The sequence below is a fragment of the Nyctibius grandis genome, chromosome 33 (assembly GCF_013368605.1).
Source record: "Nyctibius grandis isolate bNycGra1 chromosome 33, bNycGra1.pri, whole genome shotgun sequence".
Classification (NCBI taxonomy): domain Eukaryota; kingdom Metazoa; phylum Chordata; class Aves; order Nyctibiiformes; family Nyctibiidae; genus Nyctibius; species Nyctibius grandis.
In genome coordinates, this window is record NC_090690.1 from 1,008,704 (window position 1) to 1,080,792 (window position 72,089).

A 72,089-nucleotide genomic window follows, 5' to 3' on the forward strand; every position below is an offset into this window, starting at 1 on the left:
GTCATACCAGAGCTGCATTTCACTAGCAGAACTATTGGCCATTTAAAAGTAACCAAAACCAATAGGTTATTCTGACCATATCTTCATCAGATTTTGTTCTCTTGAACACTTTATGTTCATTTTCACTATGTTTCTACTAAATGCTGATGGAGAGAAAGACTCCAGATAAATCACTCTGGGATTTCTCTATCTAGGTATTCCTCTATCTAGGTATTCTACATGCAAAGAAAGGAGACATATCTCCCTCTCAGGCAGTTAGTGATTTCAATACTTTATCAGAAGGGGACAGCTTTAATTCTGTATTTCTTTATGTCTGTGGGGTTATTCTAATTAACTTCTGGGTTACTCAGTAAGCAGACTATTATATAGTCTTTGTTAGAGATGGATTAACCATTTCCTTATCATCAGAAGCCACATTTTACTAGTGCAGCATCTGTTCCAAGGAATACATGTACTTGAGACCACGCAGATGCACCTTAGCACAGGATGGAAACCTGCAAGCCCTGTATAACTGAATTTTACAACTTGAAAATGCAGGAAAAAGGAAATTCCAGGTATTTCATAAACTTCTGAATGCAATGCTTAATCCAAGTAATCCAAAAGCAATCTTGTTGGCGATATAATTGTGTTTTCTAAGGAGGAGACTGCAAGAACAGTTTGTTTACATATAATTGGATCTCTTTATATGTTTGTATTGTGCTTATTTCTGAAACCTTTCAAAATTGAGAGGTCTCCTGTAATATTTGACTTGGCTTTTCACTCTAAACTGAGTGATTACACATTACTTTGCACATAACAGCCCAGACAAATATGAATTTTGTATTAGTGCTGATCAGAAAGTACAGCTATCCCTTGAGGACCAGCAACCAGGACATACAAGAAAAATTGAGGAAATTGCACTGATTTTTAAATTGCTTTTTATTTTGATTTGCTTTTCTTAGGAAGCTCTTACTGTCTAGATTAGCTTCGCTGTTGTAAATGCAATTCAGTGGGGGAAAACACGGGAAGAGAAGCTTCACATTTGAGACAATTTTTAAAGTTACCACAACTTTTTCACAGAATATTGTTTATTTGCATCTGCACACTAAAGTGTTTGATTAATAGACAGATTTCAGAGTGTGCATTCCCCACTGATACTATTCATAGCTTAACTGGAAATACTTCATTTGCTTCTTACACTCCATTAATGGTTCCTAGACTACAGTGAAATAGAAGACAAGAAGTTTCCTGTGACTGAAGAGAAAGCACACCGTTACCCTTGCACAGAAATGACAAAGTTCCTTGTGCAGACAACAGCTAATGTCACATTTATTCCAAAAACTATGTTCACTGCCTGTTTTTTTCTCCCCTAGTCTTGTAGCAGATTTTCAACTCCAGCTTCCCATACACTCTAGTAACCACCTTCGACACACAAGCTTTATTGCCTAGGGGTAAATTGGACGATGAATTTAAGGACACAGGATTTTGCCAAGATACATCAACTCAACAGCCCACCAAGACATTATGCTGACTACAGCCATGGCTACTGCCAGATGCTTGAGGAGAACCTAGACCTCCATCAAGCAACTGTGCAGTAATTTGCATCAGGGCAATTCCTTCTTGACACCACCACCCCTCCCCAAGTGCTCAGTTTGCAGAAGTGCAGGAACTAGAAACAGAAGAAACTTCTAGGCTTGTGCACTAGATTCCATTCCCAGAACTCTCTCCCCACCAGGATTTGGTTCTTACCTATTTCTTTCTCCTGTACCAAGAGAACACAGTAACAAGCCCTGGAACAGAGCAGTCAACATTTACTCTCCAGTCATGGCCCCTAGTAAGTATGCGTATCTGCTAGCCCAGTCAGATATAAACCAGACAGGAAGTCAAAGGAAAGCATTATCAGGTGAGATGCATTTGAGACAGGAAGAACACTATTTGCTTAACAGCCTGCTGACACAGTTGAACCCTATAATGTCAGATTGCAGTAAAATAGTCTTCCCTAGACTTGACTTCAGAGAAATCTTGATGTGCAGGAACAACTGAAGTTTGTAGTACCGGTTCAATCCAGTCATTCTACACAAAAATCTTTTACTGTTGCTCTCTTAGGAAAGAAAAGATGCAGTCTTCACCACTATTTCTGACAACTCCAGCCTGACACTTGTAAAGCTATTCAAACCAAGCACACAAGATTTGTCAGAACAAGGCTGACATTTACAATGAAGAACAACGATAAAATGTCTAAAAATGTGCTGCAGAAATACTCTCATAGATAGTACTGGCAAAGAGTTATCATGTAAAAATCAAACCACAAATTCTTTCATGTAGCTAAACATGGAGTTAAATAGTGTAAAAGCTGCAAGGACTCTGATGCAGAGGGGGGAATTCACAAGTCTTTGTTCCGTGGTTTAATGTATATGGACATTTTGCATTAAGAATTACACTTGTTTCACCTTCACTCTTGACATAAGTACAGCTATTTCATGAACAAACAGTAGAGGGAAAGTAAAGATTCCTCATAGCCAAAGGAAATGAAGTCTCTTCCGCTCTGTTGAGCTAAATTAGCATGAATCCTTCCTAAGCATTTTAGATGTGTGCAGTGCTATAATAGCACTAATAATGGTAATTTATTTTATATAGCTGAAGATCATGAGAGCTACAACATGTGGACAAGCCAGTGGAGCATATAATAATACACTGAGTTTTGGTATCCTCTGCATTTGGTAGGGCATTATAGTGGAATCCTGTTTTTTCAGTGACACCCGGATCTTTAACATTCACATGGGTTAATTTCAGTGAGAATTTAAAATCCTCCTTCCCAGTGGAAGCTAAGCATGCCTAATGCTATAACACAGAGCTATATTAAGTTTCAATACAGTTTTCAACCATCCTGGATACAAAGAAAATGTATGAGCATACCTAAAGTTACCAATGCCCAAGTTGATGACAAACTAAACCATTTCAAAAGTAAAAATTCATTGGAAAGCTCTGAAGATAGAACCACTTCTCAGGACAAGTAAATGGGAGTGGGAAAATCTAAGTATGCACACATGCTTTATACTCTGCTGAATTCTCAGAGTAGATATGCCCCTTTTAGGGCTGCTTTATTGCAAAAGGGCATATCAAACTGAGCGCTATCCCTCATTTGTTTTATCATCTCACTAATCCATAATTAATTATTTAATTTTTAAGTACAAGAAATCCATTAAGTTCTTTAAACAGTTATAGCAAAGACTCTGTTAAATATGATAGGCCATTAAGTTATTATTGAGTGAGGTTGCTGTGTTTGCATAGTACTAACTTCTTCCCTCAAAAGTATGTAGTACATAACTTGCACCCATCTAAGGTCTGTTAAATAGATATAATTCTATCGCACAGTCCAATCAAAGCAGCATGTCAAAATGCATATTTTTGCATAGCTACAGAGCTCACGCTCTCTCCTGTGGTTTGAAGGTAATTTAGCATGGAACATTTCCCTACTAATATCAAGAAAGATGAAGCATCAGAGCAGAGGTGGTGTCAGCCAGCAGATGGTACTGTAGGCTGCCATACTGCAGGCTCCAGAGGACAGGCCAGGCTGCTGTCAGTTTGTTTCATATCAAGCTGCTAGAGAGCAAGCCCTGGCAGAGGTTGTGCTCTCAGCCTCCTTTCTCCCAGGGTTCTGATGTCAGGAGACAGGCAGCTCATTATACCATGAAGCCAACTGCAGGCAAGTCAACTTTTCAGGTAGCCAAAGGCATCTTATCTGTGAATAATCTAGATAAGCAATGTATGCTAGAAAGCATCCCACCTTTACCTCACAGTACCACTTCCCTACTGCTGTGCATCTCTGGGTTTGCAGAGCAACAGCAGTCACACTTTCTCATGGCTGGGAGCTATTGTTTGCTCTCACTAGCTCTGTTTTGCTCAAGGACAAGCAGCTGTTTCTCAGACAGTGTGGAACCCAGCCCTGTGCACAGTATCAGAATAAATCACTGGTATCACACCCCTCTCAACTCTACTTTAGTTATTGCAGGCTTTTCTTTTCCCAGTTGCCTTCCCAGGGAACCTAGACCCTGGCTGTAGTGCAAGTTTCAACAGCTCTCAGTCACCCTTGGTTACCTAGGATGCAGTATTATCTGTATGCTTTTTATCCACACAGAACAAGACAGCAAAAGCAGAAAGATCTCACTGGCTAAGGTAATTGCATCTCCTTGCATTTTCTAAGGGCCAGAGGCAAGGGATGAATCAAGCTCAGAAAAGCAGTATAACTTGCAAAAAAGCTTAAATTCATGGTATGTTTTGCTTGCTTCAGGAGATTGAGGGTTCTTTTAAGATATACAGATGCCTCTGGAGGTCCACTAAGCTAAGAAAGGCACTTTTTTTAGCACCTCAGTCTATTCTTGGATTCTGATTTCCTACACACACTCTCCCCTCCTCCCCCCAAGACAAACCGCATTGCTTATGGAACATGAAGATTTTTGTTTAACAAGGTAGGTGATGACCCACTTCAGAATTGCATGATGGGCAACTGAAGAGGAAAAATGTCCTTTAATTACTAGTCTCTCTGGGGAAGATTTTAAATAGTTGAGCTGGTTCTAATATGACAGCATTTAACAGATTTTGTTTTCTCATTTTGAAACTCTAAGTTTACAGGTCCGTGAAGCACCATTTGGAACAGCTACTGGAATCTTTACTAGAATATCTGTCCCTCCTGGGGACCCATTCCTTTGGGAATGTACATACTACGCCCTAGCTGAGCAAAGCCCACTCTAATGACAGTTTCCCCTAATTAACTACGCTAATTGGGAGAGTCAGGATACCTTGGGTTTAAACCTGTCTGCACCACCAATTTTCTGACAAGTTAAATAAGCTACTTTGGCTAATGCTTTCAGAAGTGGCACTCTGAGGTGGGATCTTACAGATTCTGAGGTGTCATAGCCCCTGTTGGAGTCAGAAGTGAAAACTGAGGGCTGGGCTTGTAGAACTTGAATTCCATTTCCCCATTCTTCAATTCTGTCATCTGCAGATTGACAATAATTTACTAGTTCCTCAGACTTTCAAAGACCAAAGAGAATTTCAGTGTATGACTGAATAAGCAGATTAAGAACAAGTCTTATTTTTTCAAGAAGTCCTAACAAAACAATGCCACTTTCACCATATAGTTGTAATGTCTTACCTTGGTACTACATGTTCTGTCATGACACCAAAAATATGAGAAATTCAGTCTCAAAGTCCTTCAGCACTTAGCCATCTTTAATGTATCGGGAGTTCCTCAGTGAACCAGGATCTCTTCCCAAACCGAGTAAGATAAACATCACATATGCACTACAGACTAAGCAAGTTACTGTCTCATAATTTAGATGTAACAATTTACATGTAGCCATGAGATACTGTTTAGATACCCAAGTGGAAGCTAGGAATTGCAGGTAGGTCTGAAGCCCCAGTTTATGAGGTTAACCACTATCATTCTTCTGTCCTCTCTCACAGAACTCCCATCAAGTTAACGGTTGTCCTTCAGCCTGCTTTCCTAGGTGGCTCACATGCATAACATTGTGCACAGCATTTAACTAGCAGGTTTTTTTGTTGTCTTCCCCTTGTGCATTGAAGTTTTAAAGACTGAAAAATGAGCGTTGAAAAAATTTCCTCAGTCAGCAACCTGCAATCTATTATGACAATTAATCAAAGACATACTTTGTCAGCTTCTCCTTGTTCTCTTATGCTTTATGATCATGTTGTTGTTTCATCAACACAATAAAAAAGGGATTAATCTTCATTGCTGGGAAAATTGTTTTCAGGACTAAGGGTAGCAGCCTTAGCTATGCTACTGATCTTGTGGTCCATATCAATCCCTGAGAGCAGAATTAATTATTTTTATCTGGGATGCATTCATTAAGCCATAGCAAGTGTATTTTCAAGTTCTGCACATTATCATAACACAAATCTGTCATTCAGGGCAGCACATTCATCCAGTCACTGCAGGTTCAGCAAGCAAAATATGAGGGTTGCATGCAACTGAACAGACTTGTTAGGGTGACAATGTATATGCTGGTGTAATACATCTACAAAAACACATAATTATGCTATTGCACTGTTTTGGTACTGAAAAGAATAACTGCAATAATTACACTGTTATGATGAATAATCTATAAAGAAGTAACTATAATATAATCTGTTACAAAGTATATCATCACAAATTGGGGTTTTTTCTAATCTGGAGACTAATTACACAGCAAATACTTCACAGTGCAGGTTGACATACTCTGGCATTTTGATACCCCTTATCAATACAAGTTCATACAAATTTGTCATGAAGCTTTCAGAATTTAGGAAGTCCCAACTGGGAGAGGACATGCAGGATGTCCTCCTGCAGTCTCCCCTAGAATATCAGCTCAGCTTCAGTTTTTGTTATCCTTAGAGGCTTGGTTGATGGTCCCAGCCAAGACTTGCTGTTAAGTGTACTCAAGAACTAGCAAAGCAACATCCCAAATCTTGCCTGGGCCACCTGGAGTGTAAGCTCCATAAAAACCCCAATATCCAGTAACTTAATAGAGCATCATTTTGCAACACTCAATAACATCTGCAACATCCCCAGTCACTTTTTAAAATTAGCTGGTGCCATAGCATCTCATTTCACTGGTCAAAGATTGTCCTTTTATTGTAGTCACCATGTTCTTACCAATGCATTTCAGCAGGATTGCCCACACATTAATGCTGCAAGTGTCTGAAATATTTGCAGGTCAATTGCAGCACCCTAAATCTTTACACTGACAGTGGAACTTCAGAGCATCAAGTTCATATGTTCTTTGCTTTTCTCATTACTCAGTTTGGCCTTATCATTGGCTCATTGACCACAAAATATTGATTAGCCACAGAATCTCTGTGGGCAGCACTGTAAAACCAGCCACAGATTTACATTCTGGAAAGAAGTTCTGACAGGACCAATAACAACCTGGACACCTTGTAGGCTCTTTCATTAAGAAGCAGATAGAGGGCTCATTTCACCAACTCAGTAAATAATTGGTTTCAGCTTAATGTTCTTGTAGTTAAAAGGGTTACTAACAAGAATCAAGAAAAAAAATACAGCACTAGCCTCAGGTACATGGACTAACACACAAAGGTCTTAAGTGTGTAATAATACTAGTAACACATTTAGCTCAAAAAACCCACACATAATGTAAAATTCTTCCCTGTGGACACAGCCAGTACTTTTTAATTTCTTCAAATAAGGGTAGGATGTCAGATAGTCCAGATACACATGGCACTTACTACTACTATAGTATTCAGTCATGTCACAGGCCACAGCTAACTTCTGCTCTCCAGTATTTTGGGGGTAATTTCAGAGGAACTTCACTAGCAGCACAAACAATTGTGCTCTGGTCTGAAGCAATGGTTAAGTGCTCGCACATCTAGAATCTGCAGTCAGTGGATCAGACACTCACCTGCTCAAAAAGCCATCTAGAGCACTTACTCTGCTGAGCCCCAGCTCAATGCCCCATGTGTATGAAAGTTTTCTGCAGGGAATGCAACAATGGGAAAACTCTTCTCTGGTTTCAATTTCTAGAGAACCAGTTTTTGCTTCCTCAGTACAAAATTCAGAGATACAGTTTGTTCTTCACTCCCCAAGGGAAAACTAGATCATTTTTCAGGTCTTTATGTCAGCTGCGCTCCATCCTTTGCCACAACACAACAGCAGCCTTACAAAGGCACTCCTGCACTAAAGTCTACCCAGCACTGATTACAGCTCCTAATAAATACCTCCTTCAGTGGCCATTAGAGAAAAATTCTTTTTCCACCAGTGTGCTTCCTGCTCCTCACACTTCTTTAAAAAGCCTGCTCACAGAATATTCACTGATGATTTATCAGCTTAATACCTGCCCCAGCAGCACACAACTGCTGCTTGCCACAATCTGGAGTTCATGCACGGTTAGAGCTTTGGCTGCTACAGTTTATTTCCCTGATTAGACTGCAGACCTATCAGACACTTTTCCCCACTCTTACTGATTGGGGAGGGTGGGTGCAGGGAAAGGAGTTTCTATTTAATGGCTTTGTTACTATAGAAATTGTAGAGCTTTAGCAAAATCAAGTGAATTGCTAGTTTTCCACACCTGCCAATATCCAAGCAGCATGTAAGTTAGAGGCATTTCCTTGCAATTCCCATAGCAGGGGAAGAAAGGGAAAATACCAATTTAAGAACAGTCAGATGTACTACTGACATGTTGTATGAAACCAGTCTGTTACACCCTTGGGAATTACTCTTATCTCCCTCAGCCAACCTTTCATCATCTTCTAAACCATAAAATAATTGGCCTCACCACTGTCCCCTTCAGAGGGAGGAAATGAATAAATGGTAGAATAGCATCAAGGTGATTTTCTTTGAGGGGCACTCTGCCAGTGCTCCCCAAAGAGGTGACCAGTACCACTTTGTTATCTCACTGCACATTACTTACACTTAACCTTGAACACCTTACTGCTTAGGTATCTAGTCAAAACAGAACTGTGCTAGTACACATATCAGGTCAAAGCCTCTACTGAGGTTTCCTTTTGTTTATAAAGGGACATTCAGAAATATCTGGTTCAAATTCTTAGCTGCTATAAATTGCAATTGCTCAGCTGATTTATATCTGCAAAGGATCTAGTCCTTGATCTTGAATTTCTAATTCATTTTCTTAGTAGTAAGTATAACATTTGGTAAGAACAACAGACAGTGACTCCACTACTGTTACACAGTGCCATGAGATGAATCATATTTCTTATGTGGTTCTAACCATGTCACTTTCACAGGGCCCAGTAATTAATCTCCCATAACCCTTATTTCATTCTGAACCTTTGAGCAGATCCCAAGGGATATTAATTGTTAGCATATCTGTCAGGCAAGTGCATCCCCATCCTTTCCAAAGGCTGCTCAGCTATTATAACAGGCAGCATTTTGTCTCCACTTTGAAACCTGCAACAAGACTCTACAGTTGAAGAATAATGACTGCAATTGGTGAAGTATCAGAAAAGCTGACCACAGGCTTTCACTCCACTGTACTGGGTGCACATATGGCATTGTCTTGAGCTATTAAGTTTGATATGTATCAATCAAGAACTATGACAAGATAGCTGGTGCTGAAAAATGTCTTGTTAAACTTACTGTACAGTCCATGGAAAAAAATCTAGACAAAAGAAATCAGGATCTGGCCCAGAGGAACACAATTTTGCTGACAGCCTGGCAAGCAGTCCCATTTGTTCTAAAATTGAAATGAACTGGAAGTTGGTAAGCCACGCAAGAACTCAAGTCGCATCCCAAATTGATACAGCCTGTTGCAAACCTCCTTTCAAACACTAGAAGAGACTTAACATCTACAATGGAGTCTATGACTGACTCCCTCTCCTTTAAACACATCTCTAGTCTTGTGCAATCCTTGAACAGAATTAAAACTTAATGTGGACTTCCTGCTGTGGTAGGTACTTTTCTGTAAGTGCCTCCCTGGTACAAGTACAAGCACCAGGGCTCAAAGAACTTCCCAACTCAACTCCTTTTCACTGCATGTCCACATGAGCCAACAGTAAGATGACAGGAGGTAGCACAGGGCTACACACAGCAATTCCCTCTGAAACAGGAAAAGGACCTTTCTTTGGTTAGTACAGGGGCTTTCCACTGGTCCTCACAGCACACAGATGTAATTAAGCTAAATTGCAAATTTCCTCTTTTAAGTGATACTAATTTCCTTTTGTGTACACTGCCTTGGTCAGGTCACCATGCCTCATTAGACACAGTATCTCAGGTGCCCAGCTATCAGGGGTTCTGGGCTTGCAAAATCTTTCCCACAGAGTCATTCTTTAATAACTGTTATTTAAAAAATGCTTTGGGGACCAAAGAAAATTATGAATTTTAAACATTAAAGTATTAGTAGTAAGCAATAGAAATGATTGTTTTGGAATAGAAAAACATTTCCTGAAAGAATCTGTGCCAGCCTTAATTACAACTCCCATTGTATTTCATCTTCATGCTCCCCACACTGAGAAGGAGGGGTGGGTGGAAGATAATTAGAACAAGGTGAAAATGAGTGCTCATTAAATTGCAGACTACACAAGTACTCATTCCATGTGAGAGGGCTGTAAATATGACTTTTAATGAAGTTATGACATGCTTGCCAATAAAAGTCATTTACTCCACACTATTACAGTTAATTATACACAGCTGGAGCCATTTATTGCCCATCCCTTGTTAACTCTGCCTGGGCTCATTAACCCTTTCATAGCTCTGTGCTTATGATACCTCCCACGCAAGAACTATAGGTCAAAGAGGCCGCAGAAATTTTAGGAGTGGGAGTGTAGGGACCATAGAGAACCTTTGTAAAAGTGCAAATGCTTCAGCTGGAAACTGAATTGTGCACTCAGTTCTGCAAAGTACAAATCTGTAGAAATCCACAATAGAAGCATTAAGGTATAAACAGAGAATGAACAAGTGCAGAAGCACCAGAAAGAACATGATAGTGGCAGGTGTGGATAGCACAGAGGTCAAAGTCATCAGGGCTGCAGTACATCTACAAGCAACTTTACAGACAATGGACAACAAAAAGTTTTATCTACAGTGCACTGGATTTCAAACAGTTGGTTGATAATAGCCTCTTCCAGACATAAAACTACTATTTAATATCAAGTCACATCAGCACAAAGATCTGTTTTCCCGTAAGAAACCTCCACATTCTCTATATATAAAAAAAACCAAGTTTTCCATAAATGAAGGCACTACAGTTCAGTTTACCTATTCACTGTTTCTTACTTGCTGGTATTCAGGCCTTTTGGCAACACACTAGTTTAGCCAAGGCTGTGGCATTCCTTCTTTATGGAAGAGCTTTTAATCTATTTTTTCAACTTCAACATTGTTACTTATTAAAGCTCTAGTTTACTGCAGAAGAATATGATTAACAAAGAAAGCAAGTACAGGCACAACTGACTACCCTAGTTATCATAGAATTCATGAAGCAGACACAACTATTTCAGCCCCTTTCTTGCCAAACACTGAGAAGCCAACAGTGAAACATTAATTAGAGAAGGAGCTAAAACTTGCAAAGATAAAAACTTCAGGAAACATGTTCTAATGGCTAGAGTAGTTAAAAAGCAGAACACAAAACCTAGGGAGTAATGCTTAATCTGTTGGATCTCTATCCCACTGGAGATTTTTAAGAAGAGATCAGAAAAACATGCAAGGAGTGTTAAGTCTTGCTGATGCTGCCTTTGAACACATGACCTCAAGAGATTCCTTTCAGTTCTCTTTTTCTGTAGCTGCATGTTGCAGAAGGCTCTGAAATTTGGCCTTTATTGAAAGACAAATGTAAAGCTTGAGAGAGTGCCTGAATATGAATATACCATTTCACTCCACCCCCCAGTCTGGAGGTGATTAGGAGATCTCATGAGCATAGTCAAGTCTCATATCAGCTTACTACCACAAAACCTCAAGTCTCACTAGTGTTGTAATGCCTTATTTTAACTATTTGAGCCACTTTACTTTCAATTGTCTCAACAGAAAATGTTATTTGGTAAGAATGCTCAATTAGTTAACACATCAGGTGGCATACAGTGCAGGGGAAGCATCCCTTCTCTCGAGCATTAATAATATTCAGAGACTGGACAGACAAGTGGGAGAAGCAGCATACAGAGAGAAAAATAACCCTCCAGAAATCAAAGAGCCTAAATGACAGAGCTGTAAATAGAATCTAGGTATTTTAGTTCTGGTCTCAAGCAGAATTCTAGCTCCAAAATAAATAGCAATAAAGAGATACAATAGTTGGTTCAGCTCTAATTAGGAAAAGCAGCAAAATGAGCATTATGTTAGAATACAGAAAGTCTATATGCTGGTATGAAGAGAGGTACACAGTGCATCCAGCAGAAAGGCTTCATTTACAGACACAGAATAGCAGAGCAGCAAGTCTTGACCAGATGTAACTTTTTACTCCAGCTCTGGCAAGCTTTTACAAGTTAACATAGTGCAAAGCTCTTTAAGCTCTCTGTTCTTAAGCTCTAAACATATTTACTCACTCCACCAAAACCAAGCAGAACATAAATGGAACTTCTTCCTTAAGAAGTCCTTGAAGCTAAGGGGTTATTTTAAATAACCTTTAAGAAGGTCAAACTCTGACATAATGTCCTGACCTAATTGTAAGGGCTAACTCCAAAGATGAAAGAAAAAAAAGTAGATAAACACTGAAAAACCTAAGAAAAATAAATCCAGGTAATTTTATAGTTGTATGGAAGTTGTATTAAATATACAACCTGATTTTAATTAACTAAGCTGTAGCTTTCTCTCTTTGGAAAGAAGCAACACCAGCTCCAGCTTGCAACACAAATTTTTACCTCAGATAAACTAGTTTCCACTATAGAAAGTCTCCCATGTCTTTTAAAGTACCAGAGTTACAAGAGTACCACTAATTGACAAGAAAACCAAGCAAGGAACTAAGAGCAATTAATCATAATACACAGAAGAACAAGAACCTCAAGAAGGCACAGACCCACAATACCTGAGGAGAGCCAGCATAGCAACAGTTCAACAAATATTAAATCAAAGTAGCAAGCCAAGCCTAAGAGGCATACCTCAGCCACCAACTCAAGGACAGGACTGAAGACCCCTCCACACAACACAGCCCCAGCAAAAAGTGAAGCCACAGGCCTGAACTTGCTGCAGGACTGAACTTAAATGGAGCTCCTGAGCCAATAGGGAGCAGGTGTGTGGGCAGAGGGCCAGGTGAAATGGAGCAGGGCAGGGCCCTGGGTCACCCTGGAACCTGGGAAGGAGTAGTAAGGAGCTGGGCTGGGCTTTTTACAAATTATTTAAGTTAAAATTTTCAATCAAGGGAAGGTAACAAAGAGAAAAACCTCTTTAGTAAGTAGTGACTCTTGTTGATGGTAGGCCTTCAAATATAACCTTTTATTTTGTAAATTAATGAAGTAATTACTTTAGCTAAACAATACTTGTAGATTTTAATCCTATGCTGAAGCACATTTGTGTGATAAATCAGTTTACAGTAGCTATATTTTCAATGTAGTATTTTCATTTTCTATGAAATATCTATGCTGAAATAATGTTTCAGTGATGGAGAATGCATGCTCTCAGCTCTTCTGCTCCTGGCCAATTGCAAGCCTTGTGACTTTTTTAATGTATTCTCTAGGGTTGCTGGAGATTGTATGTTAGTGGCAAAGGCTTAGCTGCTTATTACCTATGGCAGGTTGGAAATTAGGGTAAGTTATATGTGTCACACTGCAGTTGAACAGGGAACAACAGGAGGGGGAAAAAAAGGAAAAATCTACTTCAGGAAGCTTTTAGTCAGTTTGTGTGGGTGAATGTGGGCAGATAAGGTAATGGAAAAGCAAATAAGCTGTTAAAAGAAGATTTAACAAGTTTCTTTTTCAACAAGGGGTGACAGACTCATACCACTAACTGTGAAGAGCAACTCAACAGACTACCAAAAAAGATACCTATGGTCCCTCTTCTATTTCATGATTCACTGTTATGAAGAATGGTAACTTCTTTCTGTCTTATTGTATGTTTCAAGAAACAACTGCTCAGCCTTGTACTAGAGACAGCTCTTTGAATAACAGCAAGATCTTAGAAACATGGAAACTGAATTTAACATCAAAATCCTGGGAAAGCCTGCTGGAATTTTATAACTTGTATGTTCCAGCCAAATTCAGAGCTTGAGCCATACAAAAGTGTATTGGTACAGCTCTTTTAGTTAAAGATGTTTGGTTTTGTTTTTAACCAAAACATTAAATCTACACCCTCCTAGTTCTGGGGGACTAAAAGGTAGTTTATACTAGTCTACTTTTATTCATGCTACACAGGAATAGTAAAGCAGCAGAACCATCTTTACTCTGCTCTATCTTTATCATTTTAGTCATACCAGTAAAGTGGTGTGAACAATCAGATGAATTCTGACTCAAAGGGTCCCAGATGGAACTTGCAAAATGTTACAGCTTTGCTAATTTCCCAGCAAATGATCAACTAAGGGTTGGGTTGTAGCAGCTGTGATAAGAGGATTCCTGTTTACAACAACATTCCAGATAGCCTGCTTTTGTTTTAATAGTGCCTTTTTCATCTTCAGTCTAGGAGTCTGTCATAGCAAGGTACTATAAATTACTGCCACAGCATGCTCCCTACCACCTACAGCCTTTCTGTGGCCATATATGACCCATAAATCTTACTAACGTTCTTTTCCATGGCTCTTTTAATGCTCTTTTCTTTCTCTCCTCCCCTCCTCTCTCTCTTTTCTCCCTGTATTTGCTGTGGAGAAGCCCAGTGGTTCCACCAGAAAGAAGGAAGAAAGAAAAAAAAAAAAAAGGCATGAAACAATGCAATCAGATTTTGTGGGGAAACCTGAAGGTGAACACAGTAATAAATTAATCTGCTCTGGATAGAGAGTCCTAATTCTTTAACTACTTTACAACCTAGGAATTGCTAAAGGGTTTGGCAATGACAATCAGCTCTTTTACATAAAATAACAGCAATAGATTTGGTCCTAGTAATTCAGTTCATTACAGATTTCTTTCCAGAGATCATTCAGTGCGCTGGGTAGCCACATGTTTCAAAGGAAATGGAATTACATTAACTTTTTGGAGTAACTGTGTGTCACAGAGGTAAACTTGGTTGTTGGGCAAGTGATGAATCTGGCCTCTAGAGGTTCCTTTTCAAACACAGTAACTCACAAAGAAAGATATATACACACAAAAGACCATAAGAATTAATTTCGGTGCATTTAGATTTAATAGATTCTCTCCAAACTACTAGCATTCTCTTAGCAAAGAAATTGCTTAAATGATTGATATAATAATTTCCCCTCAAATCTTCTCATTGGCTCTTTGGACAATTTGACAATATCACAGATATGTTTCTGTTATTTCTTATTTCGTTATTTATTTTGCTCTTTGTTCTGTTACCTTTATTCTTTTTAGACAATAACATCTCTGTCAACTGCAGTTTAATTGGTATCTAAGGCCTAGTCTGCGTTTACATTTTACTGGAATAATAATGTTGGTAATGGGTATGATTTTTTTATAAAAGAGTTATGCTGCTATGAACTCCTTGGTAGATGCAATCAGGTTAGTATAAAAGTGATTTATACTGGTTTAGTTCTTCCCCTACTCTACGGTAATAGCTATCTAATTATAAAGTATGTTTATACTGACACAATTGTATCCACAATCCTAGTTTACTGTTTCATTCTTCATTTGTCTTAATGTAAATTCTGCTGGAGGAAAATGACATATGCACACACATACACCCACAAGCAAGATTATCAAAGTCCTGAAAATCCATTTGGTTGAATTCATCAGAAGATAATTCTGTCCCTGGGGCTTTAAACTCTAAAGAGCAAGATCAGTTTGTGGTGATCGTAACCGCTTGATTTGCATTACAGCAGTAATAAAAGTTTCCCAGTGCTTAAGAAAAAAACCATTTATGGAACTTCCTAGAAGAAAATAGGATCAATAGCTCAGTAAGGTGCTAAATTGCTGTTACTTAAAGTGTATACCGGATTAATTTAACCCTTAAAGTTCTGCATGCAGCAGAGGCAATAACACTCTTAAATCAAACTGTCTTGATAAGAGAATCAGAGTTTTTGCCACACAATTCTGTGATCTCCTACAGACTAAGTAAAGCCCTGAACAGATGGCATACAGGGAACTGATATGGTTTTTTTTGTAATATGCTCCTCATTAGGCACCACCTGGAATATGGTGCTCTATTCTGCACCTCCCAGTACTTAAAATACATGACTATCTGGAAGGAGTTACTCCAGGAGCACTTGGATTTCTTAGATTCTGTAAGAGAAAACGGAGCTTAGAAAAGGGGTTAGCCAGCTAGGGCAAGGGTCTGTGGACATTTAAAGGCCACCACTGTTGGTGCCAGCTCATAACAAGCCATAGGGATGGTGGCAAGGCCTGTGTTGCAATCATAAGCCCCTGTGCTAGGCACAAGCTGAGGAGCGGAGGCCCCTCTGGGCTCGTCATCGGCCTCACCTGCGGCAGGGAGGGGCGGAGTGGGGCCTGCTCGCCTTCCCCCGTACTCCGGGCACACAGCTCGGCTGCGGGAGAGCCTTCAGGCACAGAAACCAGGGCTTGTCCGAAGGCATTCGTGGAGGTTTGGGCTTGCTGCGGTGGCCATGGGCAGGAAAAAGCAAGGTGAGGCAAGCGGAGTGAGAGAGGGGTGGGCAAATACCTAACTTTGCCTTCACTCTGCTGAAGGCAAAAGGTGCTGCCTCCGGGCTCTGCCTGAACTGTTTTTGGGCTGCATCGTGTGGTGGGGCTCTTCAGGGAGCCGCGAGTGCTTCACCTGGGGTCGGCGGCCCGGGTTGTGGGTCCGGCCATCTCACCCCCAAAGCTGTGCCTGAGGTGGTAAAAGCGCCGTGGGGGCTCCTGCGTGGGGGGGCTCTGGTAAAACCCTGCAAGACCTCCGGGCAGAGGAGCAAGGCTGGTCCCGCAGAGGTGGGGAGGGAAGAAAGAACAATAAAAAACAAGTTATTAAGCACTCTGACCTTAAAATGTGGATGAGGGGATCCCTTCCCGCCGCAGCTGCTGGCGCGCGCGGCCGCTGAGGGCCGCTAACGGCCGCCGCGGAACACCTGCCGCCTCCGCGCGCGGCGGGCGGGAAGGTTCTCGAAGGGCGGTGGGCGGGGCCTGCGGCGCTGAGGGGGAGCTGCGGAGGGCGGCGGAGCGGGGGTAAGCGGCGCTTAATTAAATATATATATATTTATATATCTGTGTTTGAAATTGAATTTGCTATCTTTTAGAGTGCAGGGGCGTTTTGTGTTGAGACTCTGTTTCATCTGTGATTTGTAGGCGTGTGGAAGAGGAGTTTTTGAAGTATTAAATATGCACGTTTACTTTTTTTTTTAATTGGTCTGTTTTCAAATCCAAGCCTGTTGTTGTGAAAGAAAAAGGAAACTTTGTTTTAAGAATATTGTGTATTTTTAATTATATAATAGAATGCAAACCTGGGGGGAAAAGAAAAACCAAACCTGTTCATTGCTCACAGAATTAGTAAAAGTGTGGTTGATTTTTGACCTCTTTCTCGGTGATTTGAAAAGTTAAGCGGATTCCAAGCAGAACAATTAGCTGAGCTAATGTGTCTGAGATAGATATAAAATGTAGTTAATTCCTGTGGAAAAAAAAGTTGAATGTTGTTAACATTAGAAATATAAATAAAATGGCTTTTATGGGAAGGTCAGTTCAGGGGAATAATACATGAGTAAATGCCAGAAGAAACAGTTGCATTAGTTGTTGCTTAGTTTTGTGCATAGTTGAAGAGACATGAAACGTGGGAATTGGATAGGAAAAGGGGGGGAAGGTCACAGTTTTTAGTTCTGAAGCCAGCTGGAACATTTCTGCACTTGTGCACTGCCTCGCCGGGCGAGCTCCTGGGTGCGGTGTGTGCTGATCTGCTGCTGCAGTGCGTGAAGGAGATCCAGGCTGTTGGCAGCCCGGATTTGAGATTCTGCAGTTTTGAAGTGTTGTGTTGTTGTAGTTTTGTGCAGTGAATTAACATGGCAGGCGTGAAAAGTATAGCTTAAAGAACACATGAAGTGTACAGGCTCAGGCAGGTCCAGCCCATGGCATAACGGCATCCACAAGCTCCCCGTGCGTGTGCTTTATGGAGATCCTTTCGCTTATGCTAACCCTTCTGGTAAATCAGCTAGGTCTGTTAGCTTGCTGCAGTATCCCACAAATGCAGCCTTGTTTCTTGCAGGCTTGAGTTTGCTTGGCTGTTGGTCCTGTAGAAGAGGTCAGTTTCCAGGGTGGTTCATGTTTCTGGTGTCTGTTTCAATAGCTGGATGTGGTCAATATTCAGTGCCAATCTGTAAGATTGGATCCAACCCTGTGCAGTCAGGTAATCCTATTTTTGTTTGTTTTAATCTGATTAAATTTCTCAGTACTATTCAAGATTAAAAACCATGACCAGATGAATGCTTGAATAAAGATAAAGTGCAAGTGGTGTTTTCTGGGCCTCTGTATAAGAGGGTTTATAATAACATTCTAATATCCTTGTAGTCTGATACTAAGATTGAAGAAGGTGAGCTACATAGATGAAGTGCTATGGCAACTTTTCATATCCCAGAATAAAGATAAAGGGATTCTAGTAAAAGTCACTTGAATTGCCCTTAAGCCATACAGCATGATCTAATTCTAAGATCATAAGAGAAAAATCCTCCTTGAGGCATCCCTACAGCAGAGAATTGGGAGATAAGAAATCCTCCTATTCCCTGCTGTTGGGACGTTAAGTAGCTGAGGATGGGGAGTATAGCTACAGCTGGTCCTCCTGGTCCCCCCTCCTATACCAGTGGATGGGAAGAGAGATGATGGGTAATGGGAAGAAACTTGACTGTGTCTGCACTGATGTGCTGGCTTGCTCCCTGTGCAGTCCCTCTTCAGTTTCTGTATTTGATGGGGAGGAAAATCTGCTGGGATCTGGCTGAAGCTGAATGGCAAGAACACGAGAAGGGAGCTGAGGCCTTTCCGAGGTGCCAATAGGACAGCAAATCAATATCCCTCTTGTTCAAAGAGCAGAATGAGCAGAGAGTTTAGAGTGAAACTAATGGGAGGGCCAGGAAAGAAAAGCCTCAACTGCCGTTGCCATGACAGATAATGACAAAAAATGACTGAAGCATTTTAAAGGTAATGTTGCAATAAAAAATATCCTGTGAGTTGCTTGGTTATAATTGGGCTGGGCCCTGTCAGCTCTTGTTAGGGCTGAGAGCAAGTGCTCTACAGGATGCACAAGCAGTGTGTGCACTGGGTGATACACAGAGGGGGAGAAAAAGCTGTTGTAAAAAGGCCCTGAATTTAATTCCTCTGGCAACAGTCTTCTCTGCCCCTGCCCCCCCACTAGAATTTGGATATCTGTTTCTGTTCCTTCCTTTGTTATTCTCGTAGCATATTGTTTTGGGAAGTTACATTGCCTTTCTGTCATCTGGCAGCTTATTCACCTGTAAAAATGGAAGTAGTAGGGCTTGGAAATGTGCGTGGGGGGAAGAAAGGGGGTGGCAAACAGCTTGTTGACACTTGGTGTTTCCCCACTGTGTGAGAAGGGTTGAGGGGTGAAGCATTCCTCGACACTTCAGTAGTGAGGATTAGTTGTATGACCAGTCCCAACGACATGCCAAGAAACGCAGGCAGAGTGGCTGGGACGCTGCTTTGGCTTTGGCCTGAGGGCGGCCTCAGGAAGCTGCAGGCAGTCTGGATGCAGCCAGCAACCCTACCTGGCATAACTTGGTTCAAAGGGCGGAGGTGGCAAATGGCTTTTTGTTGCTCTCTGAGAAATATATGACAAAATATTTCACTCAGGCTCACCTGATCATCTTATTGAATTGCTGTGTGAACAAACACAAATCAAAGCTGACAAGGTTGACTCTTTCTCTTCAAAGCTCTGAAAATAATAATGCATCATCCCTGTAACAGTACAGCACTCCTTACCATCGCTTAGTCTTTCATACTTACATGCCTGCGCACACATGCACAAAGGATTTATTTGAGTCTCCTCAGTGGTAGGTCTGTCACCCTCCAACCTAAAAAAGAAAAAAAGCGGGGGGGATGTGGGGACATGGACCAAACAAAAAAGCTTTAGCACTGTGTAAGTTTATAGGGGGAGAAAAAACAAGTGGGAAGGAAGGAAGGATCTCGTGAAAGATGTGTTATAAACATCTGAGGTTTGTTATGTTCAAAAAAGTAACACTGTTTCCTTTCTTAAGGATAAATGTATATAAGTATTTGGATGCTTATTTATAAAACATTCCAAAGAACTGGGATGCTGCTAGTTTGTTTTGGCTAGTTATTCCAGTTTCACTAATTTAGTTATACGAATTTGAATGAGCTGAGGATCCAACCTGTGGACTTCCAAAGAACTGCATCATAACTCTGAGCTTTCATTTACTGTTCTGTAACAGTAAGCAGCTTTTAAAAGAAAAATGTTACTCTTCAGAAATATTTTAAAAAGCAATTACAACAAAAAGCTGAAATTAGATATTTTCCAGCTTCTTCCCATTTTGTCACTTACAGCATGTATCTTGGATTTAACTGCATTCAGAGCCGGACTCCGAGATCCTCGCATCTGTAGTGCGTTACATTTTCCACATCTTAGCAGTGCAATATGATTTGAAAGCATTTTGATGAACAGGTCTTGCTTAAAGCCTTATTGCCTTGCCAGAGAAGTGGAAACCTTGCTGTTTCCGTGTCATTTGCAGAGCAGTCTCTTGTTGTGTGTGTACTCTTACAAATAAATTGTGGTGCTGCCTGTGGATTACATTAAATATTTCACTCTATGCCTGTCTAAACTTCTAAGCATTACAGTTGTAGACTGTGCATGTAAATAATTTATGAAAAACACTGTATGGATTTTAAGTCTTACCCTTTTGGCATCTGCATTTTTATCTCTGAATGTTACTTGTGTATTACATGGGTGTGATAAATTAGCTTTTTAGTGAATTGGTTATGGTGGATTTTTAGGAGAAAGCAGAAGTAGCTGTTACGTAAATATGCAAAACTTTACTGGTAACAAACAAGAAAAAAGGCTAATTAGTGTAATTACTGTCATTATAATTCTAATTTAACTGCATAGACTTGTACTGCAGAAACATCACAACTGTCACATTTGCAAACTGCATAATTATATGTATTAAGTTCTGTCTCTGTTGCATCCAATATATAAAATGGGCTGTCACCTTAAACTGCTTCAAAAAAGAAGTCGCAATGTCATTAAAGGGCTGACTTAATCTCCTTGATTTTTCTGATTACCAGTGAAAGGTAAAACAAAAAGCTTTTAAAAATATACTTGATAAAATTCATAAAGAGGTGGTGAGCTGAAAATAACAAATCTGAGTGTACGTGTATATATATTTATGTGTTCATCTCAGCGTTTATAAATCTTACTGCCCTGTACTTACTGGTAGTACAGATCTTCCCTTGAGTATCAGAGATCTTATAACACACGAAGCTTCATGTAAGAGTCCCAGTTTAGCTGTTTTTTTTTCCAAACAGGATGATCTGAGTACAGTCTTGCTGATACTGTGTGAATTTGTGTTTTGGGAGGCCATAGCATATAGAATAATGTCAACTATGAACTGTGATTGTAAATATGTTGCATGTTACAATAAAGTTTTAGAGGTTTCTCAGTTACTTAGAGCATTTTGAGTTAAGAGAAACCTGGAGGGAGAGGTGGGTGTTTTCAGTGCTTTGGAAGACAGGATATAACTTAAAATAATTTTGATTCATTGGGAAAATGTCCCAGAATCAGTAAGATGACATTTAATAAAGACAAGAAGAAAGGAGGAAGCAAATACACAGATTTGTAATATGGAATAATTAGTGGGGAAGTAGAGGATGTGGTATTACAAACTGAGCAAGTCAAAATGGGATTCAGCTGCAGAAAGGCAAATGACTTTTTTGGATATTTGACCCTACCATGTGTGAAAGAGGAGATAATTACTCCTGATCTAACTGAACTAGCAGCTAAAGGCTGCAATATTTTATGCACTGATCTACACAGTGGTCTTAATATCTAGCGTACAAATGATGCAGGTACCAATTTAATCCAGCATAATCCCTGCACAAGAGTCACTCCTTGTTCTTCTGGGGCTTCTGTGAAAACGAACTCTGGTGTGACCTGAGGTTTTGCATGAGGTGGTTTTTTTTCTTTTGTTTTTTTCTTTAAACTTATACATCAATACAGTCTGCTTCATAAACAAGTGTGTCGTTTGTTTAGCATATGTGATAAGGAGCCATCATTCAACAGTTTGTGTGCCTGGTAGTGATGCAAGTGAAATGTACTTTACACAGCAAATCACATGTGTTATGGATGTCTTCATGTATAAGATCCCTTGCACGTATAAGTTCCAGAATTGCCTGAAACTGGATGAGAAGACAAAAAGCTCAAGGGATGCCAGGAGGAATGCTGGAATTTCTCTGATTTCGATATTCAAAAAACAAAACCCAGGCCTGCCCTAGAAAGAAGTAAACATTTTTCCAGCAGTTGGCAGTATACTTCAAACTGTCAAGCTTTGTTCCTTTCATAAATAAATCTTTGCAAATCTGCGTGTTCCTGGATCGTGTACTCTTTGCCCATAACCTCCTAAACCTGCCGGTATTGAAGAGTCATCTTAATGATCTTGGATAACCCAGTATTTGGTATAACCTGAACTGAGTAACTTAACCACCTACACAAGCACAGCATTGCAAGCAATCAGCATGCGGAAACCATGATTCAGTGCCTCTAATGATCAGGATATTAAGTATAATGATAATTTTAAATAATGCATTTTGCTGTTGCCAAGCTTTTTTAGTTTTGCAATGCTTGGAAAATTAAAAGTAACATCTGAGATTCCCACTAATACTGTGACTCCAGTAAAAAAAACTAACAGGCTTTTAATTCTAAGCGATATAATTCAAAGCTTGTCCAAGAATTTCAAGAACTAGTGCTGCTGTTACTTTTTAGAAGAGCACCTGTCAGCATAGTAATATGCTTCACTTGCATATCTAACATGCAGTTCTTGGATAAATGCATATTTAGATGAAGTGGGAACTTAAAAATAGTCACAAAATTCTCCTACCTCGGTCAGAACCTGCTGTAAACTGCAAGATTAGTTTATTTCTCAGGCAGCATTTAATTCTTCTCATTTCAATTTTCAGTGCTGCATGTTTCAAAATTGGACTTGTATTTATCACCAAAGTGTGGGGGCAGTGATGGTGACGCTTGTTTTGCTTGCCCAGTGTTGCCTGCATCATGCGCTTAACTAGCTAGTAAGGCAGACATAACTTGCCGCAGGACCTCGAACCAAAATCCTTCTGGGCATTGAAGCTAAGAGTCCTGAACCCAAGGTTACAGCTCTTGTAAGAATGAACAGAAAATTTACATAGGAACAGATACAAGTTTTCACATGACCCAAATCAAATTTTGATTTGGAATTCTTTAACTTGGTTTCATTCCCTGAGACCATGACGTCTTGCACACCCTTTTTGAGCCCCCAACCCTCTTTCAACAGACTGCGAAAGTACATCCTGTGAAACTTCCTTACTTAATATGTATTTATGCTTCTGGAGCACTCTTGACAGTTTTTCTTCCCCTTTCTACATAAAAAATGAGTTGCTTTTGTACTACTCAGCATTGTGTTATGAATATTAATCCAGAGGGTTTATTTTTGTTATTCTAAATCTGCCTGTATCCTTTGTAAGAAGAAAAATAGGACATAATTAATCTCTCTGTTAATCTTGATATTTCCATGGAACAAGTGAAAGAAGCTCTTCAAACCACTTGCTTCACTCTTAAGAAGTATTTACACTGCAGTTCAGAGGGAAACTAGAGGGCTTATTTATTTATTTTCATCATCTAAGATTAAATACACACAGTGGGAGGCAAATTTCCCAATTCCCGGTGAGTTTTCTCTGATTCACTGTAGTGGTCCGAAGATGACTTCAAAAGCATCTGCTGGAGAGGAGTGGGAAGTTACCAAATTTGAAAAGGCAGCTCGTTTAATAAGACATGTAGCTCATCGTGTACAGCTTGGGTCTGCAAGTGCAGCAGGCCAAGCGAGCGCTCTGTGGTGCATGTTTAAACTTAGGCGTGGTGTTCAGGGTTACCTAGAATCTGTGTTAGCATCCGTGACAGAGGTGACTTGGATACTTGGTGCTGTTGAAAATGGTCTTCCCTGCCAACATTCATTTCTCTGTACTGTATTAATAAGATGATGTGTGTTGCAGGATAAAGCCCATAATTATGCAATATGATTAGTAGGTACAGTAACAATTGATTTCACAGACATACGCTATATATTAAAATTTGTGGACCAAAGTCAACTCTGGTGTCTGACTTCAAAAGACTTGGGGTGAGAATGAACTTGGCTCTCCATCTGAAAAATAAATTGGAGCAATATTGCATCTTTGGAAATGGTAACCCTGCTTTGAAGGCTTCTGTTTTATGAAAGGTGCTTTGAAGGTATTCATTCACTCTGAAATGAATTCATGCTATTCATGCTGCCACTCACAGAACAAGATATAATAGCGGTCACTCATGATTGCTGGCGTTTATCAACAGTTCGTTACATAGCAGTTAGATTGAGGATATAGCATTTGTGAAAGCGTTACTGTGTGCGCCTTGAAAAGAAAAAGCCAGCAACTTTATATATAAAGATACTGAGCCTGTTTCTCTAAAAGACTGGATATCTGATATTTTGAATGGTTTTTATCAAGTGAAGCTGCTGATATGCTGAACAGACAAACTGGTAGAAAACGGTGCTACTCCAAGGAGTCAATTTACCTCAGTTGAGGATTAAGCCTGTTCTGGACCATCTTAACCCATATGGTGCTTTACTGTATGTAATGATTTATACCAGTACAAGGTAGCTGTGAAACATAAAAGGAAAACAGTGCTTTACTCCCATTTTCCACTAATCCAGTACAAATGGTATTCGTAGCATAATTTTCCTTAGAAGCTCATCTCTTCAGAATTTGTCTGCCAAATTGCTGATGTGTCTCGTCTGCTTTTGTCTCAGGAGTTCAGCCAAATATCCTTTAACTACAGAGGGAGATGGGAGCTACCAGTTTGATGTGTCTGGGATTTATTTACAAAGGAAGTTGGATTCCTCTTGTTGCTAAAATCTTTTTAGTAATCTGACAGTGTGTGTGAATAGAGAGGATCAGTGGTAGAACAAATAGTTCAGTACTGCACTGTAAGCACCACCTATTTGGAAAATTGCACTAAGTTACAAAGGTTAGCCAAAAAGGCACCTGTGTGTCTGCCTGGCCCCATTTTTCCTTTTGTACTTGCAGTGTTAAAATCTGAGTAGGAGCAAAGATGACAAGAGGAAGCCCTAGATAACAGTCACTTCATGCACACGTTTCCCATTTACAAATAATTTAATATAATCTTCCTGTTATTTAGGAATGATGTGAGTATAGATTCGTGATGTGTACGATGGGACTGATAACTGCATGGAAGAAGACTATAAAAAGCAGTATCTAACACTCATGTAATCTTTTTAATCGGTGTATCTCAACGAACAAGATCACTATTGCTATTACTGTTTCAGAGGTGGGGAAACTAAGGAGAAGAGAATTACTGGGTCTGATTCGAGATATTTTCTTTTGCAATTGGTCAAGAAGCATCCTTTGACTTTTTTTTTAAAAAAAAAAGAACAAAACAAAACACCAAAACCCAACAAAAAACCCCCCCAACAACTTGGAGCTAAAACACCATAGGGTTGACTGCTGATCGCTCCTGGGACCTTTTTGCTGTATCCTCATCAACACACAGTTCGTTCAGCTTTGTACTTTTTACGTATCAAGGCATGTGCTGGTTTTAGTCATCTCTTGCAGTTGTTGAATACACTGGCTCTGTTTACTCAAGAGAGTTTTCTGTTTGGTAATGTACAGACAGATTTATAACAAACATAGTGTGGAATGTTGGCTGTATGTAACCTCTACCTCAGTTTACTATCCTGTAAAATGATTGTAGGAGTGTTTCTCTCTGTGACTTACAATACTTAAGCAGTGTTTTTAATATGGTTTTAATCCTTTCAACAACTTCTCTGTAGGTTAAAGAACGTGCAAAATAATAATATACAAGCTAGAATGGACACCTTAGCTGGGAGTGTATTTTCTCCTAAATCTCTAAAGAATAATTGAGTTAATAACTAGTTAACTACTTGCTAATGTATAATATTCTCATTTAGACAAGTAAATTGTAATTAACACATATAGCCTACAGATACATGTGGGGGGGGGGGGAGGGGAAGTATCTAATTTTCCTTTCTCTTTTCCCAAGTATGGATAGATTAAAATGTCCTGGTTTGTGGGAATTACATTTTAATGAACTCTAATATGCACAGATCCCTTTAACAAAGGGTTTTTTATCAGTTCTTTTAATTACAAGGATCAGCTTCAAGCAAAAGGACTTGGAAGGCTTTGCATTTAGGAAAAAAAAATAGGGGGGGATCCACATAACTATATTTTGAAATAAAAGCCTTAGGCAAGTATTTTGACATTTTTTTTCCCCCTCCTGTTAAATGTATGGAACCATTGTGTTTGCAGTTACTATCTCTCATGCCAAAACTTCACAAGCATCAGCTAATCAATGTTTTAAGACAGCCACATAACCCAACTGGACAGGGTTACCCTGATGCAATTGCAAGTGAATCATGAATTAAGCAAAATGAGTATTTTTATTCCTTTTATTACAGTTGCTATTGATCACTGTACAATCACACTCTGTAATATCATTTGAGGTTCTCTTCCTATGCCAATACGCAGCAACACAGGGCTGCTGCTACGTGCCTGTAATGTCACCTTGCCAGCAGGTGTCCCTTCAAGCTCACCAATATTCTGCATTTATTGAAAAGATGCTACATGTGGGCTATTAACGGCAAGACGTTATTTATTATAACATTGGGTAGAAATTCAAAGAGCTCACCTTCTTGCTCTGAGCTTCTAGCGTGCAGAATGGCACTATGTAAGCCAGTGAGGCATATCGGAGGTTTATCTTGCACCAAACACCTCATGTGAATGCCCCAAATTTTAGGAAGGTTGTCCTGTCTGGAGAGAAGAGGGGATGATGCAAGTAGAATGGATTGTGGGGACCTGATTTATTTCTCCTCTCAGACTTTAACTCAGTGTGTAATCCTGAGCTGCTCATATGATGTTTGTATGCATTCTGTCTGTAAAGGGATGATAATGTTTTCTTCCTCGCAGAGTATCCTTGTTTGCTAATGAGTGAGATGAGCTCAGATACCTTGAAAACACAACCTTTAAAATACATAGGCAGATTTGTTTTTAAAAGTCAAACCCAAACACTACTGAAACATGTTTCCTGAGTTTGTTTGCTAATCTTGATGGTTACTTTGAAGATATATGTATTTTATAGGTGTAGTTTGAGGAATTGATTAGGGTTTTTGTTAAGAATATTCTTAAAAAAGAAAAAAAAAAAAAGGAAAAGAATAAAGCAGTTGATGACCCATATTCCACAAATCTAAAATAATTGTCAAAAACCAAACTCATGTGTTTGCTGGGTGGGGGCCTGAGGGGGGCTGCTCTTTGACCAGCCCTAACTTTACAGCATACTCTGTTATATACAGCATGTGAGAGATGAACAAAACGTGTTTTTGAAGGGGAGGGTAAAAACCTGCAAAAACTGCCTTGTGAGAGTTGCCAATTTTAAAACTAGCTGTTTCTGTAGCTCATACTCAGCTAGTGTCTGTGAATCAAATTGCTAGTCTTTAACGTTTTTGGTGTGTAGGAGGTTGCTTAGCTGGTTTGGATATTTTTGCATGTTACCACTTAGTAAGTACTGCTACTATACTGGTCTCATACAACTAGGAGATTCAGTGATGCGGTGGAGGGGCTCCTGGGCCTGCCTGCACTGTACACGATTGTGGAAAAGGAATTGGAGGGTGAGTCCCGGTTCCTCTTTCTATTTGTCATAATGCATCAACTTGTCTGTAGTGCTGAAGAACCCCAAGGGTGGTAGATGCCTAGGACAACGTTTTGATTCATGCTGACTAATAAATGACACAAGACAAGTTTGAAACTACTTTGTCAGACTAGATGACTGACAGACCTGTGAGGAGCAACCTCTTAGTTTTCTTGAAGGATGTGTGCAATAACACACTGAACAGCTTCTGGTTCTGATGTGTAGGGCATTGACAGCTGGGCTTGTAGATTTAGTAGATTTAATTTCTTGTTTGTACTGAAGGTAAGTCTGGAGCAGAGTCAGGTTGTGAGTGCTTTATTACATCAGATTAAAAAATTCTCCCTATATGTGTGAATGTACACTGTCTTCACACAAACTTGTATGGGTTTGAACTGAGCTGGCTCAGCAAAGGTAAACATGCTGTATAGGTGTCTTTATGCCATTCTGTTCTTCCAGATTTGTAAATAAATGCCTTGTTGTCAAGGCAACGGGCATTTTATGATAGTCAGTTGAAATAAATAAATATGCTGGGAAATTAAACCTCTTAAGTTTGCCAGTCATGGTTAGTATTCCTGCTCTGTGTGTTGCTGCTAACATGGAGGGTATCTGAAAACTGTTCGTATTGTTCCTCTACTTTCAGCAGAAGCCTACATATAAATGTTACCTTGAGCAAAATGCAACATTGGCACGAGATAGCAGAGCTACAGCAGAGGCTTTGGAATTGACACTGCAGAGGTCTGTCCAGGCTGCCAGCCCAGGTCTGCGCTAGCACCAAGTGTTTCAGGGAAAGAATTAAGAAATCTGTGTGGAAATGGGATCAGATTATTTGGTATATACAAATGATTGCTCTTCATCATTTTGTCAGACATGAGGTATCTGAATGTGCTTAAACATCTGGCATATGCGTTGTCACCTTCCTGATTATTCAATTGAATCTTATGGATCAAATTCCACCTGTGGCAGTTTATCAGTTTCCAATTATATTATTTCCCAGAGTGAAAGTATCTTTGTGTTAATTTATTATTGTAATTGAGGATAAAAATCAGTAGTATTTGAAGACAGAGCTAGTTGAAGAAACACCTCACAAACAATTCCTCAAGAATTCTTTCCCTGTATTTGGTTCCTTTTGAGTTTGTACACACCGAGGAAATGAGAGTGAGCCTCATCTTTCTGTTATGGTTTTGTTAATTTTCCTAGTTAGGGGTGTTACATTTCTTCTCAGATGTGTGTTTATGCTTCCCAGTGTTTTTAGACTGCCCTCCATTACAAACAGTGAACTCATCCATATGATGCTGTCGTTACCAGACTTGTAATGAATTCCTACCCAGATGGACTCCGTTTCCTCTCTTCATCCTAGAAGCTGATGGAAACTTCCCCTACTGTTAGTAGCATAATGTACAGAAAGAAAAATTAAAAACATATGATAAGTAGACAACTTGTGACCGCTTCTGTCACAAGAGCAATCTGGTCACCTATTCGTGTTATATTAACAGTTGGTGTTTTGATATCTGATTCGTTATTTTTTTTGTTTAAATCTTGACTGCTGTTGACTGCAGAAAATGTGGTAAGGGGTTATCTCAAATAACATGTTAAAAGTTTAAAAAAGTTAACTGCAAAGTTAATTTCTTAAAAAAAAAAAAACAAAACTAAAAAACATGTTAACACACTAGTATGCAAGCTCAATGGATGTTGGAGACACCCAAAACCCCATATTCTCTACAGCATTTCCGTAAAATGGAAAAAAATGCCTGGAACTTTGAGATTTTGTGGGTTTTTTTGATAAATTAACTGCTTATATATTTTCTTCTTTCTTTTCACACTGTGTCAGATACTGCTGAACTATACTGTGAGAAGTGTCCCATTACAGATCAGTGACAGAGCCAGAAATAGAATATTTTTTAAATTTTTTTTTGAAGTTAGACCCCATTCCTCAAGCATCTAAAACCTGCTCTTTCTTTTTAATCTCTGCTATTTTAATGCTGCCCTAGAACATCATCATGATGCATATTGTAGTTTACTTCGGCTTCTTGTCTCGCCTCCTATCTAAATTGTATGTGCTTTGGAATAGTGTTTATCCTTTGCTATATATATATTTTTTTTTTCTTTTGTTGAGCCTAAGATAGAAGTGTCTGCACAGGGAAATTTTTTGTACATGAGAGATGTGAACAAAAGTTTGTTTGGGACACTGAAAAATAATTTTGGTATGTTCATGATGATCATCATTTACTAACACACGAATTTACATGTATACACAAAGAGAATTGCATTTTTTTTTTCAATTTACCTCCCACTCAAATCAACAATCTCAATTATTCAGAGTGCCACGTGTTGCACAGTTTAGCGGAGTACTTTAAAGGTCAGTGCTCTGCAGGTTTTGGTGACATTTGTGAATCTGTCGGGATAGAGAGTCAGGGAGCTCTCTGCAGAGCCACGGGGGCTGGAAGTAGATGGAACGTAATTTTTAGAACAGCTCTTGTATGGGGTTGAACTGATCTGCCTCAGCAAAGGTAAACAATTTTGTTTGCTTGAGAAGATTAAAAAGAAATAGCACATTAGTGCAGAGGTCTCCAGCTTGACAGGAAAAGCTGAAGCATAATAAGATATTGTGTAAATGAGTTTTCCTTAATTTGAAATAATTACAGTCTCTGCTAGTTCATGTTAGGGCTGTCAGCTCTCAGGCCTGGTTTTCCAGGAACATTGCACCATGTAACTTATGTTTCTCTTTATACCTATTTAAAGTGGTATAGAGAGTTAGTCCCTAATAAAACTAAGTTAGGCTGAAATGTGCCTGTCCTAGGCTGAAGGACATCTTCCTAACATTTTATGCTAGTTTAATTGGTGTGGTTTGATAATACACATAAATCTGATACAAGACTTGTATGTACACTAAGCTGTAGCAAGATTAATCTTATTTGCTCTTTTTTCCTCTTGTGCAAGTCAGAATGTGATCTGTTTGACTTTTAATGTGAAAACATACCAAGATCATGGATGAGCTGTAGAGGATCGCTATTTTAATAGGGGGAAGGAGAGGAATGCTTGTAACAAACATGAGTTGTTTAAATTTGGAGTTTGAATAGAGTTAACTATGTTCTAAGCATGAAAGCTGCATGCTCAGAATAGGAACTTAATATGAACCTCAAAGAATATTGTGACAGTTACTGTGCTTACAGCCTTAGCAAAGGCCATTTTTTTCCTAGATGTAATTCATTGTAAACACATTTCCCTTATTTGCAATTCCTTTATTTTCTTCATGTTTCAGTGAGAACATTTTCACACAGAGCATGGACAGAAGGGGAAAACACACAAATAAGTTTGTGTGTAATTCCAGGATTTATTCTTCAAGTGTTCTGCAAAGTTTTAATCTATGATTCATGAAATAGAATGGTTGCACATATTCAAGAACATGTTTTGGATTTTAAAAAAAGTGATTTTAAAGCCCAGAATTGTTTAATCGGGTAATAGGAAAAAAAAACCAAACAACAAACAACTTGCTAGTTAGGTGGTCAGCCCAGGAAATAACAGAGAAATAATGAACAGAGTGAGGTAAAACATTATGTTAAAAAAAAAAAAAAAAAAAGAAAAGTTAAAGATCATTTGGCAAATAATGTTTTAATACAATGTTCATGAAGTAATTGGGAGGGAGAAGCAAATTCATAAAATCACAACTCATTTATTCTGTAGAGTGAGGGGGGCGAAAGGGCTAAACGGGGCAGATAAATTGCTCACAATAAATACTGTAACCAGCCCTAACAAAGAGCAGGAGAGAAAACAATAACTATTGTTTGCTGATTTCAGCCATGCTAATGGAGTAGGATTTTGAATTAAATAAGACACTTAATTTGTAGAAGCAAGAATGTGTGGTGTGTAATTAAATATTAGAGGACTGTTAAAAGTATTCTGGAAGAAATAAGCTCAAGACAGCTGTTATCTTACTGTATTTACACAAAATTACAGAAGCAGCAAATGTATAATTAGGGTGGAGAACTGTATATCCGTGCACTGTTGTGGCATAAAATTACAATGTAGTTTCTTCACTTGCAACGGGATTATTGCCAATGAACAGGCTATTTATTTTGGAGTTCTTGGGGAGTGGTGGTGTATATGTGTGTATATATATTTTTGTATACCTATATATGCAGTCTACATGTACACAGGCGTGTCTGTGTGTATACAGAATATATATGTTACAGAATCACAGTATGGTGGAGGTGGGAAGGGGCCCTTGAAGGTCACCTTGTCCAAGCTGCCTGCTCAGCACCGTGTCCAGGTGACTTTCATGCTTTTGCGTATTTCTGAGGATGGAGACTACACAAAATCTCTGGGCAACCTGTGCCAGTGCTTGTTCACCCGCACAATCAAAAAGTGTTTCCTTGTGTGTGTGTACGCTCTCAGGCTCACACTCTATTTCCTCTCTCGCTCCCCCAGTGAAGAGTTTGGTGTAGTTGCTCCAAAATAATCTGTTGAGCAATGCAGAATAAACTAAGGTTTGTTGAAATACTGTGGGCTTGATCTTAAACTCACTTACATTGCACAGGTCAATAGTAATGTTACATTTTTTGGAACCACAATATTTATTGCTTCTTTGGATCTAACAGAGTGGGTAAAGCACTTGCTTCTGCCAAAAAAAAAATATCTGGCTGATTCGTGGTAAAGTACTGCTGCTTAACATCCTGCTGCATTTTCATTCTCCTCCAGTTGTTCAGTGTCTTAAACCCAGACCTTTCTACGTGCGTTCATAGATATAAAATTGCATACCAGTCTCATATCTCCACTTGAGTGAAAAGCAACATCTTTCCTGCTGCCAAGATGAAGTTGTCATGTCATACTCAGTTAATGTTTTCTCCTGTCAAGCTGCTGACTAAAGACACTAGAAGGCTTTTATATTGAGTATGTAGGACTGGGAAACCATTGACGTGGTAATGTAGGAGATCCTTGAACAAGCTCCAAATGTACTATGTTGGTTCAGCAGTCCAGCACTGCATACAGGCTAATGTATGTGGTAAACTGCTTTAGGGATTTCGGCAATTGATTTAGAAGGAATTCTGGTATCTGGTGTTGTATGGCAATGAGCACGCCCTGGTGGGCATGAAACGGGCGAGTTAAGGATCAGTCAGAAAGCGAGTTGGGTGTTGGTTTGGGGTAAGGGAAGTCAGAGCTCTGTGCAGCTTATCTTGTGGTTTTTGTGTATTTTCTTTCTGTTGCTGTGTTTGTGTTTTTGCTAAGATTCTATTCTCTTGGACACAGCACTGCACTAAAGGATCTATATCACTATTTTGGAAACCTGGCAGAGGGGCTCAAGCTTTCTTATATCTGTCCATGCTGACACTGTTTGTGTTGCCTCTGATTTTACTCAAAATCAATGCAAGTATTCATTTTTCCGTAGTTAATCAGACACTGCCTATTCACAGGTTAATCTTTCTCAGTTCAACCTTTAAAATAATAGATAAGCAGCCCTGATGTGAGAGGACAGGGAATTAAATAAACAGTAATGTTTTGTTGGCTTTCCCCCCATTAGTCACCGGAAAGCAAATATCAACAGCCCGTTTGAAAGTGGTCCAGGCGTGATCAAGACATGCACAGTATGCCAAGGGCAAAGACTGAATGTAACACTTCATTGCAGATTGCTGTCGTGCAATGTTCCAGAGAGATTTGCAGATACAGCGCTAATAAAAGAAGTTCCACAAGCCTATGGTTTCGTATGAGGTGGGGAGGAAAAGAAATGGCAACTGAGCACATTTTTCTGTCAATTAGTTGAGGCAACGTAATGCATAAATAACCAGTTTTGGCCTTTTCTCTGCCCTTTGTTATTAGTGATGCTCTGCTCTAAAGGATGGAGCGGAAGAGACAGGGACAGTCTAAACAAATAGCAGGAGGTGGATCATTTTCATTGCAAGGTGGTCATTTGCCGTGGGATGCGCAGAATGAGTGTTGTAGGTGCGATTGTTTTCCTAACTAGCTGTAAATGCGCACGTGTTGCAGACTGTAGTGCAGCGTTGAGAAATCCAAGTGAGGCAACAGCTAGTCCGATTTGGTGCGGAATACTTGTGTTTGCCAACGCCGAGCTCAGTGGTGTTGCTGTTTTACTACTGACTGAAAGGTTTATATGGCAGGAGGTAATGGGGTGGTGATAGCAATCAAATGGCTATTTTTTTCCCATTGCTCTCATTTCCCCAGTTGGAATCTTGCTTGAATTCCAGTGCTGAATCTTACTTTGACAGGGTACATGTCTCTTACAAGAGGTGTTGCTGCTTTTATGTGTTTCATTCCTTTCCCACCTCTAGGTATTTTTCAGTTTACTGCTTCCTTATAAGAGCAGTGTTTCAGGTTAAATAGAATTTCCTCCTTGCTTGTATGAGCACACTCTTGTATGTTTTTTTGTAAAGATGCAACAAGAAAACAGAATGAACTAGGGGAGGAAAGAGTACATGAGCTTAAAAAATTTTTTTTAAAAATAATTTCCTGTTGTGGTTGAACTCAAGAGCATACATTTGTGGTTTAAATCAGTGGAACTTCAACTGGTGATTGTACATGGAAGTGGAAATAGAACATCTTAGCAGAATTCCTTATAAAATAAATGGGCAAATACAGTTCCTCTGGCTTTTCTGAGCATACATCAGCTGGAGCTATGGCCAGGATCTCTCAAAGCTTTCAGTTACTGTAATTCAGTAGCTTGTTCTAGAGCATGTGATGTCTGCAATGAGACTGGGTTCAAGGTTTGTGTAGCCAATAATTCATACAGTTCCAGGATTAATTGTTGAAAGGGAAAAAGGAGGAAAAGGCAAGAAACAAAAAGAGAATTTACAAGAGCACTTTACATAATGTATTAAATTCAGTGCTAATGTCAATATAGATACAAAACAAAAAACCCAGCTGGACTAGTATACCTGAGACCGTCTGTTATTTCCCTTAAAGTCTTCAGAACCACATTAATCCAGTTGCCAGTGACAGGCAAGGTTTTTCCAGTTGTTAATTTTAAACAGTTTTAACAGCTCTGTAAGCATTCATGAATTCAGGTTTCCTCACTCACCTAATCATGTTGTCAGCTTAAAATGCACATGTAATTAACCTCTTCACCCAAGGCATAAATCAATACTAAAACTCCAAATGCTAACCGTACTGATAGTGATTTTCATTTGGGCTAGCCTGCTGAAAATTAGGAATTAAGATGCCTGCAGGAAAGGAGCAAACTAGTTGTGTAGAGTGAAGCACAACTAACTCGTAAACTGTAATAACAAATGTCCTTGGATGGAATGGGAAATCTATTAATTAAGGTTCCAGGGAAGAAAGTGAGAACCAGACTAAGCAGAGCCTGATGCCACTTTCAGGACAAAATTCACCTGAGCGGCTGGACTCATATTTAAGTACAGATTGCATGCATGTTCTAGAAGTCCTGAGAGTCCCAGAAAGATACTTCAAGTAGCAATGGCAGAGCAAAAGAAGTTAGAATTATGTGAATTTCTACATAGTTCTGAAATTCCATTTTTTTCCTCTAAATAAGGATTTGGTGTCAAATAAAGAGATTTCGTTTCACAATTATTTTGCTAAAGGCAAACTAAAAAAATCCTAATGCTCTGAGCTTAAAATTCTCCTTGATCTATTGCTAAAGCCTGAGTACCCCCTGAAATAATAATGAATGATGATTGAATAAATAATTAATAATCAACTGAGATTTAAGGAGATGATGAGGTAGTAGAATGAGGTTGTTTAATGAGATGTGATAGGTTTCACTACCTGCTGCAGTCAGTATTCTTTTTGCATGAAGAATTCAAATCTTTGTGTACTGGAAATGTAAGAGCTGTTTTCTGTGGTGATGAATCAACTGTATTTTGCAAATGAGCTGTCAGCTAAGCAGTCTCCAAGCACTTAGGCTGTGTTTCAGGAGGATGTTCAGTTATTTCCCTACCTGTAAATATGTGAGGTGAGTGTTGTCTTTACTTACAGTATGTACTTAGGAGCCTTGTCAACCTGGCTCGTGAAGAGCAGGGATGGACGATGTATCAGAAGCAGTTGTGCTTGCACAAGAGGTTGTCTTTGCATTCTGTCTCTCGAGGTTTTCCCTGCTTCAGTGCAGCGGAATATGGTTTCCAATTTAGTGACTAGTGAAATGGAGTCTTTGTAGAATTTGACGATTTCTTAGAGCAAGGGACCTAATTTCCCTCTGTCACGTGTTTATAGTAGTGACTATGTGTTACTGTGTTTTGAAAGCATACAGTATCTTTATTCCAGCATGCTAGCACAGAGTGCAAAGATGTAAGCAAAAGTTGTCGAATGTTAAATTTGACTGCAGTGTTAGTTTTGAATCTTACTTATACTGGGAAGGCATAGGATATTCTCATAACAAAACTATATTACTGTAAAGTCGTCTTGCTTTTAAATGGTAAAATCATATATATTTTGGGGATATTTCTGCAAAGACCTTGAGAACTCTATGGTCAGCTTTGCATATCTTGTTTACAGATGTTATTTTGGGTGCACCTTTAGGTTTTGCAGTAAATGCAAGTCCGCATACCTGAACCTTTAAACTACTTGAATTACACACCTCATTTCACTGGAGTCTAGTGGTTGGTATATCTTCAACAGAACCATTAAATAAAGTCTTAGCTCAGCAAAGTATTTAACCATGTGGTTAAAGCTCAGCACACTCTTAAGTCCCTTGATACTTGAGGACCTTCAGGCAAAATTATGTCTTCAATTATATGCATGATACTTCCTTGGTTAAAATAGAATCGCTCAGGTGTAACGAAAAGCAGAATGGGGCAAAAAGAAGGGCATCTTGTATAGTTCTGTCCAGTTGGCTTTTCCTTGAAATTGGGTGTTCTGGTACAAAGACTTGGGCAGAATTACAGGTTCAGACCTTCTCTTGCCTCTTGGTACTTGTAAGCGGAGGCATTTTGATTATTTTTGAGGATGAAAAATCCTGAAAGGATGGTAGGTTTAAAACAAAAACAACAAAAAAAAGCACTGATCAGTTGGCTAGTACATTTCTATATTTCATACATATAGTATTCCCCTCCGTCTCTTCAAATCTCTCTGGGGAAAAAAAAGAAAGAAAAATCATTTAAGATCCATTTAGGAAAAAACCCTCAGAATGGGATTTATTAGGAGGAGACCTATATGTACTTGTAAATGAAGCTTTATTTTCCAGGGCTTAGGAGTCTAAAAAACCCCAGGTTTGCACAAGTTTGGGGTCAGTGAGGTTGCAGTGAGGAAATCCCTCATCATTCCTGTATTCTGTGTGCAAAAGACATTTTGGGGTTTTATCAGAGCTTCCCTTGTGTGCTTGCAGCTGCAGAGCTCCACAATGCATTCACATATGATAGCCATCACTTCATGCTCTATTCTACCTTGTCACATCCCATTTATAAACTGAGGTTTTTAATAGGATGACAATCACTGAAGAGGGAAGACCATAGAAAATAAATAAAGATTGAGGAAGTCAGAGATCATTAAAGCTGACACCACCTCACATGTTCATTAATTATGAATCTACTTGGAAGAGCTTTGTTAAACTGCTGGCAAGTGCATGTAATAGAATTTTTTAAAGCACTTGAATCAACTCTTGGAAGACCTGAAATAGGGGAACCCAGAAGTGAAATTCAACCCGAGGGTATTTATAAATTCAGGTCTGCAGTCAGCCCAGGGTTTAAGTTTGCTTAAGACTGAAATTCTTGCCAGGTGGGCTTTCTCTACAAACTGACCTCCAAGCTGCTTTGCTCTTGTAAAAGAGAATCTCTTTCTGTATGGAAGAAGTGCTCACTTTTCCTGTGGGCCGTGTCATCCATAGCTCCTACACAAGTGGTACTCTGAATTTCCTGACAAAATTCTAGTCATTCCCCAACATGTTTTATGTAGACAACTGTACATAAATGAATGTTTTCGTTGCCACACATGGCAAAAGCCTGGAGGAGGAGATTACTGTATTTATTCTGTGCCATATCATGTCTTTCCCAAGGCAATGGCTGGTTGACAGCTCACTCCAGATCACAGCAGGTACCTGGGAGAAACAGGGCCATGCTTGCTCTTTGCCTCCTCTCCTTTTTTAACTCGGTGAACTAATCTTGGTTACCTTTTCCCTCTCAAGTCCCATGTACCTTTTAGGCTTCAATTTTAATAGTTTGTGAAAGCTCCAGGAAACCTCAGGCTTCTATTGACAGGTTTTTTCCATAGCAGTGCATGTCCAGACGAGCATTAGCAACAAGACCAGTGTCTCCTACGTACGCAGATTAAAACTTCCTTTAAGAAGAAATAAGTGAATAAAGCCAGGAAGATGCTTGTGAAACCAGACCAAGCTGGACTTGAACTGAACTCTTGTTTTTAACAATACATGAGCACTTCTGCTCCTGAAAACCATTCAAACTGAAGTCAAGACTTTGGTGTTCTATGTTTTAGCCTCTTGGTTATGAATAAATGAATGTGCTGGTGGGGCAGAGGGGGTGGATAGTCTCATGAAAACAAACCTGAAACACCTCTGTATTATGAGGAAACTGCTAATTTGTTTGTCTGCTGTTCTTCAGTGAATAAAGGGATAAAGGAAGGATACTGGTGTATATCCATACCTACTCCCACGTGTTGCCCAACATATTGTGCTGCTTTTACTTCTGGAGGAATTGCACTCATGGCCTCGTCTTTTCTCTGCCTTTCCTTCGTAGGTTTCTACAGGATCTTTGAAGAGCAATTTCAGCCTGAAATGAACCATCTTCAACTTCTGTTGCTCCTGAAAGGAGGACTCCAGGCATCCCAGAGGCTGCACACCACAAAATGTGAGTAAACAGGACAAAAACACATATGTGATCCAGGCTCCACTCATTCTTATCAGTGTCATTCCACCAGATCCATTGCGTGACAAACAGTGATGCCTTTCTGACCCTCAGGGTAATGGTCATTATAAATAATAGCCTTGTAATTATCTTCCTTAAAGAAAAGCAGAAGCTGAAAAGTAATGAGATGAAAACTGCAGGTAATATGTGGGACAGATATTTCCATGAAATGAGATATAGTGTTCCTGTGATGTGTGGCTTGCATGCATGCCAGCGAAGCGACGGAAAGCAGGCCAAGTGTGCACCCAGCCAGAAGTCTTCTGTGCCTCTTAATAAACAGATGATTCTAGCATCTGTACAACCAGCTGATGAAGAACAAATGACGTGGGACTTCAAGTGTGGAATTTTTCAGCATGCCAGTAATCAAAAAGGATCCGAATACAACAGCTTGAATTTTCAACAGGGTGTTCTTAGAACCAAACACTTAAAGAAATCATTGCAAATTATTTTTACTTCCAGGATAAATACCTAGCTTTGAAGAGATGTTTAAGTTCACTCTTTTATTAATGGAGGGAGAGAAGCAATGTGGAGGAGTGTTGAGATGATCCCTACTTGGGTTTCTGCAAACTGCCAAGTGTGGAACTTCTGTGAAAATGAGATAATTGGAGCTGAGGAATGATTTGTGTGCAGAGTTGCATAAGTTTAGTTAAAGAGGACAGAGAAATTATTACTTTGGCAATGGTTGTAGCAGTGGCTTATGTAAACCAGCTGACTTTGCAATCAAGATGTCTAGATCTTTGGCTGGTGACTGCCTGAACTGATGATGAACAGTTGAGGGTGATAAGCTTTAGCAGTTTTAGGTGAAGTAGTTTGAGATGGTACCTGCTCATACAGTAAGGTGCAGTTAAAGTCAGTTAATTAACCTGACAGAAGATTTCATTGACATTTTACCTTAAGCTTATTTTTATTTAACTTAAGAGGAACCCAATTAAGTAATCAGTTTAAACCAAATGTGTCTGCATCAGAGATTTGCCTAGGTTTAACTAAACACTTGAGATAAAATGGCAAGAAGTTCTGCATAAAGAAGACATTCCTTTTTTTCATAATCTTGGCTGTGATTCAGCTATTCTTATAGTGTAACTTCTACCTTCCGTAAACTAATTGAAACATGAAGGCAGGACAGTGAGCCAGCACTGAGGAGCTAATACATTTCCTTATCCTGACTCCTTTGAGCCAATTTCTACTTTCCGTATTCACGCAAGGGCAGCTAGGAGAATCCCTGAAGCTTATTCCAAATGCCAGTCTGTAACATAAGCTAGGGAAGGGTAGACTTTCAGTGCTGCAGCTGCTGTCTGACCCTGGGTTGCTTTGTTAGTGACCTCAGCAATATGCACAGTCTCCCCAGGCCTTGAGAAGGGAGCCTGTGGTTAGCTGCCATATGGTCTGGTTTGTTGGCCTGGTGTGCAGCTTCCAGGCCACTGAGATACCTAAACATCATTTACGCTGTGCACGTTGTAATGGCTCTTAGGTTCCCACTCTGACATTCTCAGTCATCTCTCCTTCATGTGTGTTGACTCTTTACAATTGCAAGGTTAAATATTTCTCGCCTTATAAGCAAAAAGCTTACTTTCATACTACTTTTTGCAGATCATTCCCTTCCATGCTTATTGCTACTATCTCCTTAGAGCTAGCGTTATTTCATATTGAAAAAAGAAATTTATCTTCATGTAGTAACAGCTGATTGGATGCAACTTGCATTGCACCTTTCAGCTGAGGACTTTGGGAAACATTTAAAACATTAAATTCATGTTATAAACACTAGGGAGTCATGAAGTTTTTAATCCTCCTATATGAAAAGGTCAATTAAAGTGAACAGATCAACTTGTCCAAAGTCAAATAGTGAGTGACTGATTGAACTACAGTCCAAAGCCCAAGAGTCTTGATTATCTGTTGTGCATGATATTTACTATCATTGCTACATAACAAAATCTTTCTAGAGCTGGTGGTAGAAGTTAGGAGTCCTGACACTGTCCTATCCCAAATAAACAGTAGAATTAATGAAGTCTGGTTTCTGTGTTCTTAAGGTTGTACCAGCAGAGTATCAGTCTAAAGCACAGGCTTCCTTTAGCACGTGGAATGGGCTGTGGATCTAAACTAGGGTTTGCCTCTGGGTTTGGACCAGCATTTAAAAAATACCAGTCAGTTATTCAGCTGAAATCTTTAGGGTACTTCTGAAGTAGAAAAAGAGAAGGAGAGAAAGAAAAACAGAGGGTGTGATTGGTAATTCTTGTAATCATGTAATGATTTCTACAGGGAGGCGGTGCAGAGTCTTAACCAGGGTGCACAGTGTAGTAAATGAATCTGAATTTAGTTTCATATACTGTCAACAATGTATCTGCATGTTTGTGAGTGTTACAAATCAAACTCAAATGAAAAACATTCCACTGTTTAAACATTCTTACATGTAATTGCATTTTGACTGCAATAACATTATCAGAGCATCTTTCAAGCTCCAATTAATGCAAACCTAATACTCCCTTAATACCAGTACCAGGAGGACTTTAATTTCAGAACATACAGATTTATCTTGGAGCTCCTAGATGATTTTCAGATGCCTTTTGTACCATTTTTACACTGTGTGTATGTAGCTTATGGAATAGAACTATACTGCTGTAGACATTACATCAATTTAAGGACCTGGCTTTACTGGTTGCTATTATTTACACTGTGGTTCCTTGCAGAATGGACTTGTCACATATGGAGACAATTTTGATGATGCCAAATAATTAAAGACAGACTCTGAGAATTAACATAAATTCCCTGACTTCTTTTCTCAGATATTGCTGTTATGTTTAACTACAGTCTTGTCTCAGAATGGGGCAGTACTAACTTTTAATTTACTTTTGATTGCAGGATGCAGTTGATAGACTTTTTGTTTGTGGTCGACTTTTTTTCTGAGGTATTTTAATATACTGTTACTGAGAATATAAAATTTAAATGTGTGTAGCAATCAGTGTAGTGTATTTCAGTCATGTCTGAAGTTTCATTAACAGCACAAGAAGCTCGGTTTTTTTTTTTTTATGGGTGCCCATGAAATGAAAACAGATATAAAATTTGAATCTGGCTTAAAATTTTATAAGTAAAGTTACACCGAACATTAAGTAGGTCATTTTCTGATACCATAAAGTGTAGTGACAGGAGAGAAAAAAAAAAAAAGTCTTGAACTGCCTATGCAAAACTAGGGAGATCTGTATCAAGTAAGAGGCTTATATCCCTTTCAGAGGTAGGCCAGTTGAGAGAGATACTGAGAAAACACAGATCGCTTTTTACACCCTGTGTCTTTGAGTCTAAGGTCATCCAGAATCATACCAAGTTTCACATTTAGAGCCTAAGTTTGTGAATTTCAAGTTGAGACAACGTCTTGCACGCCACCCCTAGCAGAGCCAATTCTGAAATTCGAATCAGCATAACACCATCCCTGTGCTGCTGTAACCAGGCTAATGAGTCAGCTAAAGCAGGATTAATTTGCCTAGATGTAGTCTAGCAGATTATCCCCGTATAAAAAAATCCTCATTATTAATACTGCCACTACATCCTAAGTTTGTACTGCAGCTGTTTCACTGACTTATCCTTTCCTCGTGTATTGTCTTAGGAAGTCAGTGGCATATGAACTAATAAAAGTCCAAAGGGTCTCTCCTCATCCATTATAGTTAATTGCTTCTGCGAATAGGCATTGCTGTACTCTCACAGATTAGAGTTTATCGTGTCAGTCTCTTTACAGTGCAGAAAGGGAAATGTTGTAACACTGGGGAGTTGTACATATGCACACATGTGTGTGCACAAGCAAACAATACCCACTCAGTTCTATAACTGGGCTGCAGAAGGCAGGGGAACATTGCTGAGTTTAGTTGGGTGATGAAAAGGACTGTCCTGGTATCTCATGCTGTTCTTGACCAAGTGGAACTCCACAAATTCCAGAGTCCTCACTATTCTGTGGCAGAGCGTCTTGTAGAACTGAGCAGGATTAAGGCAGTGGCTTTGAGGTGCAGTATTACAACAATGTTGATTATACATAGGTAAATGCTGACAACCATTTTCTGAACTTTGCTTGCATAAAATTCAGGTGGATGGGAGCTTCTACCACCTGAGCCAGCTGTGACATTTACAGGTCTCTCTGTATCGGAGACCTCCTTGGCATTAGCTAAACATAAACAGTGGAGTGATTTCCTTGTTCCCTAGAGCCAGTCTCATATTCTGCCTAATCCTTGTCACTCATATCTACCTATGAATGGCGTTTAAATAATGGACAGTGCACGGAACAAATAAAATCTAGAAATACAAGCATATTCTTCAGGAAACTCTTGATTTTTAGGGAGGTTTGAAAGGTAGGCAGATACTATGTTGGAGCTGGTGTATTTTTCAGCAATGTTGAAGGGAAATAGAGGAAGCTTAGTTCTCTAGATCACTTTAACAAGAAAATTATAGGTCTATGATTTTGATGTCATACTTGACCTTAATGTTTAAGATTCAGTGGAAAAAAATCAGAGGGCTTCTGCATGTAAAAACACAGACAGGAATCTGGAGCAGTATGTCACTTGAGGGTCCTTAGTTGTCGAATTAAAGTGTGGGTCTAAAGAAATTTCAGACTAGCCATCTGTTCAGTGTGAGTTGAGATCTTTAAAAGAAAACCCCTGAACATCAAAAATGTTGAAAGGAGGATTGCCACAGGGCAAAACTTCCTGATAGTTAGCAAGCATGCGTTGTACTTCGGCATTTAAAACTCCAGAAAAGAGGCAGAAAAGATCAAGCTGAAATCTAAAGCTGGTTAAAGCAAATTTATCTCATTAAAACCCTTCATTTGCTGCCTTCAGAAGATCTGCAAAAGCCTTGAAAAGGATTAAGGAAAGGGCATCAAGATGAACAGAGTACAGCCATATCAGCAAGGGGTTTTGCAGATGGCACCTCTCTATCTTGTGAAAAGCTTTTTATACCTTAAAATTATGTTCAGACAGCTTAATATAAGGTAGTAAGAAATGTGGACTCAGGTGGGTGAATATGCAGGAAACCAGTATAGCCGGTCAAGCAAAATGCGGAAAGGAGGATCTTTTGAGGCTGGAAGGATTTTACGAGTAATATGTTCTGCTTTAGAAAAGCATCCTTATCCGAAAGTTGCGAACTGGTGACGTTTGGTGTTTCCTCTTCTTTTTCTTTGTAACAGAGGCACCTGTCAATTCAACTTGCAGGGCAAACCTTAAAAGTCGGAACTCTTAACAGGTATAGTAGCACAGTACAGAAAACCTCTATTCTTGTAACTTTTAAAGAATAAAAGGATTTCAGAGAGGATGGGTGCATGACTTCTTCAGTTTACACCATATCAACATAATCACTTCTGGAAAGGGATAAGTATCAGTTGAGCAGGGTGAAAAACAGTTTATTTCTGTACTGGAAACTTTTAGATTGTAATATTTTCCTATTCTGTCAGGAAAGAAACAAATGTTGATATCTTCTAAAGAGCAAAACTAAAGCAATACTGTTTGGAGATGTTAACCTGATTCAAGTCCCTGTCTCAATGTGCTTTCCTATAAAAACATGCTGAGTGATGGCTTATTTTGATATACAACCAGGACGTTAGACTGTAAGCTCTCCTGGGCAGAGAATAGGTTTTCATTTATTTTGTAAAGCCCAGGCATACATTTGTGCCAAGATGAGTTGCAGCCATTTAAAAGCAGGGGACCCTCAAGGCCCTGCTGGTGCCATCAGGCATGCAGATAGGGGTTTTTGGCAGAAGTGGTTAAGCTAAGCTATTTCAATACATGTGAAATAAGCAGGATTTTCAAAGTACACAGCTCGGTATGAAAGAAGGTGCAAATCAGGTAGCAAATTATAAAACCAAAATCTTCAAAATAGTTTCTAGATGGTACCTTGCAGACCTTTTATGTTCTGTACCCAGCTGTCAGAAAAATATTTATAGCATCAAAGGCCTGCATTAATTCCTATTTGGTCCCTACAAAGGAACAGTTAATTTCCTTTTCCCCTTTACTTTTAGTGTCAGTTAGTCCTGAGATTCTTAAATACAGCTTGCAACCAAATGTTATTTACGCTTCTTTTCTTAGCTGTATGCAGTAACTGCTAATTAAGTCTTTTGTAGCATGACTCTGAACTAATTAGGGTTAATTGAGCCTGCTTGTGCATTAGCTACTCCAGCACTTGTCCTGATAATCAGGAGTTTTGAGTGCATTGAATATTTTTGTGATTAGCTAGCCTAAATTCATGTTCTCTGGTTGTTCTGGCTCTTACGGTCTTTTGTGATTACTCTGATAGTAAACATGAGTATCCCTTTCCTGCTGTCTTATTTCTTGTGGAAAAAATAAATTACTGGTCAATATAGCAGGCTTTTTGTCAAGCTGCTTGGTTGTGGTAATGGCTCATGAAGTGGTATGTTAAGAGTTTCATAGGTGTTCAGTTACCTGTTGAAAGTTGCTGAGGTGCCAAGCTGCTATAGTTTGAGATGAACTGAAAATTCATTGTTTGTGTATAGCATTGCACAGTGCCACGAGTTGGTGTTGATAAACTACTGCTGTGGAAGGAAAAATGTCAGCACCTGAACTGGTGATGATTCATTTGCTGCAGTGTAATGATGACAGATGGACACAGACAGACGGATGGATGGACTGCAATTACTAGTTATACTTGTAAATGCCAGGCGTGCTCTGTTTTGTCCTAACGTGCTGCCAGCAATGGGTGGGAAGTAAATGGCTAAGCTGTTCATGACGCTTTCTGTTTTAGTGAACACACTTGGGTGTGGGAGAGAATCTGGGCTTTTGTCCTGCAAGTTAAGTATCAAATCATGGATTGCTGGTGTTACTGAATGTGCCAGTGTGTGAAGTGCTGCAATCACTGTACGCTTTAGCCAGCCAAAAGGCAGAAACAGGAGCAGTGTTTGGGTTTGGATGTTGAACTTTTAGCTCAGTCACCATCCACTCCTTTGTGTAGTGCTTTGAATAGGGCTTAATAGCCAGGGGTATTGTGCTTTAAGGTGTCCCATGTCTGAGGTGAAGAAATGAATTATTTTTTTTTCTCTGACAGTTCAAAACTAATAGAACTCTGTTTTTATATTATGCATCTACTGTGAGGATGATTCTCTGTAATTACTTTGCATATATACTTCATACATCTGTTAGGTACATTGTGTTGTTATTATAAGCGCCCTGTGCAGATGGAGAATCTGCAGCATACAGGATTTATGTGAAGCCAGGAGTCTTGAGTGCCAGTCTATAGTCATAGCCAGAGCTGTCCATCGCTTAGAGATGTTCTTTCAACCTTTGGAACAGGAGAAAAACAGAAGCATGTACCACACAGAACAGAAGCTGTGAGCAACTCTGCGACTGTAAGGAATCCAGTCAAAAAGCTGATTTATATAGAGGTGAAGGGTATATACAGGAGGCAATCATTCCCCCAATACATCTGCAGACTTCATAAAAAAGAATTTAAGCACTGAAATTACTCTGGTTTTCTCCTAAAATACGTTCACCGTCCTGCCCCAGTGGGAGTAGAAGAAAATCATTATCAGTTATTGCACAGAGATTTAAATTAAGATTTTTTTCATAAAACTGAACTTCTAAAACAAAATCCCAGAGAAATGGAATTAATTGCTGGATCTGCACTGAATCATCAAGAGACATGGTTTTATTTCTGTGTCGCAGCAGAAAGTGCTTCATCAGTAGGTATTCATGTGGAGGAAAACGAAGCATGTCCCACTTACTGAACACAAGTATGTCCAGGATGTTTAATTATTTTTTGATTAATTCATTTAACATTAGAGAAGGGAAGGACTGCAGCATATTCAACACTACCCAGTTTTCTACCTGTATGTACCTTCAGCTCTTCTTAGTTAAAGGCACCTTGTGGTTTGTACCTGCAGCTGTTGTAAATGAATTACTACTTCTTTTCTGAGCTACCTTCATTACCCTGAGGAAATGCACAGAAACACACTGGAGCTAAGATGATTTGCAGCATCTGTGGTTCAGATTTAATATAATGTACTCTATGTTTTCAAGGATAAAATGGGGAGGGGCAGTTAAAACAAGTGTAAGTGTGAGAAATGGTAGGACAATATTTTTATTGGTTTTTGTGCATATATGATGTAAATTTATTATATATTAAAAAGTAGGAGATAGATACATAGTAGGCACTGAAGTTCACAAGTTCACTAACAAGATGTGAGAATGTCTCCTGGTGATACGGCTTCTCGGTAGCAACAACTTTGTCATGTGGAAATACCTCAAGCAGGTCAAGCCCTTGCTGTGCCAGGTGACACACAGACTTTACAGATGTGCAGTCCAAATATCACCCTTCCCCTCAGTGTTGTTTCATCTTGTATGAAGTGCTGAATCTCATCTTTAAATGTACGAGTGATTAAATGCCTTAAGTTCAAGATGTCAGTGTTGAGTAACTCTATTGCTTGTTGTTATGGTAACATGGTGGTAGTGTTAAATAATCTGTGTTAGATTAGTGACCAGTGGTCAGTAAATAAAAGCCCCTGACTTGAGATCACCTGGAGTCTAAAGTAAATAATATTTGCATATTACTAGAAGTTACCTGTAAAGTCGAGTAATTGAAGGACCTGGTGTGGGCCAGGCTGGCTTTCTGCTTGCTTAAAGCTGTCTTGAAGTCTCATCTTTACTAAAAGCCTTGCTGCTCTACTCTCTAAAGAATTAAGAGACAAGAAATGAAGAACATGGAGATTGCTTTCTAATGTACTCTATTCCACTCTGGGAGGAAATGAATTGAAAGGGGGCAATGAGAAACCCTTTTGCCAGTGTTACCTGGTTGTGATTTTTCTGGGCTTTATTCTCCAGGGCTTTGAGCGAGCTAGTCATGTAAGCATTACGTTCTGGAGTCACAAAAGCAGACAGAAAATCATCAACCTAATTAAATACACAAAGAGAAGTGACTAAGTCAGCATCTTTTGATAACATAGGCACAGACATTATCAAATGAAAATAAGCATTCTCTTCCAGAATAACCAGCGGGTGTGACTGTGCCAAGGTAAGCCTGATGGGCCTTCAAGTGTCTGCATATTCCATTGACAGTGAAATACTGAAGCAGTGTAAGGAGTCCACGCTACAAATAAGATACTGACTGTTCTGGCTTCGTAATGTTTTACACTTGCTGTAAATTACAAGATATAGCAGTGAACTGTGCTTTCTTCTCAAATCTCATTTAAACCCAAATCTTTCCATTCTGCAATCATTACTGATCATTAACTCTGTAGAAGTGCGCAGCAGGAAGCACAAAAGATGAGAAGTGCAAAGCTGGGAACTGAGTTTGAATCGCCTAAAGCTGTTGAAGTAACATGTCATTTATGCCTGCATACCTAGTGTCTGCATTTATCATTTATTGCATGAGATACAGATGAAAATGTAAAGTTCACTACTTAAGTGTCTTCTGCCTTGGAGAAAAGCACACGCTCAGATTTACGTTGTGTTTGGATCAGTAGCATTAACAAATGATCAGGTTTTATTAGTGAACAGATCTCCTGTTGAATTTTTTTTCCCTAGTTCCCCAGGAAGAGGATAATAGGCAGCTGACTTCATAATGTTTAAGTCCTTGTGACCGGATACTTGTAGTCTTTACGAAAGGATATGGTCTGTTCTGAGTCCTTTTGTAACGGCTGCCAGACTGCTTCCCCACTGAAATGAAAACTGTGCCTGGATATAGATAATTACTACAAAACATTGCCAAGCTTGGGAATTCCTCTCTGTGGACCAGTTCCACAGGGTTTGAAATTTACATTTATAATTGTTTGCTTTCAGTGGGACTGTCCTCATAGCCAAAATGCAGACATGCAACTTTAGGGTCAAATTTTGCTTCAGCCAGAGATGTAATTGCCATGTCTGTAAAGGAACGGTGATGTTTCAGATGCTCCTCTGCACTCAAAACCTGTTTGAACCTTTTTTTCCCCATTTCCATGTGATTTTTTGATGCCTGTTTATTCCTTACAAGGGAAGTGTAAAATACTAATACACTTTAAATTTTTTATTTATTTTGTATCACTTTAGTAGCGTTTTGTACTCACGCCTGGCATTTGACAACGTTCAGAGCAATGAAGAATCATTTCTGTTGAAATATTTTGTGGGGAAGCCTGGCTGCTAAGAAGCTGTTGCTCCTATTTCCTGTTCAGACCAGCAGCAAAAAGTCACAGCCATTTCCAATACCATTGACTTGAAGGAATATTAATCGGTATTTTCTGAGAAGGTTTGTTTTATTTATATGTGTTTGCTTTCCTCTCAATTTTGATGTTGAGAATTCATGACGTCAGAAGCAAAAAATATGGGGGAGAAGATACAGAAGCAGATACTTTTCTTAAAGTAATGGGTCCCTTGACACTTACAGCATACATAGACTTTAATGCGATTATAATCATCTACTCTAAACTTTGAGAAACGTACGACAAATAATGTCTGCTTGTTTTTAGCAAATCTCGTGATATATTTAAAGTCCTGTATTAGGAAAGCATTTCCTACTGGTGGAGTATACACCCTAGTCTCTATAAGTTCCTTAGAGATAAAAGAGGAAATATTTTATGCGACCAGACAGATTGACTAATTAGGCACTGCAGATTACCAGTCTTTGAGAAATCAATCAAGTCGAATTGTATTTAGCAAGCGTGACACAATTACATTACAATGGAAACACAAAGGGAGTTCAGTTTTTATTACCATACAGAAGGTCAGTGGCTCAGGAGAAACACGATGGTTTCTTTGGAAAATACGAGGTGGGAGTTCTCAAAGAGCTCTTTAGTATTGGCTACATTAGTTAGCAAAAGGTTTGTTTTGTGAACGTCTTTTCTTTCCATTCATAATTTCTTTAAATAGTGGAGTAACATGTAAGAGAATATTACTGCTCTGTCTACCTAAATTTGGATAGAACCGCTGGCAACAAAGGAGAAGAGCAAACACCTTATAACCTGTGGCGGTTGTGTGTGCTGTTAGTCATCCAAAGAGTACAGCCTGGGAGTCTCCTTTGTTGAAGATCAAGCAAAGACACCTGCTTTGGTCCCAGTGCCCTGCTTGAACTCTAGTTTGAAAACAATTACGTTCTGGCTTTGTAAATCCCCCGTGCGTTTTCAGATGGGCAGAGGTTTCTTTTTCCTCCACTATTCTGCATGTGGCCGTGCCTTTCTGTGATACCTCACCCCAGCACTGGCTGTCTTTCAAGTAGTTGATGCAGTGATGGTTTGCACAGTGTTACACTTGCAATTAAAAAAGCTTCTCCAAGCTAGTCCTGCACTTTTTCTCCCTTTATGTTTCCCAAAACAGTCTGAACAAATGGAGGGGAGTGGGGAAGGCAGGCATGATTCATAAATGCTTAAAACTTTTAGAGGTAAAATGATTTTTAAAATCTGTATTAATTAATCTCCTGATCAGGTGTAATACAAAGTGTGGAAATCTTGAAGCTAGAGTTGGTGTAAACAGGTAAGATCCAGAGGGTTTTGCTTTACACTGACCCAGTAATATTTGTTGATTTTTTTGAACTTGCTCATGTAGAAATGTGGTCACTTAGAGGACAATGCAATGATAATGTAGGGGTTTTTTTTCTTTTAATGTTTGTAAATAAACATTGATACACAGGATCCAGAATTAAACACGCGTGCTTTTGAGGATGGAGAAATGTATTTACTGGCATGTGAGGCAAAATGCTGGAGGAAGAAACCACTACATATATCGCCTTCCTCTGTTGGAAGAGGATTTTAGTTTCCCATCTAAATATGGCAGCCTAGTAATAAAACTTAAATCATAGACGGTCTTTTTTTTTTTTTTTTTTTTTGTCTTCCGCCCCTAATAAATGCTTAAATATTTAAAATATTCACCATGCAGGTTTGGTACTCAGAAGAATTAATCAAACTGTCAGGCTGTAGACCAGACACTGCGGAGAATACACAGTGGTGTGTCATGGTTACTTAGCAACTATAGCTGAAGAGGTTAAGGTGGAAAATACTGTCATTTTCCTGTGTTTGAGATCTCCTCTTCCCCCCTTCTCTGTATACATATTTTTTCCCCCAACAGATAGTCTTTTGTATGTTCTAATGATCTTATGTCACAGCTTTCAAAAGAACCTACAATTTCTGTAGACCAATTTGAATCAAATGACTAATTCTGAGGGTTTGAGCGTAGCTCGTGACAAGAACAGGAGGTGTTAACCTAGAATGTACGTAAAAAAATTCCCAGTGTTGAATGATAAGCTGTTTAATTTTACTGTAATTTATTTTTCCTTAAAAATTGAGATCGGTAGGGCTAAGTGCAATTTTGACTAAATCGCCATTGAAACAATGTTCTACCACGGTGGCAATGGAAGTGGGAACTGTTTTGCACTTATATTATTGGTGGTAATATTTATTGCCCTGATAAGGAAGTTGAGTTTGCCTACTAGGAGGAAATAGATGACCTCTTACAGCTGTGTTGTGCTAGAAGATTTGCCTCTGGCAGTAGGTTAAAAATAATAGCAGTTCTGAAATTTTTATGAAAGCTTCAGGGTAAGTGTTACTTTAACATCAGCAGCTATAACACAAACAAGCCTTAAATCCTGCAACTTATGAAATGATAATGAGAAAAGGATCCAGAATTTCTGTTGTGTTCATGAAGGGTGCATGTCTGAATACGGGAGTACGTACGTGCATATGCAGTGTGCACAATGGGAACTTTTGTGGAAGGAGTAGAAACATTGCCAGGAGCTGAGTGTAGGCATCAGGGCCATTCAGTATTAGTAATCTTTAGCTCTTCAGTTTTGTATTATACAAAATGTTTATTGGTCTAGGTCTTAGGAGCTGAAGAAAATTGGGATCCTCCTCTGCTGCCTTCTCGTTACAGTGTAGGGCTGCATAGCCACTGTCGTGCTAGAGTATTTGTCACACTAAGCAGCAGTGATTGAGGGGGGCTGAAACAGAATTGAACAAAGAAAAAGAATTTAAAATAATAATTCTGAAATACTTGAGATGTTACAGTTGAAAGTGCATGCATCTTTTGAGCATGGTCTGATTTGATTGCCAGACATATCCACTCCTTTCAAATACTGATCCTAATGGAAATGGTAGTTATGCTACAGTGGCCTTTCTGGGGAAAAGGAATAAGGTGTGTGTGCTACATTCAGAAACTCTTAAGATCTGTAAAGGAAATGGCTGTAAATTTTGGGATATTTGGCATTTAAGGGGAATATGGGAACATGTGAGATCTGGACAGCTACATTGTTTGTAGGCTTCTATTTTTTGATAGTAATTTGCTAAGGTGCTGACAATGTGCCCAAGCTCTGCTTTAGACATACATAGCAAGACAGTCCCTAAATATGGCTTTGCTTTATTTATTGTTTGCAGGATTTTTATATCCTAGTGTTACATCTTGGTGTTCCATTGATTTTTATGGGTTGTGTAATTTAACTGTGTATTGATTCATTGGCTTTCTAGAACTCTACATCTGTTTCTGTAATCACCCAGCTTTCGGGTGGGTGTGTGTGAGAGAGATGAGGAATAACTATGAAATCCAGGTCTATTCTTGCCAAGTTTATTCACCAGTTGCTCTTTCACCCCCATCCTTCCTGGTTTATGCATTGCATTTAGTTTTTTTTAGTAACTAATGATGATCCTTGCTTTATTGTTTGCTCTTTCACTGCATCAATCCAGATGAAACTGAATGAGAGTAAGTTGTGGTAAGGAGCCATGATCATCAGGTTCATTGTGTTTCTCCTGTGCTAGCACTTTGAGGAAAATGTTCTTTTGTGCAGGTGTTACACGAGTGCTGGCGAGAATCCACATATTCCCAAAATTTGGGCAAGAAATCCCGAACAGCTGGCTGCTGATGTCGCTGACCATGCAGGCAGTAGTTTGATTACTGTATAGCCCATGGTGGTGGGTGGGTCTTGTGCCTGGTAGGAGCCTTGCCAATACATAGTTTTGTTGTCTGATGCCTTAAACAATGACGCCCTGGTGAGCCCACCCCCAACCTCTCCTGATTTCTCCACTGCACAGAAAGCAAATGAAGTAGTAGATTGACAGCAGGAGGAGGTCTCAGCCCGATCCTGCAAACTTCATGGCACTTTATATTTGGGTAAAGTTTGTTGAATTTCCTGAACTACTTTGGTCTGATTCTTCTCTCCTTTTCATACTAGTATAGTTCCACTCTCTTAAAGGGAATAGGAGCCATACACACTTTCTGAAATATAACAGCATATGCAAAGAAAATTAAGTATTAAAATGTTTTCCCAGGTGTAGATTTTTGGTAGCATGTCTGTTCAGATGCCATCTCTTTTAGAAGAGGCAGCTTCAGATTAACAAACTGGCCATTGTTGTATTTTTGAGAGTATGAATGTTAGCCCATTGTTTGAATAATTACAGTGATGTCTTTAGCAATACTTAACCAAGTGGGCTAAGATCCACTGCCTTTTATGGTGCAGATATATATAGTAGAACAGCTAGTGTATCCTGGGCAACATACAATTACATTACACCAGTTAGTAGCCAGGAAAATACGTAGGAGCTTGTAGTTCTCTCGGATACTATGCAACCTGGATGATGGATGATTAATATGTTTTGAGACTGACTTCAGTGAGTTTTAAAATATGCTTTTAACATTAAGCATATGTTTTAAATGCTTTCTCCACTTGAGGTCTTTACAGTTTACCTAGGACAGGGAACGTCACAGCTATATATTCATATAGCACTTAGCACAACGGTTTGCCCATCCAGTAATATAAATAATACAGTAGAATCTCACTGGGTGATCTCATGAAAACAATTACAGTGACATCATTTTAGATAGTATCATCTGAACACCAGCTTAGCATTACCTTTAAGAAACCTGAGTATCTCTCAAAAGTTTTGAAAAAATTTGCCATGCAAATGTCATCTGCCGTCAGCAGCCATTAAGAGAGAATTTAATCTGGTAGAGTAATTAAGTGGTGTAAGGACATCACGTTCTAAGCCTGAAGAATAAATTGCATCCCATTGTGGGCCTATTTTTTCTTATTTATTTATAATTTTTTTTAATTAAAAAAAGAGCATTGCTTGCACTCAATTTACAAAAGATTATCATGGAATGTTTATGTTCTCTGAAGACTTTCTGACAAGAGAAAGGAAAGAAAATAATTGTTTAAGCATTTCCGGACTGTTAAATGGTTTGGAGGTGTTATTATTGATGTGATTTTTATTGGAGATATTTTCCCGAACAAGTTCCCAGTGGCAGTCCACTAGAGTGCAGTTAATTCATTAGAACAGGAAGAACTTGCATTAAATGCATTATAGGTGAACTGTTCATACAGAATAAGGTCAACTCATACAGGGCAAATACTCTCGCCGTTATTAGCATTTGTTACAGGATCTTAGCAACACATGCTTTTGTTGTACCTGAGTGTGAGACAATTCCTGCATAGTATTTACTGACTTTGCTTCAAATCCCTTTACAGAACCTGGTTACGATGATGCTATGTGTGTAATTATCTGCTAAATAAAAGTGTGGGGTCAAGTGTTAGGTTCACATAGAGGTTTATATTCAAAGATTGATACTATAAAGGCAGTGGTGTCGATGTAGATGAGCTTCGACCTTTCCATCAACTATTAAGGTTCAAGTTCCCACAGCCTTTGTTTTTTTTAAAAAACAGAACTGAAATGGAGATGGAAGAGGGATAATCCTGACATGGGCTGTGCTCTCCCAAGTTCCTGTATGCCTTTTTTTTAGTGGCATTAGCTGGCTTCTCAATACCTCTATATTTGCTTCTCTAAGTTTCCTGGTAAAATACAGAAGGTGTTCGGTACTTCATACAGTGATAGTTCTAATCATTTTGTATATACTTCCAAGGAATATCTTTGACCCCATATAGCCATGACCTCAACTGGTGTAAATTGGCAAAGCTGCTTTCGCTTCAGTGAAGCAGTGCTGATTTAGATAGTCTTACCTGTTAGAGTGTGCTGTACAGGATGCAATTAGGAGGAGAATTGGGTCTCCAGTGCTAAGAATAGTGCTTTCTGTATTGTACTGGGGGGAACAATAGGTTTAATTAGCTGTTTTGTAAAGGGCTTGAAGAAGGTGAAGTGTTAGAGCAGTGTTAAAGGTCAGCCTGATGTTTTCCCACATCTGATCTCCCTTGGGAGAAGGAGAAGAACTAGAGCACTAGGAAGAGAGGGAATCTGGGAAGATAAACGGTGAACAGCAGAAATGATTGTGTTTGCGCTTCTCCGTGCACTGCTTGTATGTCTCTTGTTAACTCTAGCCATGGTGTTGAATGAGGGATCACTCTTAAATCACATGAATATCTGGGTTTGGTTCCAAACCAAGCCTTACAGCTACTACCATTGTGACTGTCCTGCATCCTTTCATTCCTTATTATCTGTGTAATTCTATGGACTTCAGAATTCTAGCTAGTTCAGAGAATGCCAGTTTTCATGGGCAATATATGTTGGCAGTAGTTAGGTGGGGTTTGCCCAGATTTTTTTTTTTCTGGGGAGGATAGCAGACCAGTTACTGTAATTGACTTACACACATGTGTAAAAATAATTTCTTTAGTGGCATAGGAATGGCCATATGGCACTTTCAAGTCTGGTAGTACTTTAATTTAATAACCTCTCCAATAGTGGCTACCACTAACAATTATGTTGCAAAGTGATTTTGTTCACTTTTTAATTAAGACCTGCTTGCAGGAAAAATCCTAATCCATTAGAGGTCAATTTATGCCTTGAAGCAAGGTCAGTTTTTCTTTTCTTTTCTTAAATCTGTGCAAAGGTAGAATTTTCTCATTGTGCATATGTTATGTAGTTTGGTTTTGCTTTTTTTATCCTGTTTAGAATTTTGATATCTGATTAGTGCTTCTCGAATAATGACAAGTGAAAGTGTCTGATCTACTATTTTCTTATCTATTTTAACCCAGTGTCTCTTTTGTACATATACTTACATATATAAATATATATAAAATATAAATAGAAAGGTCCCAGTGTCTAGAGCTCTTTTCATTGGTGATCCTAATGCAGTCAACAATTTGGTGATAAGGAGAAATCTCATGTAGTTTAATTAAAAAGTTGTAAACCTGTAGTCATCCCTGAACTTGAAAAAATAACACCATAGTTGACACCTACAACAGGTTTGCTCTGTGTCTTTAATTGCTTAAGCCATACTGTGATTAAGAAAACAGAATGGCTTTCTCTTGCTGTGTTTTCCAGTAAGATGTTTTTGGAATTCCTCAGCAGTGCTTTCTGGCCCTTAGAGATGTCCAGTCATGTATAATGTGCTGTAGCAGGACTAGCTGCTAAACTAACCCTGATAATCCAGACCCTTAGAGACTGCTACTATGCTAGTGAGGCACGGATTAATTCCCTACCAGACTCTGCCTCCACAAATGCTGCCAAGGTAAAAGCCACGTCCAATTACCAGAAGTGTATGAGTACAAAAGCTGAAGAGCAAAAAAATACTTTTAAAGATGGAGCCTTGATAGACTGAAGGAAAATTCTGGATGTATATAAACCCAGCCTAAAATTACTATACCTACTTATGATACTACATTACTTAGAGCTGGTTGGCCAATTTCTCACTATAAAGCCCGTTGTTTTCTCAACAATTTAACAGTAGAAGCTTGTGATTTTTGTCATTTCAGGCTCTCGTTTGTTAGCGCATTTGCATGAGTGTGGCAAATCCATCCATAATAAAATGGGACTACAGATGAGATTCCCTCAAAGTGGAAGAACATGAAATAGGGTGACCTGATACTAGCAGTTTGCGCTTGGGGAAAACAAACCTTTAATTTCAAAATGAAAGTAGTTTTCCAAGTAGTTTCCACTCGCAGGGTTTTGTGCCCTGAGAACATGGGTCCAAACAGTCCAGACTTAACTGGAACAACAGACAGTTTTGCCCACCAGGTATGCTAGAACGAAGAGTGGCTGCCCAGCACCCATTTGTACACTGGGCAGTTCTAATATTCTGTGTGCTTTACAACTGTGGAATACTGCAAGATCCTGACGTGAGAAGTTGATACAAAATGGACAGATTACTGTCAGTGATCACAATGCAGTCAGGAGCAATGCGTCAGACTGAGATTCTGATTTTCTGAGTCTGGATTGAGATTCAGATTTTCCTGCAAAGGGTTTGAAGTACAGGCGTTGCACAACTAAGCTGTGTGCTGGTTGTTGGGTTGAATGAGTTGAAGGCCAGCAGAGATTATAGTATCACCTAGTCTGAACTGCAGTATGTATGCAAACCATATAAATTTATGCAGTTATCTGTTGTAAGCCCAGTAAATTAGAAGGGCTAGTGCTGAAAACGATGAGCGCAGAAAAAAGTAGAGAATGAACAAAAGGTAAAAATATTTCCTGAAGGACAAGATCCTTTGAATTGGGCTAATTTCAGCCCTAAGAGAGCAACATGGGTGTAGAAAGCTGAGCAAGCATTTATGATTTAAAGTGCCTGTTGAAGAGGGGAGCAAAATTTGTTGAACCTCTGAACACTCTGACTTTGAGTAAGCATCTATTTGCCCGACAGACTGGAAAATACCCATCTCTGAAGAGTTAACGTTGTGTATCCTTCAGGGAGTGCAGTCACAGCTGGTGGGGGCTTTGCTGAAATAAAAAGCCTCTGGCAACTTCCCGCTCTGCAGGCTGCAATGTTCTTCAGAGCAGGGCAGGCTTGAAAAAAACATATGAAAAAGTAGCAGTTGGTTTGCAAAGACAGATAAAGTTGTTGTTCAGAAAGGGAACTGCTATTTTCTGTCCAGCTTCTCCAACTGCTAGTCTATCATTCATATGCACTGCTTCTCACATAATGATATTGTATTCTCTGAAGGTTGTGATTTTTTTCTGCTTTAGCTCTCCAAACTTCAAGTTGCTCTTCTGGAACTTGCATTTAACCTTTAAAAAACAAGCTGAAGTCTCTGTCTGTGACCTTGAAAGATGGGGGCAGAGAGGGTAAGAAATACCACTGTGTCTCACTAAAGACACCTTTAGAAATATCTAACAAGGCATTTCATCTAAAATGTGAGAAAAGGACACTTACTTTAAGTGACAGGATCTGTGGAGGGGCAAAAAAACTCTTGCCACAGTGACTAAAAGTCACTGGAAAAGTAGTGTCTCTGGTCATGTGAGTCCATTCCTGAAGAAGATGCCAGAGAAATGAATATGTGAGCAATGCAGGTATGGAAGAGAATGGAACCCAGTTCACATGGCAAGATGGTTTTTCATAATAGATGTAAAGGTGACCAGTCCTCACATTTTAGGCGATAAGGCTAAGAGGAAATGCCATTTTTCTTCTCCCTTCTTTTTTTCCTGCTTTTCCTTTTCTGTTGATCACTCAGTGCTGTGGCACAAATAGGGAACATTGCATCTGCTTTTGAAACAGCTACATCACTACTAGAGACAGAATACTGATTGTGATGCAGGCTGTTTTCTGCTCTAATGCAGGAAAGTAAGTAGGTCTTCTCTAGTGCCCAGCCTCTGCAACTGAATAGTAACTCCTGTAGTAGTTGGTGAGAGAGAGAACTGGCCATAAATCATCAATCTTTAGCATCATTACTCTGATAGTAACCTTAAAACAGACCTTATCAGAGTTGGAGCAGCTGATAATTTTTGGCTCTTTAAGTGGTTTAGGAATCAGGAAGTACAGTCCTGATTTTACAGGTGGGGAACTGAGGTACAAACAACAGACTGTGACTTTTGTGGTGTCAGAGGGAAAATCTGTAGTAGAGCAGAACGCTCTCTTTAGGGTCAAGTACTTGAGCGCTACCTGTTAAGGTCAGGCTGTTCAGCCTCCTGTGAAAGCTGTGTTCCCCAGTAGCTGGAGGCCCTGTGAGTTCACTCATCCTGTCAAAAGCTAAATCTTGTCCTCTCCACCTGTCACGTTGCCATTCTGCTCAGCTCAGGATGGAGCCAATGAAATCAGCTTTGTTTAGTCGGTTAGTTTGGCACAAATCTGTTGCTGGTGCTCCCATGTTGTATCATCCCTGGAGAGGCTACCGAGTGGGTGGAATCATAGGATAATTTAAGTTGCTGGGGCCCTCGGGGGTCGGACGTGGTTAAGCACAAATCCATTGCATTCGGTGTGTACCTTCTGTGACTGCACAATGTTGTTATTTTTGTGATATCTCCTCTCTGCTTCAGTTTCAGCAAAAGGGTTACCTGCTTCTCTGTCATAAATACACTGCACCTCTTTGTAGAGCTATAATTGCGTTAGGAAGGTTACCATAGCAACCACTGTGATTAATTAAAGTACTTGGGCACGGTAAGTTTATAAATGCAGAAAACATTTTCATGTATAAATAGTGCAATCTGTTTATGCTCGAAGGATTTGCACCTTCCTTCTTTTTCTCTTCCGATCTCAGCTGAGAAATTGGGCTTTTTTTTCTTGTAGGGATTGATAAATCATTGTGTTATTCCCCATAAACTGCATAAATAAGTCTTTGCAGTTAATGTCCACTGAAGGCCTAATGAATGCTAAGTGAGAGGAATAGATTCAGGCTAGTCAAATATCTAATGGAGGGATGATTTTTGAGTGTGTTTTGTGTTTCTTCAAATTATTTGTCACTTCTTTTATGCTGGAATCTTTAGGGATGACTCAGATGGAGTTGTTAGGGCTGTCCCTAATAGTGGCAATTTCTAGTTGTCCTTTTAGAAATTCCTGAATTAAAGCTGATGCCATATATGTGGCGTGTTCTTCACATAATTTTTTTGCGTGCATGTCTGTGCATTTTCATATATTGGAAAAGTGCAGATTTCACTTTCTAAGCACTATTCCGTTTCTTCCTATTATTTAGTCATTTTATCATCATGTAGTCAAATGCACTGGGGATTTCTAAATGGTGTGTAAAAACGAACATCTGTCCACTGGCAGGATTGGCACATCTGGATCCATTAATTTTGCATTATTTCCCAGTGTTGGAGGTCAGATGTTCACAATGTTGTAATGTACTAGAGTTTCCACTGGTGCATTGAATATCTCTGAAGCAGATAATTCTACTGAGAAAAGTATATTAAAAAAAAAAAAAAAAAAAAAAGAGCTTGCTCTAAAGGTTTATTTTTCTAATTATTTTTTTTTCATCAAGTATCCTGTAGAACTTATCCAAATAATGACCCATTTATGATTTATAACAGTTTTGGCAACTGGATTATTTTTAATTGTTGTCTCTGCTGTTTCGTAGATGGGTATACTGAGGTTTCCTGTACCAGTCTTCTCTGCTTGTGTATTTCACCTCCTTTCTGTTTTAAGCAGGGGGAATCACTTGCTTGTTAGCGTTAGGACTAGTTTGGAAGTAGAAGAGCAAGGTATAGGTTAAGTATAATAAATATACAAAATTAGTAGCCTACAAGGTTAACTCTTTCTTTCTCTTTTTGTCAGCTGTGTTAAACAGTTAATTTTGTTACTTTATTTGGTAACAACTGGTAGGTGCCATTATGGTAATAAATAGAGGGACATTGTGGAGTTCTCTCAGGGTAGAATTATGCTCACGTGGTAACAAATGATCAATAAACCTTGTAGTTATGCACCTCACTTCGCAGTTTCAGTGCTTTGATTTAAGGAGCCTTCCAATATCACAAGAATTGGCACTCACCACAGCAGTCTTTATCATTCCGTGCCGTGGCCGTGGTGCTATATTATGGAGTTGTTAAAGGGGGGATTGGTCTCTCCTGGTGCACATATGCAAAGAAAATGTCACACAAATGTCACCCAGCATCAGAGTGCTTCACTAAAATGTACGTTGAATTTCAGTGGTGTACCTTCTTGGGAAAAAAAAATTAAGGAAGAAAGAAAAAAATAGTTCATGTTAATTTTCTTGGCATTTGCTGCATGTTCAGAAGCATTGCCTTAGGCTGGCCTCGGTGTCTGGACTATGAATAGGAAGACAGACTGCAAAGTTGAACGTGTTCCTGGGTTGTTTATTCATTTCACCTAGAAGAAAATACAAGGACAGGAAGGAACAAAGGTAGTAGGGACCCATCTGACTCGCTGTAGGACAGTGGGCAAAATTTGTACCTGAATTTAACTGGGGGGGGCGGAGGTAGGATCTCTAAAATACAGGGGAAATCATTTGTGTGTTCACTTCCAGGTGCTACCGCCTTTAGCATTTTAGTTAGCTCAGTCAACTGTGAATTTTCTTTTCTGATTTTCTTTTCCCAATTTAAGGCCAAAAGGATTGATCTAGGACTGACTGGGGGCAGGCTTTAGATTTGGGCACTTCGTACGCAGATCAGGAATGCCTGATTTGGCAGGTAATGCCAGGTTTTACTGAGTTTCATGCGTTAGGTACTGGTGAGATACTGCATTATTTTGGCTGGTACGTATCAAAATGCAACCTGGTATTTCCCACTCCGTTACACATAGTTGCTTTGGGTAACAGCAGTGTATGATTATCTGCAAGTCCACTGTCAGTCCAACTCCATACTGAATCCAGAGCAAAAATACCTTGCCATTTAGAGGCAGTGTTTCTGGGGGAGGATTTTTACCATCTACTGCTGAGAGCCTAGAGGTTGAAACAGAGATTTGTTCCCCTGCAGCTGTTAATCTAGCACTTGACATTTAATGACAAGCTTGGTCCTGTGTCAGAGAAATGAATTTATTACATCTTCTTGGCAATTTCTCACTCGGCTCTTCTTCATTTCCCCTTTATCCCAACCTCGCTGCCAGATGTCAGCCTAATGCAGCAATAACAATCCCTGCTGGTGTGACTTGAAGTGATAAATGTTTCTAAGAGCAGAAATGATGCTTTCCTGTACTTGTCTTATAAACAGGAGCACTGTTTCATGTTCTAGGTCCCAGACATTTTCTTTGTTCTTTGGCATTTGGAATAGTTAGAAATAGCTCTCCTGCCTTCTGCCCCACGCATCAGTCCAACTTTTGGTTGCAAGTCTGACATAACGGGTGTTCTTAGGGTATTTCTTAGCAGCTGTAAGGGGCAGAATTTAGGAAATGAGAGAGCAAGTGCATTGGCATTAAGCTTTTGATCTCTGCAAAAGCTTGGAAGCAACAGTCATTTGGAAAAACGAGGAGGCTGTGCATCGCTGACTGTGTTCAGGTTTCAGTTTGTGAACGGCAGGAGGAAGTTTGCTTATCACAAATGTTCAGTTCACACCAGAGTTGCGTTATTTCTGCTGGGAAATCTAAGAGGTGAGCTGAGCCAGTGTTTCCGCAGTGTGGCAACGTGATGAGACTAAATGGCAGAACGCTTGCACTGTTGAATATTTAAATGGGTGTCAACTACTTGTTACTTTGGGAAAAAGAAAAAAAACCCTCAACATGTTTTGTGTTGCTTTTTATCATGACTGTGAAACAAGCTAATCAGTGAGCAACATACAGGAACGCAGAGCAGAAAGACGATTTGGTCAGGGGCTCTTTGTAGGATTATTTTGCCTGTTAGTGACTAGGTAAATTCGAATTGCCAATGTATATAACCTGTCACAGGTGATTGGTGGCTTGTGGTAAATTAATTTGTGGGAAATGAGTCTTGATGCATTTTTCTTTGAACAGATCTGTCCATTTCATTGATAGTCACTGCAACAAGGCTCTCGTGCAGTCATGAGTTTATTACCTTTTCTTTAACTTGACCCATGTCCATCTCCCGCAGGATTAGGAGTTTAGCACATGCCACTTAAGTTATTGCAAATTTCTCTGCCATTCCTAGTCTGTGTCTGTCCTTTCTGGGTTCTCTCAAGATGTAACCTTCTCAATGACAGACTAAAAGTGTATTACAGTGTTCTTGTTCTCTTCCATTTAAGATGTAGCCTATGGACTTGAGCTGAAAGTCATGTCTTTGAGTAAAGCCACTTTTATATTTGGTAGGGAGGACAGTGACTTTAATAACGACTGAATGAGTTTATTAAAATAAAAAAAATTAAATAAGCCTTACACATTTAAAATCACAGACTTTGAGACTATGACATCTGCTCAACAGTTGCTGGTTGTCTTCATAGGTGACTTGAGGGAATTCCTCTTTGATTTGTCATGGCATCCACAGTATGTTTTACAATGCCAAAGGTCCTTGCAAATACAGACTCAAAGTGTTCATGGATGTGCTCAAATGTACTTGCAGGGAGAAGAGAATTCAGGTTTAGACAATAATTTGCAGCTACTTTAAAGACAACAGCAGAAATAAGGAGATGCAATTTGTTACTCTTGCACCGCTGACAAGATAACCATGGAATGCTGTGGGCAAAGACAGCAGCGAGCTCACTTCTGCCAGCTGTTCTGTGTCTTGAGGGAATGTGTCGATTCACTGACACCAGCTTAAGCCGTTTTGCAGCGTGTATGATTCTTTCCTCAGATCCAGGCACTTGATGACCACTTTGGGGGTTATGTTCTTGGTGGTGTGCTCATTCTGTAGCATCGTAGCACTTCCCTATGCAGGGAGGTGACTCTGAATCTTCACCCACAGCAATACCCTGGGTCTGTTCCGTGTGTTCAGCCACTGTACAATTTAGAAACTAAAACAACAGAAGAGCTCTCAGCAGCGGTGGCGTTTGGAGAATGCCGACAGGCAAATGGGAGATGCTGGAACATGAGAACACTGACAAGTAATGCTTGAAAGAACATTTTTAACTCATGGATAGTTGACGTTTATACAAGAAGTGGTGGGCCTTGATGTCTCAGGTTCTAGGTGCTGGGTCAGTCACACAGAGTAATGTGGATAGTATATTCAGCTAGATACCAAGAGCAACCAACCAAAAGAAAGGTAATAATCTGTAACCTCTGCTGTCTGCTTGAGGGTTCTTTATATTAGTACTGTTTTCCTGTCTTCCCTCTCTGATCCGTCTACTGCTAGTTGTAGTAGCTCAGCCTGAGTGTGATACTCCTTCTTGAAATTGCTCCAAGTCAGAAAAAAGATCTACTCATATATAGATACCATTGTGAGGGTTATTTCCTTAGCTAAATTTAGCTTTCCTAGCTATAGAATCCTGTAGTTCCTAGAGGTTAAGTTCTAACAATAGAGATCACTGGCCGTCTGTAGTCTTACAGCAGTGAAAGTACGTAATCCCAAGTGTTCTGTTTAAAAAAGGGGGTGCAGGAGAGGACATGACTGCACAGCTGTTTAGGTAATGTAGTTTTCATGTGCAATAGGCAGAGGAGTTGGCTTCAAATGATACTTCTCAAGGTTTTGTCATTTCTGTTAAAAGTACCCTCTTTAATTTCTGACTAGCCTGTTTTATAAAGCTCTGCTGCTTTTTTCACTTCCTCCAAAAGGAGGTAGACTAGTATGCAGTTTAGAATAATTATTTTATGTGTGTCTGAGGGGGAAGCATACAGGTAGGCACTGACTTTGAATCACTGATATTTTTCAGGATTGTACTGTTGATTATAGATTGAAAGACTTTTCTTTGTGGTTAGAGTGCTATTAAATAATATGCACACCAGTTATAGTAAATATGATGTGCGAACACACTGACATTGTTAAAGTTAATGACCCAAGTCGTTACCATTTAACATACCTTTTGAAGTTCACTCAGTTAAATTAATTGCAATATTGGAAAATGCTGAGCACATTGGTTCCAGAGGTCTTGCAGCAGGGTTTTAACTGGGACTGAAATGATGGAACATCATTTGCTGAGAACCCTGGAATTTGCCAGGGGGTTATCTGATTTTTTTTCTGTATCTTTTGTAGTTACATTATGTAATTAAGAGACACTTCTAAAAATTGTGAGAAGTGAGATACTGTGTATTTTTTGCCATAAATTTAGTGGTGTTTTGGTTTGTGGAATTTTTTTTCTCTTTTTTCTAGAGAAGCATACATACTTCCCCTCCCTCCGAATTGTGTGCTTTTTTATTTGTTTTTGCAAAGAGATGGGGCTCGAGAAGGGGGTTGTGTTGCTGGTTGTATTAGGTACTTTCTGTGTGACCTTCGGCAAATCATTTTAACATCTTCCTGTTTGAGATCAATGTATGTAAAGACATATGTAGGAAATAGTTTCCCCCATGCTCCCTTGGTCAAGTTGCAGCTACTTAAAATGCTGAAATACACCAGATAAGAACGAAAAGAGCTGTTAAAAGTCAGATCTTAAAGAGGATCTACCTGTAGTGCTTCCAGTTTCTAATCTTGTGCCTCTGGCTGGTTCAAAGGCAGAGATGCAGTTTTTTAGTGGTATGGTTAACTGAGGTATCTGGACAACACAGCAGGCAGCAGCTGACGACTCAGCCAGGTCTCCTGGGTGCCCAAGCATCTAACTGATTGCTGTTCAGTTTTCCAAACCAAATTTTGACAAGAGGCCTCCGAAGCACTCAACCTGCCTGATTTAATTTAAAATCCATTAAAGACCTCAGTTTGGTTCTGAATGTGAAAATTAACATATTTAAACTCTGTTGATTGCCTTTAATTTCTACAGTGATGTATCACTTTAAGCCAGCAGGACGCTGTGTTTCAGTAGCCTTTAATATTAGCAATTAATGCTTAGGTTTCTAGGATGGGTTTACTGTAAGTTTAATAAAAGGCCTCGAAGGAAGGGTCAGTGAACTGTAAGAAATCAATCTTTCATAAGCAGTCTTTGGTTCTCATTGAAATATTTATGAATGATAAAGCTATCTTGACAAGGCAAAGTTCAGCACAGAGGCCACTTGTGACAACATGACAAGGTTTCATAACAGACAATGTGTATAATTAAAGCAAGAACGTAGAATGAAAGCAGAAGGAGATGTGTCGGTTTCATTACCTAAGTCTTCAAGGAGCAGTAATCTGATGTGACTGTGTATTGCAAGAGGCTCTTCTTGAGTTAAGTCTAATAAGGGCTTCCCAGAGAACATAACTATGAGAAAGCGAATAAAAACTATTCACTTAAACTTTTCTCTAGTATTTCTTAGCTTGATGGATGAGCAGAAAAGTTCTGAAGTAATAAATGCTCTTAACCGAATTTAAGCTTTGCTTGAAAGGAGGGATGTATAGTTATTCTTTGATACATATATGACATGAGGTGAAATGACTGTCTTGGCTTGTTAAACCTTTGTGATGTAGGAAAATGTTCCCTCTTTTAGAAGAAAGCTGCTCAAGTCACTCACATGTTCTGTAGCTGAACTGGGATTAGAAATAATGTACTTTGAGTCCTAGTTCCTGTGAATTTTCTTCATGTGGCTTTTACAGATTTGTCCAGCTGTGTAAATGTGCATAATGGGATAGGCCAACAATTCTTCCCATTCCAGCCCACAATCACTTAGGCTGTGAAGCATGACATTAAATGTATTTTGTCTTGTAAAAAGAAAGAAAAATATGGCTCATAGCTTTAAAATCTCCTCTCAATTTAAAAATGTTTTTTCATCTACTGAGTTCCACAGACTAAATACAAGCTGTATAAGGTATTCAGCTTAAACACTGGAAAATGTTTGCAAGGCAAGTAAATATGTAAAAGTCAACTACACTTAACCACTTACTGGGAAAACCAATATGATTCTCTAGCATGATTACTGTACTCTGAGCTTCCTGAAAATCTCTTTTCTTGTTTGACATTTTACATGGGGTTCTCTTCCTTTTGCTGTGAAATTCTGTTCAATTTAATCTTAGATTGTCAGAGTAGCCATCTCTCAGCTCTAGAATTTTTCCTGCTTGCACTTGCAGCAGGACTCTGTAGGTCTGGCTGACATCAGGTGCCACTCTTGGACGTCAGGGAAAGAAGGAAAAGTCTGAGAAAGACCTAGTGTCTAGAGTTGCCCAGTTGTGTTCTGAAGAGTCGTTACCAGCAGATAGATGGCCAGAGTGTTTGCATTGCCTACCGCAACTCTTTTGGTGCATCAGCTTTTATTTGTGATGGGATTTTACATCTGATTTAACATTAATTTATGGGTAAAAATCGTGGGAAAGTGCTTGTCATTTAAAGAAAATGCAATGTCATGCCTTTGTCGACTGCTCAGTAGGACTGCTGTTGAGAAGCTGGTTGGTTTGTATAATATATATTTTATGGAGCTAGAAGAGAGAAACTGTTTTTGCCCTCCCTGCCACTGTAAATTTCAGTTAATGTTAGTAAGATTTTAAAATCCTTACGAGTAGATGGACTCTCCTGGTTTCCTCGGTGCCTCAAACACCAGCCAGCCAGTGTTTGCAGCTGCTTTGCATTGGTGCAAAACCTAAAAAGGTGTTAGCTCTGCAGAACAGAACCCCGTATTTTAGCTTTGGCTTTCTGGCTGCCAGAGAGGTGAAGATGTAATGATAAATGTTTGTCAGTAGGGAGAAGTGCATATCTTCAATTGCAGGATCTTACTGTTACTTGAATCTTACTCACTTGTCATTCAAGTTAGTTACTTGAATGACATTATCCACAAAAGCTGTTGAAATCAATGCATAGAGGAGGGAAGGAGAAAGCTAGCTAAATTGCATTCTAAAGCACAATCCACATCACAACAGGAATACATTAATTCAGAGTATAATTAGCAACCTTCTGCTAACAGAATAATGAATATTTGTAAAGGTTTATCATATTAAAAAAAAATAAAGAAGGGAGAAGCCCTAAGTGTGTTTGTTAATTCACAGGCTCACCACTATTGTAAGAAAAACTAAATGTGAACAAAGCACTAATCTGCCTTGTATTCTTGGAAGCTCACACAAATGCTGGTTATCCATTGCCATTATTTCAGCAGATCCCATCTTAATTACAATGAGAAACACACAGAATAAAAGAGTCATTTCAGATAAGACAAAACTATTGCTTCCCTAAGCTTCTTAACTTTAGTTCTTTCTGCGGCTTGTTTTGTTCCTTTCTGTCCTTCCCACCTTCACGTGAGGGTGACTGTACTGCTGGGGATGTCAGTACTCAGCAGTACCTTACAACTGGCCCATCTTCATAGGGTTATCACGTAGTAAGAAGGTTTTTTCAAAGCTTAAGTGTAATTTTAGTCTAGTTCACATTATAACTTCATCTTTTTTTGATGGTACTATGTAGTTGTAGTGCAGAGTTTATAGATAAAGTATTTCTCTCATTTTAAAAAAAAAAAGACAATTGCTTCCATTTTCTGACGAGTTCTAGTCAGTATGCGATAATGACCTGAAGAACAACCAAGTGCTACCGTCCTGGCAAAAAGGATAACAGTATTTTCTTTGTCTTTTGATGATAGCAAAATGGTAATTTAGGGTAAATTAGGGATCACAATCCCTGGTCTAGCAAGTTGCACATCGTGTCATGTGGTAACGCTTGTACCAATGACAAAGTAAGCTTCTGTGAGCTCTGTGTCCCTTTCGGAGCAGTGTGCCTGTCCAGTGCACTTCCCATTGCCATGTCCCAAGGTGTAACGGAAAGGGCCAGGGTCCGAGTGCTGCCCACTTCTGCTAACAACTACAATAAGACAGTATCTCTCAACACTAAGCAAGAAAGAACCGTTGCAGAACATGCCTGACACATCTTACGACTCAGAAATGAATCAGTTGGGTTGTTCGGCCTTTCATTCTGCCCATCAGAAGGAACTGTGTTCCTCACTTATCCAGAGACGCTGCCGTAATCCTCATACCACTCGGCTGCACGCCAGTACATTTTTAAAGTGTATTGCTCCTGACTTGTGTGTTCATCTTACTTGTAACGTGATTGATTTCAGTCATTGCACCAGAAATGCCCTTCCAAATTGTCACTGCTTAAGGGCACCGCTCAGGGAAAATACAGACACAAATCATCGCCCAAAATAAAAAGGTCAACTAGTATTGAATTAGTTCATTTACAGAACTCTGTGGAATTAGCAATGTACTCTTAAATTGCTTCTTGATTGAGGACTTTTGCCTCATTAATCCTAAACAACCTATGAACACCATTAAAGTCTAATAGAATAACGAGTGAGACCTCAGAGACCGTGCACACACACCGTACTGCAGAAGGCAACAGGCTACTTCGTGATACTGAAATACACAAACAGCAGCGGAGTGTCTGTAGAGCAGCAAGCCCTTTGCTGTCTGTAACGAGAGTGTGTCCCCTGCTTTTGCCATGATGATCTCAAAGGCTCAAGTGGGTGAGTTACCTCCAAATATCCACAGCCCAGATTTTTGCTAGTATAATCCAAACAGTTCTAAGAGACGGTTGTAGTAGAACTAGGGTGTGTTAGTGCAGACGTGGCCGTGCACAACCTGGCTTCTTGCGTTTGCTCCAGATCTTTAGCTATATCACGGTCTTTTGGCATTCACTGTGAGTAATTTTAGTCTTCTCTTTGTTTCTCATTTTCCTTTCTTTCCTTCTTTCCATTAAAAAAAGAAAAAAGAAAACCTGTTTCAGTTTTGCTCTTATTTATCAGAAGTCTGTCCTTGCTGATGTCTGTGTACTGTATCATTCGAGCTCTCCCACTGGACAGAGGACTCTAGGTAAACCTACAGATTTTGCAAGTGTTGGCCAGTTCAGAATTGCTGCCAGCTTAATGTTGCATTATTATTTGCTTTCTCCAAGTTGTTCGTTAATATATTCCTCCTTTCCCTTCCCCTCCACTCCCTTTACCTTCCTCATCTCTTTCCAAGAAGAGGGGTCTGTCTTAGGTGTCTAGATACCACGAGTTCAGCCAAACATTGCACCTAGCTTTGCACATAGAAACAGCAAATTAACTGTGTGATGTTATTACTCTAATCTTTGTCTTTCCTCACCCATCTTCGTAGATGCTGTTTGTGCCTCTGACCTAGAGCTGCATGTGTAAATTAGACTGTAAACTCTTCAGCTCTGGGAGCAGAGCTTTTTTTCAAACTGCTCTGTAAAATACCTCAGAAAATTTCTGGTGCCGCTATGAATAATAATTAGGATAATGAGGCAATTTCCCTTGTTAGTGTTAAAAAAAAGTCCTAAAAGTATTGGGAAGGATGGAGGGAGTTATTAGCTTCCTCTTGCAACTTATCCACAGTCAGCAGGGGCATTCAGTTGCCTTGTCAAGTAGTCAGGGAAGGGCACTGTCTTATTCCATTTGTTTCCCACCTCCCACATTTCTGTGACATCAGCCCAGCTGAGGGGATTGCTTCCCTATATGTCTTCACAGGTAACAACCCTCCCTTTTCTTTATTAATGTCAAAAGACATTTTCACCCCTGCAGGGGACAGACAGCATTACTGCCTGGTCTCATGTTGAGTTATTAATTTAACCAAAAATTTCAATTTCAGATAGCCTGAGGTTAGTCTTCTGCATTGGCAGCCCCTCATCATTCCAGTAGTGTCCCTAGTAATAACCTTTGCCTGCCTCATTACCTTTTTGCATGCATAATAGCACCATGTGCTGTGGGATTAAAATAAGCATGGATAAAAATGGTGCATGATTGTCTGGGATATTTTATGGTGGTTTCTTCACCTGTTCAGAAAAAGGACAGTCTGTTCAGCATGTACCTTATTCTTCAAGGAGTAGCGAGGGGAAAATGCACTTTTTAAAGACCAATGTCGCATTTTTTTGTACACGTGTAATCTCTGTAAACTGTATTGCAGGGTTTTAATGAGGCTGCTGTTTGCAAAGATCTTTCTCCAAGTGTATTAGATGGCAGAGAGTATTAAAGAAAAAGTAATTAGTGAAGGACAAAATGCAAAGGAAAAAATCACAGCACCTTTTCCTAAGTCAAATTTTAATTGAATTTGTATGCAGCAAAACTGTTAAGTTTTTCCCCATAAATGTTAAGTACAGAGGTTTTACCACTCTATTACAGCCCCATAAATTTGTTTGATCATAACACATCCTTTACAAGAACAACTGTTTCTTCCTTGAAAAGTCTGTAAATCAAGCCGAAGCTTAATGTACTTTTTCTTCCCTTGAATTTTAATATTATGGGTGTTTTCATAAAGCCAGGATCTCTGTTGCTTGTTTCCTACTCGGTCCCAATTCCCTGAATCTGGCACTTTTGTAGGTGGCTGTGATAAGCAGATGATCATGATAATGAGTAGCATATAATTGCTAGATGCAGACAAGCTCCTAAGAAGCAAAACTAAATGTTTCCAGGTAACGAGAGGGAAAATATATCTGTACATAGATGAAATGGGGATAAAGAAATTGAGAGTCCTACTTTCAAAAGTGTTCATCACCCGCAAATGGTATGACATTTCTCAAAAGACCTCAGCTTCTAATTAGCACCTTTAAAAAGTCAGGTTTTTTCAAAAGACATGTGCGTCCCAGCAACTCCCATTACTCAAGAGTGGTAATAATTAATCATGTATTTCTGAGTTATGTGTGTCTCATAGAGGAAGGCTTGGGTGCTGTGCTTTTGGAAGGGATGTGATATGTACCTCATGGGGTGTTAGGGAAAGCTGTATTTTCATACAGGGGGGAAAAGTGAGTGTGGTTTTAAGGTTTTTAACTCCAGCCTTGCAACCTCCAGCATTGGTACATGAAAGTCTTTGAGGGGACTGTATTATTGAGTTGGAAATGGGTGAAAGGAAAAAATCCTTATCTTTTTTTTTTTCCTCTTTTTTTTTTTATTATTTTTATTTTACCTTAATGTTGATATAGGCATCTGCATTGGTAACTTGCCATAACCCAACAATCAATACCCAGTACTCAACACTTTAAATCAGATGCACATCATGTTTTGCAGAAATACTTGGTTTCACTACATTTGTTACTACATTTGTTAAACTAGTTGCAAAGACTCAATTTTCTTACTACTTTAGAGTATGATTCTAGTTCTTGAAATCACCAGGGGCAGCGTGGTGGCATAGGGAGTAATGGTTTCAACGCTACTGAAGGTACTTACTTTTGCTGTTGTGATGGTAGAGGTGCTCCAGCCCTGCTGCTTTCACTGGTGTACTGGAAAGTGTCGAATAATCAAATGGGCCATTTCTGCTCAATTGCTGTTATTTATTGTCCCACTGAACCCAGATTTTCTGAATGTTAATGAAAAAAAATACCTATCGCACCAGCTCATGTCATTCTATTTTATGACCTTATTAAATCTTACACTTTCTTATCATGCAGTGACAATTACCGGAGTACAGGACAGAACTCTTTCTCTGCAGCAGCCGTGGCATGTACACTTTCTCTTGTCACCAGTACAGGCTGAATGATTTAGACCAAATGAGCAGTCCTGAGAGGTATTTTTACACTCTTGACAGGATTATATAACAAGAGAAAAGCCATTAACAAATACAAAGGAATAAGCAGAAGGGAGACGGGAGGTGAAGAATGGGGAAGTAAATCTTTAGATCTGTCACTTCATAATAAAATAACCTTCATGCTAAGATTTAATGAGCTGGTTACCCCACTAAAGAGGGAGGAAAATACTGTCATCCTGCATATCCCAGGGGTTTTTGGCACAAGACATAGCTGCTTACCAAGGCAAGACTGGAGGGGTGGTGTGTGCGTGTGCATACACGTATATACCCAATGTACAGCCTCTCTCCTTATTAGTGCGATGTTTCTGCCTCTAAAATCAACCCAGTACAGAAATATCTGTGTCTGCAGGCAGAACAAAACTTACGCTCTCTCTACAGTGGTACAGTGAGACTAAAAGACTTCGGTAAATGACGGTGCTTTATTTTTATATACTCCCAGAAAGCCAGTGTTACTTTTTTCCATCATGAGAATTTCTTAGCTCTTGCATTGATTTCAGTAGCTACTCTTCAGCTACCCTTCTCATTAGTTCTGTAGAAAAATTATCCCTGTAGCAGGCATGATTAAGGACTAAGAGCCCTCATTCACAGCAAAGTACGCTTTATTACTAGATGATGCAAAACAAAACACTTCTAATATTTCTGATATAAGGAACCAAACTTTTTAAAGGGCCTGCTTGAAAGCTTATTTTAAACTCTGGATTCATTGGAAGGCATTTTTTAAGAGCTAATGATTTATTCATATGTAAAATAGCCATGCTAATAATGTGTTTTGCCCATTATAATATATAAACCACTGCCAGACTATAGAGGCAGTTGTCATATGGTCTTACCTTATAAATGCAATCACAAAAGTCTTAGACATATCATTTTTTTCAGCTGCCTTAGCCCTCTAAGAAAAATAGCGCATAGTTTTTACAGTGTGCCTGGCATAGCCATGTTGGTAAATAACAACTTAATAATTTTATTACAGTTACAGATCC